Source organism: Nelumbo nucifera, chromosome 7 (assembly GCF_055504915.1).
Source record: "Nelumbo nucifera cultivar China Antique chromosome 7, China Antique-T2T, whole genome shotgun sequence".
NCBI lineage: Eukaryota > Viridiplantae > Streptophyta > Magnoliopsida > Proteales > Nelumbonaceae > Nelumbo > Nelumbo nucifera.
Window position 1 is genome coordinate 1,002,875 of NC_142655.1, and position 71,128 is coordinate 1,074,002.

General features: G+C 35.9%; 6 protein-coding genes across 13 annotated transcripts in view; 3 read left to right on the forward strand and 3 right to left on the reverse strand.

Moving 5' to 3' along the window:
• The first annotated feature begins 384 nt into the window (after positions 1-384).
• LOC104597681 (histidine acid phosphatase family protein) lies at positions 385-23,886 on the forward strand. 4 transcript variants are annotated; one of them, XM_088890925.1, is made up of 13 exons: positions 450-619; positions 731-835; positions 1,938-2,025; positions 2,503-2,799; positions 12,757-12,915; positions 14,513-14,653; positions 14,739-14,795; positions 20,989-21,127; positions 22,159-22,263; positions 22,454-22,644; positions 23,222-23,263; positions 23,340-23,427; positions 23,622-23,886. In XM_088890925.1, the coding sequence occupies exons 2-13, from the start codon at positions 735-737 to the stop codon at positions 23,636-23,638; spliced, it is 1,425 nt and encodes a 474-aa protein (XP_088747051.1). In that variant the 5' UTR covers positions 450-619; positions 731-734; the 3' UTR covers positions 23,639-23,886. The 4 variants fall into 4 exon arrangements, with proteins under 4 accessions (XP_010257686.1, XP_010257688.1, XP_088747051.1 ...); XM_010259384.3 differs by having other exon boundaries at positions 385-835; XM_010259383.3 differs by having other exon boundaries at positions 23,340-23,821.
• Positions 23,887-24,755: 869 nt separating this feature from the next.
• On the reverse strand, positions 24,756-28,312 carry LOC104597680 (uncharacterized). The gene is made up of 2 exons (XM_010259381.3): positions 27,486-28,312; positions 24,756-25,006 (listed from the first exon to the last, which is right to left on the reverse strand). The coding sequence occupies exons 1-2, from the start codon at positions 27,860-27,862 to the stop codon at positions 24,943-24,945; spliced, it is 441 nt and encodes a 146-aa protein (XP_010257683.1). The 5' UTR covers positions 27,863-28,312; the 3' UTR covers positions 24,756-24,942.
• Positions 28,313-34,262: 5,950 nt separating this feature from the next.
• On the forward strand, positions 34,263-37,007 carry LOC104597679 (putative H/ACA ribonucleoprotein complex subunit 1-like protein 1). The gene is made up of 4 exons (XM_010259379.3): positions 34,263-34,531; positions 34,704-34,852; positions 34,953-35,068; positions 36,512-37,007. The coding sequence occupies exons 1-4, from the start codon at positions 34,390-34,392 to the stop codon at positions 36,681-36,683; spliced, it is 579 nt and encodes a 192-aa protein (XP_010257681.1). The 5' UTR covers positions 34,263-34,389; the 3' UTR covers positions 36,684-37,007.
• Positions 37,008-37,395: 388 nt separating this feature from the next.
• Positions 37,396-47,068, reverse strand: LOC104597678 (glutamate dehydrogenase 1-like). Of its 4 annotated transcripts, none has more exons than XM_010259375.3 (12): positions 46,785-47,068; positions 46,510-46,633; positions 42,486-42,539; positions 42,247-42,374; positions 41,587-41,700; positions 41,093-41,314; positions 40,826-40,900; positions 40,404-40,520; positions 39,839-40,089; positions 39,618-39,693; positions 39,423-39,509; positions 37,396-37,770 (listed from the first exon to the last, which is right to left on the reverse strand). In XM_010259375.3, the coding sequence occupies exons 4-12, from the start codon at positions 42,352-42,354 to the stop codon at positions 37,585-37,587; spliced, it is 1,236 nt and encodes a 411-aa protein (XP_010257677.1). In that variant the 5' UTR covers positions 42,355-42,374; positions 42,486-42,539; positions 46,510-46,633; positions 46,785-47,068; the 3' UTR covers positions 37,396-37,584. The 4 variants fall into 4 exon arrangements, with proteins under 4 accessions (XP_010257677.1, XP_010257680.1, XP_010257679.1 ...); XM_010259378.3 differs by having other exon boundaries at positions 42,461-42,539; XM_010259377.3 differs by lacking the exons at positions 46,510-46,633; positions 46,785-47,068 and adding an exon at positions 42,701-42,722.
• A 7,542-nt stretch (positions 47,069-54,610) lies between these two features.
• LOC104597677 (Chaperone DnaJ-domain superfamily protein) lies at positions 54,611-59,277 on the reverse strand. Its single transcript, XM_010259373.3, has 3 exons — positions 58,963-59,277; positions 55,449-55,517; positions 54,611-55,335 (listed from the first exon to the last, which is right to left on the reverse strand). Exons 1-3 carry the CDS (start codon positions 59,197-59,199, stop codon positions 54,727-54,729), a joined length of 915 nt encoding a protein of 304 aa, XP_010257675.1. The 5' UTR covers positions 59,200-59,277; the 3' UTR covers positions 54,611-54,726.
• A 6,547-nt stretch (positions 59,278-65,824) lies between these two features.
• LOC104597676 (adenylyl-sulfate kinase 3) overlaps positions 65,825-71,128 on the forward strand; it is a 12,646-nt gene continuing 7,342 nt past the window's right edge. Inside the window, exons 1-2 of one of the 2 annotated variants that reach the window (XM_010259372.3) lie at positions 65,825-66,002; positions 66,876-67,022. In XM_010259372.3, the coding sequence (XP_010257674.1) occupies positions 66,899-67,022 (124 nt within the window). In that variant the 5' untranslated portion in view covers positions 65,825-66,002; positions 66,876-66,898. The remainder of the gene's footprint in view (positions 66,003-66,875; positions 67,023-71,128) is intronic. The other variant, XR_016078941.1, reaches the window with a different exon arrangement.

Here is a 71,128-nt window from a genome sequence, read left to right on the forward strand (position 1 = left end):
TTGTATATCTCTTTGGAATAATAGATTTGCAGGGATATTCTTGTTTTTTGGTAATGAGATATACAGAAGTACAGGCAAAACAGGAAAGCTTATGGACTAAAAATAAATAAATTCAGAGGAAATTTCTCCTTTGTGTACATCTTCTCATACTCTGCTTTTTTTAAGGAAATCTCTGATACCCTTTCTCAAAATAAATAAATAAATAAATTCAAAGGAAAATATAGAAACGATTCATAGGGAAGGGAACAACCTCCACTTAAAAGACATGTATGTATGTGGGCCCCTATCAATAAACGCCCACGCCCACGCCCACAGAACTGGTTGTGAGTACGGTGCGAGCACAGTTGTATGATGACTGGAATCCGATATCTCTTTGTTCGTTCTAAGTAGATGTGAACGTGTAACGAAATGTGTCAGCAAGTCGAGAGAAGCTTTTTGTTGGGAAGGCCGAAGGCTTTCTTTGTTCTTTGTTGGGAGGCTGGGACCTTTTCCTTGTTCAACACTTCAGCTGGGCTCCGGCCTCCGAGTACATGCTCTCGTGTCTTTCCTTCAGACGTTAAGAATTTATCGATTTTGAAATCTCTACAACTGTTTTCACTGATAACCGCATCCTTCGTAGGTTCGTAGAAGATTATTCTTCGTTTCTTAATTTCATCATAAGGTGGTTAGGGTTTGAGATCACGGCATACTTCTTTCTGCTGATGAAATACTCGTCGTCTGAGAGATACAGTGAAATGGCCACGGCTACGCTTCTCCTGCTGTGCGCTTCTCTGCTAATACCTTCAATGGCCGATGAGTTATTCGACGTTCGTCGACATTTGTCAACGGTTTCAAGGTATGTCGTTCCATCTCCATTACGGACACCCGTTAGAAATTTGAGGACGTCCTTCCTTTTCTTTTGATGTATTTCTCTTGTTGTTTTTCTAATTTATTGGGCACTTAGAACCATTTATTTCATTTTTTTTTTCTGATTCTTATCTTAGTAACTTTTCAAATTTATCGTACATATTCATGTAACCGACCCCATGTAGTTGGGATAAAGCTCAGATGATGATGATGATATGTTTATTTTACAACAAGAAGGCTACACTGTTTTTTTTCATGTCATTTAACGTTGAATTTAATCCTAATTGAGGAATTATCCGAAGATTTTAATCGGATCCACGAGAGCCTTAGCCACTTAATATCTGCACGGATGTTTTTGCTAAATTTATGAAATAATATTACTGTTTGCACATAATTAGTTAAAGAAAGTTTTTCCCCCAATGTCAATGGAACTTGCTTGGATGGATATGCCCCAAAATAATGGAAAAATTGTCATCTGAGACTTCTGATTAAGGTAATCGGCGTAATGTTCTTAAAATACCAGGTTGCCGCTAGATGGGTTTCATTCTGATAGTTAGCTCACGAAATGCTTAATGCCTTAATGGTTGATTTGACTGTGGGTCGTTAAAACATATCTATGTTAGAAGATATCTAAAGATGCATAATGTAACTCATAAAATGGTGGGAGGGGGTCTGAGGGGAGAAGACAGCTTGTGACTCATCCATTTTGAGTAAAAAAATAGAATATATAATAAGCGAAAGCTTTTTTCTCCCAGGTGCCCTTGAACGGTTAAATCATTCATTCCAATTGTCCTTTTTATTATTTTGGAAGTGAAATAATGGGGTGCAAAAAAGGGAAAGACTGCAAGTCCTCCTCTGCAATTATCTTTCAACTGCAAAGCTTGATAAACAAAAATTTTAGGACAGCCACTTTTTTTCTTCTTTTTTTTGGTAGAAAGGATATAGCCACTTTATGAGGCACAAGTACATTTACTTTCATTTTTGATAATATTATTTTATTCAAAAATAAAAGCATCACAACCAGATTTCTTTCTTTCTTTAAATCTCATTTGCAACTTTTATTTGCTTCTTATTCCTTTTCTTTTGCACAGATATGGTGCTGTAAAAGATATTGCTGACAATGGATTTGTAGCTTCAAGTATTCCAGATGGATGTAGTGCAATCCACCTAAACCTTGTGGTAATTTAAGTTTATGAGTTCTGCAACTTAATGCTGTGTAAGTCTGTGCAAACATAACAGTGATACCGATATCTATATTGTATTTCCCTTGGAATTATTTGCATACATTCCAATTATAAAAAAAATATTTGCATACATTCCTTGAATTCTTAATTATCTTGATGTGTGATTAAAATGTTTTAGTTAGTGTTATGATTTTTAGAATATGAAAATGTAGTTATATGTTATATTTTCCATAAAGTTATAATGGGTCTATAAAATGTCGTGCCATGAAATAGACATTGATGATACTTTGAAAGATTCCCTACACATGCCACTCTTAGGAAATCCTCTGGGCATATTGAAGTCATTTAGGACCTCCATGTTACTTTTTTATGCAAGAACAGGGTAATCACATGAAGGAATTGACTTTTTTTTTTGCTCAAATGACAAACAGAGAAAACTTAGAAATTAGAATTCTTTAATTTATATTGACAGGCAAGGCATGGAACTCGTTCTCCTACCAAGAAACGCATGAGAGAGCTAGAAAGCCTGGCCAATCATATGGAAGTTTTGCTAAGAGATGCAAGAAATGGAAAACAAGAATCACTGCAGCAAATCCCTGCTTGGTTATGGGGATGGCAATCACCTTGGAAAGGAAAGCAGAAAGGTGGGGAATTGATAAGCAAAGGAGAGGATGAACTCTACCATCTTGGAATTAGGACCAGAGAAAGATTTCCAGATTTGTTTAATGAGGAATATCATCCAGATATATATGTGATAAAGGCAACTCAGGTTAGTTATTTCTCTTATTTTGTTTATTTTGTTGTTCTTTGCAGGGCCTTCCTTTTAACCAAATTTGCCATTATTCCTGCTACACTGACACCTGCACATATTGATGGCTTTGTTCTAGGCCTTCTGGCCGAGACATTGCATGAATTGCAACTATGCATGCTACTCGTTAAAGTGGTACTGATGTATGAATTCCATATCTGAAATGAGACTATGGTGCTAAACTCTGCTGTTTCTTATCCTATCTTGATTGCCAGAATTCACCATTTAGATATCAAAACTATTTACTTTGTACTCCACAGTGATTTAAGGTCATAACACATGGGGCCACTTCAAAATTCAAACTTGGTAAATATAATTTTTTTTAGAAGCTGGTTAATGCAGGCCTGATATCAGAAAAAGAAGAGAAAAGGAATTATCTGCAGTTTAGAGCTGTTTTTGAGTAATTACATATTTTGAATGTGGAAACAAGGCAACCCAGGCAATTCAAGTATTGAAAGAGTCTTTGGAGACAGTCAAGACGCTGTTATAATTCTCTTTCCAGGTCCTGTTGGTATTGGAGATTCCACAAGAGTGGAAACGCTTGCTTTGCTGCAAGGACTCAGGTTGGGCAAAAGAATGAACATGGGGAACATAGTGGTTGGAGCAGACTTAAAGGTGGTGTTAGACTGGTTGAAAAATGACAAGCAAGCAATATGGCAACATCGGGATGCAGTGAGAGAGATTAAATCCTTAGCAAGGGAGATCGTCAATTCTATTATATGGGTACACTGCTTGGAAAAAAAGTATATCTGATTCACTAGAAAAGGGGTTACTGGGGAACAATTATTGTGGGATCTTTGTACCCAAAAGTAAAGTGGGTTAGATAGCATTTTTCTAGTCTAACTAAAGATCACTTTTTTATAGTAAAAGGAAGAAAAATTATTAACAAGAAGAAAAATACAAACTAATTAGGTGTCAAGAAAAATACAAACTAATTTCATGGGCAAACTCCAGCAGACATATCCCTTGGACTTTGGGACATGTGATGACGGAAGTGTTGCAGATTGCAAAAGACATAGGGGCTGAGTTTAAGTGGGTAAGTGGGCTATTTGTTGGGTAAATGGCTGTGGAGGTGGCCTCTAGAAAGTGACAGACTTTGGCACAAAGTTATTGAATGTATTCATGGTGGTGCAGACAATGGTTGGGATGCTGGTGTATCTCGGTGGGCCACGCTGATTTCTCCTTGGAAGGCCTCCATAGTATTTTCCCCTTGTTCTTGAACCTGGTCAGGTATGATGTTTGTAATGGAGATAAAGTTTTGTTTTGGAAGGATATTTGGACTGGTAACTCTACCCTCAAGAACCTGTTTCCCTCCTTGTTTTCCCTTTTTTGCCTAAAAAATTCAACCTATTAAGTGTTTTGTTTCCTTTTCCTTCTCTTCTGGTCTCAGCTGTAATTTGGGTTTTAGGAGGGATTTGAGAGACTTTGAGCTTGATTAGGTTGCTTTACTCCTCAAAACTTTGGATCTAGTTTGTCTGGATCCTTCCAAACCTAATGATCGCATTTGGGTTCCTAGCTCTTTGGGCTCCTTTAATTGTGCTTCCTTCTTTTCTTCCTTTTTTTGATGAATAACAGATATTTTATTAATGATTAAAACCAAAAGTTACACCAAGGGTAGCCTTGGTTACCCCTGAAAAAAGAAGATTAAAAAACACCCAACATTACTTTGGTAATTACATCTGAGCCCAGAAACAGATCTCCTTGTGCACCCCCTGTTTTGCTAACTGATCTGCCATGTTGTTAGCCGATCTTGGAATCCATTGAAAGGCCACTTGCATACCATCTGTAAATCTTTTAATCTTTTTTTTTTGGAAAAGGTAAGGTAAATTTATTAATAGAAATCAGAACCATACAAAGGCCTCCCAGAAGGGAGCAAAGACTGAGAACAGCCTCTCAGTAAATCTTTTAATCTTCTTGAACTCTTTTCTAAAAACCACGGAGCTTGTTCTTTTCATCTTAGCCAACTAATAACTACTTTAGAGTCCCCTTCAACTATCATTTTTCTCACCCCCATCTCCATTGCCTTTTGTAGTCCAAACACTGCTTCTGTCAGTTCAGCTGTAATCAAATCCCCCCTGTCCATATGGACCTGAATACATTCCAACCACTTCCCTCCTATACCAGAAGGGCCTAGGTTACCAAGGCTGCTTCCATCAAAGTTCATTTTAATAACCCCATTTTCCGGAGGAGTCCAATCCCTTATAGTTTTCTTCTTGGAATAAGGTAGTGCTGCAATTGTTCTCCATCTCCTTATCAGATCATCATATGTAAAATCAGAGAAGAGTTTCAAGGATTTAACCCAGAAAACCACTTTGGCTAAAAGTTGCTTCTAATTTCTTTCTCTAATAAATTCTTCATTTATCAAAAAAAAAAAAGAAAACCACTTTGGCTGTAATTCCATCTATCAATGCCTCTTTGCTCCTTTTTCTTCCTTCAAATATCCTCAGATTTCTTTTCTCCCACAAAGACCAAAGCACAACTGCCCTTGTGCATCTCCACAATATTCTGCCCCTCTTTCTTGGCCATCTGAATGTAGAAGCATCAAATAATCTGTCCAAACTCTTAGGGGTATTCCACCTGCAACCAAAGAGAGAGAAAAACCACTCCCAAACATAGTTAGTGTAAATAGGTAGCTTGATCCTATTCAGTACTCTAGCCGACCCACTTTGTATTTATAATGAATAAGTTGAGTTACAAAAGACAGTATTCTCCCTTACAAGTGATGGGACACAAAACTTAAACTTGAATAAAACAGACCTTTCACTTCTAACTAGATAAACCAAAAGACCAAAATTCCCCTGTACTGTCGACTCTAACAGTTAGCATAAGGACAAGAATTCAACAAGTGATAGGCAGTCTCACCATTTGACTCACACAGATAGCACCAGTTCGGGGAAAGACACCAACCGGGTCTCTTTCTCTGTAACACATCAACATGTTAAATGGACTATGAAAAACTTCCCAACTGAATGCACTCACTTTAGGAGTAATAGGGCGGCACCACACTTCTTTAACTGGAAATGAAGAGCCAGCAAAATCAGAGGACTACCAAAGCTTTAAAGAAGGAAGCACAACTGAAAACACCTGAAGGGTGAGAGGACTAGACTCTACAATCTTGTTTACTCACATCTAAAAAGACCCCATGTAGCATTTACATAAGGTTTGACATCAAATCCAACCGAGAATTCCTAACATTTCTGTGAAAGCCCAAGTTCCACCTATACCCAGATAGAGAAGGGGAGGGGATTAAAAAATCTGAAACTGGTTTACCCTTGGAAGAAGAGAGAGCATACAAAGAAGGAAAGGAGACCCTCGGAGGTACTTCCCCTACCCACAAATCTTCCCAAAACCTGATTTTGTTCCTTGAGTTTAGATCATACCTGATATGAGTGAGGAAACTTGGAAGGCTCTTTTGGATTAATTTCCATGGTGATGCACTTGAAGCTCTGCTAGAAGTTCTAGCCAAGGATTAAAGTATCGGTATCGGGTATCGTATTGGACAACTCGGATACGAATACATATATGGATACGCTTTGGAAACGTATGGATACGGACGAAAAAGATGGAAACGCATGGATACGCTAGGGAAATACATATGAATTTCATAAATATATTAATCACACTAAATTTAAGATCAAAATGATCACAAAATAGTATATAAATACATAAAAATGTAAATATTAAGGATATATATGAAGAAATATATTACGATTAATGAATCGGGATGCATAATTTTATTTATAGTGCATCAATCAAGAGTCCAAGACACTAAACATATGCACCTTTTATATTTTAATTATTATATCAATTATTTTTTATTTTACTATTTTTTTAACATTAAGAAAAAGTCAACTAAATATTAAATTTTCAAGTGCAAATTAAAATATCAATTAATAATTTATAAAAATATAATATTAGCATAAAGTATATCAAATTTGTTAAAATTTCTAAGATGCATATCATATACAAATTCATAGTTTTTAATTACTAAAATAATTATTCCATTATTAATATTTTTATTTATATAAATTTTATGAAATAAAAAATCATTTTTTGAAATAAATGTAGATTAGTGGATTTGATAGATTCAATTTAATATTATATTCTTCAATATTTTGTATATAATATTTTTATTTTTTGTAAATAATAAGTATGTTGTTATTACTTATTAATGTAAATTAAAATATTAGTTAATAACTAATAAAAGTATATAAAAATTTTAAGATTTATATCATGTGCAAATTTATAATTTTTAAGTATTAAAATAATTATTCTATTTGTATAAATTTCTTGATATAAAAAATCATCTTTTTATATATAAATGTGGATTTGATACATTATTTATTCTATTAGTTTATAAAATACTATTTTTAAATATTATTTTTTTAATTTTTAGTTAGCGTTAAATATAAATGTGTGTTTTGTTTAAATTGCATGTGAATAGAAAAAGTTATAAAATTTATTTTATTTTACTTTATATCACAAAACGTAGTGCAACTTACTGGTTTGGAAATGTCGCGAATTCTATAGCGCATGAGACAACCCGGGTTCGAATCACCTCATTCACAATTTTTTATAGAGAGTTTTGAATGATGCAACGCATATCGGTGCGTATCAGCCGATACAATGCGATACAGGCCGATATGCATCCGTATCCATTCGATACGAACGACTGACGGGATACGCTTGTATTTGTAGCATATCCTGTATTGTTACTAACCAATACTGATACGATACGCCTCGTATCAGACGTATCGTATCGATATTTAAATCCCTGGTTCCAGCATCCCAACCATTCTCTTAGAGCCCATGAATGCTGGCTATTACCTTATGCCATTGTCTATCTACCTCCAAAGGAAATCTCCACAACCACTTTCCTAAAAGGGCCAAGTTTTTCTCTTTCAACTTCCCTAAAACCCAGTCCTTCACTTTCCTTCCTCCTGCAAACTACTTCCCATCTAATTAGATGATCTCTCTTGATCTCTCCTAGTTCTCACAAAAAATTCCTCGTTATTTGTTTCTAATTTTTTAGCAATAACCATAGGCATGCTAAAAACCGAGAGATAATACACAGGGGGGTTTGCTAAAGTAGACTTGGTAAGTGGAGGATTGGGTTAGGAATAACCCATAGGCAAGGAAGTTTGGTCCATACCTATCCGTCCAAGTGTGGGAGCTCTTTGTTGGGAAGTGTCTCTTGGAAAATTAAATACCTTGGATGTCTTGCAAGTTAAAAGACCTAGTCTTTGTATCTCCCCTAACTGGTGTACCCTCTGCAAAGCAAATGGAGAAAGTTGCCACCATTTACTAATTTCTTGCCCTGTTGTGGCTGGTCTTTGGGAGAAGCTCTTTGGTCTTTTTGGTTGTAGGTGGATTGAGCCGATCAGTAGTCTTTTTGACTCTTCAACCTTCTTGTGGCTGAAGAGAAGGGGAAGAGTCTTGGGGAGGTGCGCTAGAGCTGCTCTAGTGTGGACTTTTGGGAGGAAAGGAATGCTAGAATCTTCAACAACAAGGAAAGGGATGAGACTAGTATTTGGGAAAGCACTCTAAATAGGGCTATAAATTGTGTAAAGTCCTTGGACCTCTTTTCACCTTTCTCCTTTGATGACTTCTGGAAGAATTAGCACCCAATCTGCCAGTTTTGCCAATGACCGCCACTGGCCTTTCAATATTCTCAAACAACCTTTGTTTCTTTCTTTCCAAGTGATACAACATACAACAAAGGGAATGCAGCTCGACACTATTCTGGCCTTCTTGCTTCCTGGCCACAATGATAAAACTTCTGCAGGGGATCCAGGATGAAAGACTCTCAAACCAAATGGAGAAGAAAAGAATTTCCAAATGAAACCAACAATCTTACAGGAAAAAATAAAATAAAGTTCTCTTATTTTTATCACAATCAAAATTAAAGAAAGCCATTACCCAATATTGGTCCCAGCTATTGGGGTCTTGGGAGGGGTTAATTGGATATAGTCCTAACCTTTAGCATTTTTTTTTTGCACAAAGTGGCTTCTCTTAGACCCAGGCCCACATTCTCATGCTTGACAACTTGAAATTTTACCATTACAATGGTGCCCAAAGCTTGGGCCACGTGAGAAATATTTGAAATCTCCAGAAGATTGGTCTCTAAGGTCATTTCCATAGTTTCTGCAGCTTATCTGTTTTTAAATTTAATAAGTTTAGTAGGTTTCAGAGCAAGCGATTTTAAGTTGTTTAGAAGTTCTCTGGTGACTTGGTTGGTTATTTTGTGGAGTTCTCACAAGGTTGTTTTGGACCTTAAGGTTGGGTCCTTTCACTTTTTTTATAGAGCTATTACATTAGTGTTTTGGGTTGATTTTTTGTATTTGGAAAGTTTTTTCCCTTGTGAGATCAAGATCTTGTGAATATGGCATGAGGTAGGAAAGTTATGACTATTATTGGCAAGGTGCTGGTTGGTGATGGGATTTAGTCCTACTCAAGTAAACTTTTTCCTAAAGTTTCTTTTCTAAGAGTCCCATTTAACAATAAAAGTGAGCTGGTGCCTACTTCTCCCCAAGTTAAATATATGCTTTGTAATTTGATAGGTAGTTATTAAAAATGGAATAAAAATTTGAATTTGAGTTTGTGTCATTGGAGGTGCTTCTCCCTCTTCTTCTCTTTTATCCAAGGTTTGACATATTCTTTCCTTACCTCTTTGTTCTTTTTCCTTGCTATTGTTTTCTTCTCAACTAGTGCAACTGCTTTTTGCTGCTAGCTTTGAAAATACTTTTAAGGTCAGTGTTTTAAAAGCGCAAGGCACAGAGGTCAATTTGCGCCTGAGGCGCAAGGTGCAAGGTGAGGTGCATGCCTTTTTGAAGCAAGGTGCAAAAATTAAAAAAAAGCTAAAAAATAAAAAAAGTCAGAAAATTCAAAAAAATGCCAAAAAAATAAAAAAAATATTAAACATAATATTAATAAAAAATATAAGCTTAAATTTTAAAATAAATGTTTTAAAAAGCCTATTATCTAAAATTAAAATACATAAACATAAGATGTAAAGCATATTCAAATGAGAATTTAAAAATAAAATCAAACATATAAAACATTTTCAAGCATGTAAAACCTCTAATCTCTTTTTTTACTCAATTGCATTACTTCAGAGCAGACGAGAACCCCCTATTTGCTACCCAGCTGCTATGTTCAAAAAAAGCAAAAAAGGGTCAAATTTTCAAAAGGCACATGCTTGGGCTGAGGCGCAAGGTGCACCAGGCGTGCACCTTTTGAAAGGATTGCGCCTAGGACCTAGGTGAGGCGCATGCCATAAAATGTGCCTTGCCTGTGTGCGGTGCGCCTTTTAAATCATTGTTCTAGGTTCATATCTTTTATTTGTTAAGTTCTTGTTTGGATTTTCTACCATTGATAGTTTATATTACAACACCTTTTCTTTAATCTTTCAGATCAAAAGCCCTTTTAGACCCCATTAACATCCCCTTTCTTCCAAACCTTAGTGTTTCTTTTTTTCTTTTTATTTTTATATCCATGCCTCCAAGTATGCCTTAGTAAGGCCTTTTCCTCTTCCTATCCTACATCACTAGGTTGAGAGCAATCTAAGGCATTAGTGTTGGCTCATGCTTAAACTACAAATATGGCTCTAGATTAGCAATGGTATTTCTTGTGGTTTACACTTGTATATCTCTTTGGAATAATAGATTTGCAGGGATATTCTTGTTTTTTGGTAATGAGATATATAGAAGTACAGGCAAAACAGGAAAGCTTATTGACTAAAGAATAAATAAATTCAGAGGAAATTTCTCCTTTGTGTACATCTTCTCATGTACTTTGCTTTTTTAAGGAAATCTTTGAATCCCTTTCTCAAAATAAATAAATAAATTCAAAGGAAAATATAGAAACGATTCAAAGGGAACAACCTCCTTCTCCATCTAATTATTACTTTCTCTCTGCCATTTTCTCTCTAATTCTCCCCATTTTTCTCTCTCTCTCTCATAATATTAGCTTCCATCTTCTTTCACATGGATCATCACTGGAATATGCTGGGGCTGTTCATCAAACCGATGAAATTGGCCAAACCGACCAACCCGACCCAACTTGACCTGAGTTGGTTGGTTTTCTAGTATTTTCGATTGGCTTCGATTCAGCCATTATGCTAACCCTAGAGGTTAGGCTGGTTTCGGTTTAACACTTTGGCCGCATATAAATCAACCAAAATGACCCGATCCGATTCCGACCATAGATATATATTAATATTTTATATTTTGTATTTAAAATTTTTAATTTTTAATATGGGAAAGTGGGAAAATTCCCATATTTCATAGTTTAAAATATTTTATATTGTAAATTTATTTTTTTTCAAAATTGACTTTTTAATAATACTGCTGCAATTTTTAAATTTAAATATTTTGAACCAATTGACCAAACAACAAACTGATACAACCCGAGTTGGCTGGTTTTCACTAATGGTCGATCAATTTCGGGTGACCAATTCGCCAACCCGACTAGGTCAGTTTGGTTGGCCAAAGAGCCTGCAACCAAACTGTAAAACCCCTGGATACTGCTTTGCATCCAAACAAAAGCCGGAATCTAATAAAAACAAAGTGCCTATCCATTTTAGGTTATTACATATAAAACAAGGGAAATTGAAAATTTGTAATGCACGCCATTTTCCACTGCATTTACTTATGTTTTGTAAATACTCATTTTCCATGACCATTTTATCTGCAACCAAACACTATAAAACAGCATTTTCCAGAAACTATTTGTTTTATTTCATTTTCCATGTAGCCAATGGAGCTTTAATGTTCCTTTTTATTACTTGCAGATCTTGTGATCTGAATGATCTAGCATCCAAGTGATGCCATAAAAGGATTGAAACTTGGTTATACCCAGTTTGGATCACTAACTTCTTAACATTGTTCCAGTTAGAGTTGAATTTTGGAACAGGATTGCTTTAGCTGGTACCAAAATGTTAGGGATGGAGGGTGGGAAGGAGGGAGAGGAGGGAGGATTTGATCTCACTTGCCAAGGTTAGCAGAAAAGAAAGAAGTGGGCTCACTTATTAATGAAGAAAAAGGATATTCTAAATGGTTAGCAATGTTCAAAATATAGTTAACCCTATTATCCTTCTCTGTTAGTTGGAGATATTTTGACTTTTTTGAGATTCGTATTTTGTATTCTCATTTTAATTTGTGTTTGTGGAATCTGCAGAAAATGGTTGGGTTTCATCTATTGATTTGTGACATTTGTTTCACCATATATTTTTGGTGTGACATCTAAAATTTCAGAAGCATTGCACCACACAAATTGGTGATAAGGTGTTTTAGGAGGAGGTTGTAGTGACCTGGCATGTGGATGAAGTTGTGCTGTACATTTATGCAATAATGTCAAACAAATATTATCATGCGACAATAGTGCTTCATAAATTTCATAAGATATTAGATTAAATGGTTTTGATCAAATAGTGCAAACATTGTACAAGTAACACAGAAGACCATAAATATATCAAAAAAAAAAAACACAGAAGACCACAGGAAATATAAACTAGTAAACTTTACTAGCTAGCTTGGTCTTCTCCTGTTTGTTGGGTCATGGGTGTAGGCATGCAGCATACCTTAGATGGTGGTAGTACAGGATCAAGGTTTCCTCTCCTGTAATAGAGTTATTTGGGTTAAGTATATTGTTTGATAAGAAGTAGAGAAATGGTTGCTTTCCTCTCACCTTTTCTGTTAACATGGTGTTAGGCATGTAGGCAGATATGCAGTCCCATTTTGAGTGGTTAGGTAGAAAAATCGCTGTTTGATGTACTTGATTATTATTTTATTTTATTTTTTCTGGTGTTCATACATCACTTATTTTACCTTGTGTTATTGCTTTTTCCTTTTCTTTTTATTTGTTTGGGGGGAGGGGCGGTGAATTCATAATTATGTATCTTCTTGTTTAATGAGATAGGTTCCTCGGGCATCAGCTAGTGCTGTGGCATTTGGCATTGGACTATTTAATGGGAGAGGAAGTCTTGGACCAGGGCGTCATCGTGCTTTTTCTGTAACTACAGAGAGCCGTGCAAGTGATATATTGCTTAGGTTTTATGATTGTTGTCAAAACTACAAGGTAAAGTGTTGCTCTCTCATTTCATGCAACTTTCGTAATTTATAATTATGTCCATTCCTGCACAATATATACATGAATGCTTGCACATGCATGTGCACACAAACATATCTGTATGCATGTATATATAGTTGGTCTTCATGTTGTATCAGGAAGTCATGCTTGAAACGTTAGGTACCCATGCACAGTATTAACATGCCATTTGGCAAGTCTTTTTTGAAAAATCTTCTGGAAGATCTGACAGCCAAAAGACGTAGTGGGCTTTTACATAAAAATCTTGGCAGCCCACAGACCGTTTGGTTGGAGGTGTGTCTTTCTGCGCAAAGACGAGACGAAAAAAAGTGAAAAAGCTCCATTTGGAGCTTCCCGAAAATAGCTCAAAACGTGCTTCCTGCGTCTTTTCGGGGTAGTCTTTCAGCAGCTAGATCTCCCCCCAACCAAATGGGAAAAGATGAAAATGCGGGCTGCCGGGCTTCTAAACAGCCGACAGCCTGCGTGGAAAGATGCGCCAAATGGGGCCTAAATCTATCCAAGATTATTTGATGAGGTCCCCCAGCCCCATCCCCTGCAAACCAAAAGGGGAAAAAAGGAAGGCAAGATAGATTTTGGGAAAGCAATCTGAATCAAGCCCTTTCTTGGTTAGAGCTGTTAGAGCATGTATTCCGAATGAAGATTGTCAGGTTGAACATTTGGTGGTAACTGACTCATGAAAGAAGAGCAAGTTGATGTTTTTCAGAGGTATCCTAGTTTCAAGTATTTAAGGCAATATATACTAATATGGATAATTGAAACTTTTCTTTTGACAAAGTGAAGTATATGTTTTGTATTATATGCGAATGTCAAAGAATGTATTCCTCTCATTTCATGTACAGGTATGACATAGTTCACTAAAAACCCATATACAGCATAAGCATACCATACATTATTTACCTATGAAATTGATGGAATTCCATTTATTACAAGAATGTGAGAATCTACAAGTCCTGAAGTCTGATAGAATGGATGCCCAGCAGGAAATCAGCCTCTCAATCTTTGCTTTGGGCCTTTATTTTGGGAGGCTTTTAATATGGACAATTGGAATTTTAATCTAAGGTTGTGAATATGCTTGTTCTAAGATACCTCTCATTAGGTGTTAGTTGGTGCATCCTCTCAACTGGGAGGTATCCAGGTATATTCTGATCGTATGTCAAAAGGAAATTGGATGGAGGAGCAATTGGTTTCATTGTACAAAACAAAGCATTGCTCTCTATCTATAGGCTGCCGATAATATTTGTATCATTACATATTTCCTAATAACATAGACATTGGCATTATTTGATAAAAAAATAATAAATAAAATAGACATTGTTAACTATCTAAAGTTAAAGAAGTTGCACCTTGTGAAACTATAATAAGGAATAAAGTGGATGCAATGAGCCAATGACCCAAGAGGGTATGTATTATTCAACATGGATGCATGTTTTGGTATTTGGTAATAGCATATCAAATCCTTTTAGCTGAATGACATGGGTTTCCAAGCTGTCAGGAAGAATGGATTTGGATTTGCTGAAATATAGCTCTTTGGTCAAAAACTGTATTGCTATTTGCTACATGATTGCAGGATTATAGGGAAAGTCAGGAACCCATGGTTAACAAGCTTAAGGAACCTATTTTGGATGAGATCACTTCTGCATTAGTGGAAAGATATCAGCTGAATTTCACCAGACAGGATATTGCTTCCCTTTGGTTCCTATGTAAGCAGGTGAGTTTGTGTCTATCAATATCTTCTATTTCCTGATCTAATTAATGCTTTACCTGAACAAGTAATTTGCTGTTCAAATTGGTAGGAAGCATCTTTACTGGATATAGTGAATCAAGCTTGTAGCCTTTTCAGCCCTTCTGAGGTATGTTATTTTCTGTTGGCAATTAAAAATATCCCATCCTGCTTGTTCTTAGTAACCTCATTGTTGTTCTCGAACGGGCATTTTACACCTGATAGTCTGGAAATACATCCTTCTCCAGATAACACATATATATATATATATATTTTTTTTCAAATTCTCCAGATAACATTTTCACAGATGTTTATTATCTTGAACCTTTCACATTGAAATTTATGCAAATATTCTAGTAAGAATGTCAACGGGCTGGGTTTGGCATAGGTCTTCCTTGACCCTAACCCGATCCTTTAATGTTCCCACCTGAATCCGACTAAGAAACATGACCATTTCTGAACATACTCAGCCCTGAGCCAACCTGGAGCCTTTCAATTGCATTTTTTACAACACATTTTGAAAACCTGAAAGCCATTAATTTAAGTTGGAATTTGGTTTATAGGTTTTAAGGTGTCACTTCCTCCATTAGTAAAAGAAGAAAAACCAAAATAAACATGGAAAGAAATCTTAAACTTTAAGGATATGTAGAAGTCATAGAAAATTACAAGAATGCCTATATATATATGTAGGGGTATCAAGTATCATGAACCCAGCAGGGCAGATCAGGTCAAGGCAGGTTTACCATTTAACCCGACCCATTGACATCCCTACTTCTAGGTCAGATAAGAGGGTATGGATCCCAATATCTGATAGCAACTTTTCGTGTGCCTCCTTCTTTAATACCCTTTACCTTTACCAATCAACCATCACAAACCCTTACCCTCTCAAAACCTTTTGGTGTGGTCCAGCCCCTTCAAATGTGAAGGTATTTTGTTGGAAAGCAACCAATCAGACCATTAACATTTGTGAGAGACTCCAAAGGATACAAAAAACTTGGTGTCTTTCTGTTATGGGCCCGGGCGTAGGATCGCGTCACGGGTTGATCCACGGGAGGAACCTCTGATCTTCCCTTGCCCTTTCCCTTGCGCACAGACCCTATTTTGATTACCTAGTGGGTGATTTGTCCAAGAGACCACCCGAACTCTCCTTGCTCTCTTCCTTAACTTGGAAAACTGAACATTCGATATCCTCATTCAATAATGGTGTCTCCTTAAATAGGAGATTACAGGAGTCCTAATCTTAGGGAGTCTCCTTGCTGAATAGGGAGACTTCCAATTTTATCATGCTAAAGATAAGCTAATCCTAATCTGATAATAAGATAAACTAATCCTAATCTGATAACAAGATAAACTAATCCTAATCTGATATCAAGATAAACTAATCCTAATCTGATAACTTACTAACAAGATAAGATAAGAGGGATAGAATAAGATAAGAACAAGCAAGATGATTCTAATCTGGCGGTGGGTCAGGTTCCTGTTGCTGCCGGCGGCGATGGTACGTCTTTCCGAGGAATGCATCCATTACACTTTCTTCTCATCATGTGTGTATTCTTTGCTTGAGGAGTGGATAAAAAAGCAACCATCTTCTCTTGACTTGTCAGTTTGCTACTCAAGTATTGGACCACTTCTTCCTTTTCTTGAGGAGCAGTTGGTTAGCTCCATCCAATGTCATGGACCTTGTTTTCTACTAGCTTGATAACTTGTCATGCAAGGAGGCAAAAAATATTATGGCATTATACAAGGGCAGCTTTTTATGGGGATTGGGTGGGGAGAGGAGTGCTAGAATCTTTGAAGGTGAAGCACTTGATAGATCTCACAATGGTAAGAATAGCACATTGGGTCTTGGTGAGCAATGGATTTAAAGGTGTCACCATGGATGAACTGATTAGAGGCTGGAAAATTGTTGTGGCTTATAAAAAAAAGAAAAAAAAAAAACAAAGAAATAAGGAATGGAGAGCACCTGATTGGGGTAGTTTGAAATTCAATATTGATGGGTTTAGTCTTGGTAATCTAGGAGCATTAGGAGTTGGAGGAGCGGTAAGAGACTATACTGGCAATATTTAATTAAAGTTTGTAAGTTGATGAAAACAACATATAATATGCCAAATTAAATTGATAGGAAGTACACATATCCATAAACTAGAAGTTTATAAGTAACAAGTTTCAGCATCTAGGGGGGGACATGTTGCAGGTGAGGCAGGCAAACGGGAGGAAGATCAGAAGTCAGGTGAGCGGGTGTGATGGGGGAAGGGGGGAGATGGAAAACAGGTGATGGGAGGTAAGCTTAAGACTAAAAATAGGAGCAGGGACCATCACTTTAAGAAATTAGCTAAAGAATTTAAGGGGGGGGGTAACCAAATTAAGTGGTTTCAAGTGGTGAAGGGTATTTTTGGGAAGGGGGTTCCATAGGAGAAGCTAATAATGATTGGGTCTGGGTAGTAATGAAGTTTGAAAATGACAGGAAAATAGTGGTTACAGAGGGAAGGAAGATGAACAAACCAACATCTAAATCATGTTGTCAGGAAGGGTTGCAGCAATCTGAGAGTATAGAGGTTGGAGAAGAAATATCGCCATAGAGGGATCGAAGCAAGGATAAGAACAAAGAGAGGTATTCACCATGCCAGAGTGTTTCATTGGCTGGGGCTCAATTGATTGACAACATAGCCGAGGATGGAAAGAGAGTTCAAGGGGAAGGAGAATATTTTGATGGAATCACAGTGAATAGAGCAAAAACTGGAGCAACGATGGTGAGCTAGACAGTAAAATCACTGGAGAAAAAACTCTGGAAATTATTGCTCAATTGAACAGTAAGGTAAGCACAGGTTCTCCACCTTCAACTGGCTTGGGAGGCTCTGATAGGGAGGAGATTTTGAGGGGACTAGGCATGATGGAGTGGATGGGGGGGGTGTAGTAGACTGAAGAGGAAAAGATCTAGGGAGGATCAACAGAAAGAGAAGGATGGTGGTGCAGATAGTTAAAGAGGCTGGGGTTGAAAGTAGGGGTGAGCATTGTTCGGTTAAAACCAAAATTTTTGGTTTTAGTTAGTTTGGTTTGTTTCTTGGTTTTTGTCGGTTCGATTTAAAAAAAAATCGGTTTTGGTTTCAGTTTTCAGGATTAGAAGTTCGATTAACCGAAAAAACTGAATTAATCGGAATTTATTATATACATAATATAATGTATATTATTAATATGTAAAACATAATATATTATAATATGTATATAATATATAATATATATAATATACATAAATATATTAATATATATATATATAATATAATATGTATTAGTATAATATTAATAAAATTCGGTTTTAATAGAAAACCGAACCGAAAAATTTGATTTCGGTTTCGGTTTTATATTTTATAAGTTTGGTTTTTAAAAATTCGGTTTATTTGGTTTGGTTTTTAACCAAATAAACCGAATGCTCAACCCTAGTTGAAAGGAGAGAAATGGAAGGTCAGGAGGAGTACGAAGAGGATATGAGGGAGGGTGATGAGGAGACAGAGGAGGTCAAAGCTAAAGAGGTTACAGATAAAACTGAGAAGGGGAGGGTGGGTATTGATCGGCTAGTGAACAGACAGGTGGTGATTGGGAAGCCGCTCAGTCCTTTCCTTCTGTGGGGGGTGAGGAAGGCAATTAGGAATGGCAACGGGGTGGGTTCGGGGCGGGGATTACATTCCCCATCCCCGACCTCGACCCCCAAATCACCCCCCATCCCCGTCAAGGAAAGGAAACCTCCTCCATCCCCGACCTCGATGGGGATGAACTCCCCGTTGGAGACCCAAATCCCCGAGGGTCACTGCAAATCCAGACTCCTAGTTCTAGACAAGGTATTAGATTGGAAGTTTACACTACTAAAAAGTAAAAATTGAGGTACAAGATGAGCGGCGGTGGACAACGACAATAGACGAAGGAAGATTGAAGAACTGAGTTTTAGTTTTTAGACTTTCAGTTCTTTCTTGTTTGAGTATCTCTGTCCTCTGTCGAGTGGTAGAATGGTAGTCGGCGATGATAGACGTCCGATGTCCGACAGGTGAGTTGCGACAGTGACGGCGAATGGCGAGTCGGCAATGAAGACGAAGGAAGAAGAAGACTAGGGTTCATACTTCAGAGTTCTCTGTCTGTCGAAGACTCGAAGTGTCGAGTGTTTTTTAAGTTTTAATATTTAAAAAAATGAATAATAATATAATAATATAAATATTATATAAATAATATATAATATATAATATTATATTACATATAATTTATATATATTAATCAGGTCTGGGGTGGGGCGGGAATTGCATTCACCATCCGTGTCCCCGAATCCGATCGGGGATTCAGGGATAGCCCCATCCCTGACCCTGACCCCGCCAAAGTACCCCCCCATATCCGACCCCATTGGGTCGGGGATGGGGAAAATTGCCACCCCTAAAGGCAATAAACACTTCAAAAAAGATTGAAGGGAAGAATATAATAAAAAGAGAGCAATTGGGGAAGGGGTTGAGGTATGGGAAGGAGAAGGGGGGGGGACAAAGGAATTGTCGATGAAGAGTGAAGGGAGGTTGTTGAAGGAGAGGACTGAAAGCAAAAAGCCAAAAAATGAAATTGGTATCATGGAATGTGAGGGGATTGTGCGGTGATGTTGCAAGAGATAAATTTGGAAACATTTGATCTGATCTGAGAATGAAGAATGAAGGAGAGGACTGAAAGCAAAAAGCCAAAAAATGAAATTGGTATCATGGAATGTGAGGGGATTGTGCGGTGATGTTGCAAGAGACAAATTTGGAAACATTTGATCTGATCTGAGAATGAAGAATGAAACAAAAGAGTTTTTGAAGACAAAGCATGGAATCTTGATAGGTTGGTGGCGGCTGTTAGCAAATCTGTGGAAGAATGGGTTTTGGTATTGCCAAAATTTAATTTAGACAAGTTGACAAAGAGCACTTTGGGGACAAGCTTGGGGAAGTTGTGGGGTTCCAAGTTTGTAATCTGGATAATTTATTTTGACTTAATTGGGCTAATTGTGATGTTTTAGTTTGAATGCAGGTGTTTCCTTATACTTGACTAGGTTGTAAAAACATTCAAAACTTCTTCCAGTTGTATGCCTTCCTCATCTTCCTCTTGTCGTATTATTTCCTTTCTTTATGCCATCCATTAGGGCTGTTCACGGGTCGGGTTGGGTCGGTTTACTGAGGTTTTTCCAACCGACCCGACCTGGTCGGGTTACCTGAGATGGAAACTGAAACCGACCCAGTGTTAAGCAAAACCGGCCTGGTCGGTTTGAGTCGGGTTGGATCGGTTTGGGTCGGTTTCGGCTCTAAGTTCATCCATGGCCCCCATGGCCACCTAGTTTTCTGGAAATATATTTAAAACTGAAATATGTATTTTAGAAATATATATATATATATATATAAACAAAAATATACATACAAATATATTGGAATATATATTTTCTGGAAATATATATCTGACATGTTTCATAATATATATTTTTTAGATATAGATATTGGAATATATATTTTCAGATATTTCAGTTTTTAGTTAAGTAGGAACTAAGTCGGTTCGGTGTGAAAACCGAAACCGACCCAAACCATCGGTTTATGAATTTGTACAACCCGAAACCGACCGGTGCTGATGAAAACCCGGCCGACTCGGGTTGGGTCGGTCCGGGTTGGTCAGTTTGGTCAAGTTGGGCCTTCTTATGAACAGCCCTACCATCCATCATGAACCCATCCACATCTTCATCCAATGGGCATCTTTTGCTCTCTTTTGAAAAATTCATGGATGTGTTCCTCTTTTGTTGGTGAGGTTCTTTTTTGGCCCCATCCATGGTTGGGATATGGAAGCTATTTTTTTTTGGAAAATGCCGTCTTTTTTTTTTTAATCTCTGTACTTCTTATGCTTTTGTGTTATCTTTCTGGTTATGTTGTTCATGTATTACTTATCACTAGATAAATGAGGCCATTACTAATTTTAGTTTGGTGAATTGTTAAATGTTGAGAAACAATTAACTCATTTTTCATCTTTAATTTTCTTATTACTTTTTGATATTCATGTTGCCTTCATATTGTGTTATATTACCTTTATCTGGAAGAGAGGGTTTGGCAGTCTTTTCTTCGTCTCATTCATTTCAGTTCCTACTTTGCCCTTCCTTTTAGGTTTTTGTTTCCGGTTTATATTTTCCATTATGCATTCCACCATTACCATACTATGTAGTTATTCTTTAATTTGCACATGCAATATCCTTCCCAATTGCTACTTGGTTTGATATTTTAGCTTCATCCAGGGTTGTTTTTTGTGGTGCCAGATCAATCTCAGTTTCCTTGTTTCTTATTCAGGTAGCTTTGCTAGAGTGGACAGATGATTTAGAGGTGTTTATACTGAAGGGTTATGGTGAATCAATAAATTATCGCATGGGAGTACCATTGCTTCAAGATGTTGTTCAATCCATGGAGCAAGCTATTAAGGATCATGAAGGTAAGATCGATTTACATCTTGTTGAAAACTAAACAAATTACTTGGTCCCTTTTGGAAAATTTTGAACTTCTCTATTTCATATCATTTTCTCTGCATTGTTGTCTTGTGGGATATGTTGGACACAGGTCTGAACTTAGTGATGTGGGGTCTGAATAATCATTTAAGAAATTTGAAATGTTTCCTATGTTATTCATTTACTGCCTCTGATTGCAACTAAATTTTTGAGTATTGAATGATTGCTTTCTTCAAACGAAGGTTCAAAAAATCGATACGATACGCCCCGTATCGGGCGTATTGTATCGTATCTTTTGGGTCCCGAAACACTCCACCCTTTTTTTTTATAAAAAAACCATTTTTAGCTCCCCAAAAACCAAAATTTGAAAAAAAAAAACTAAAAAAATGTATTTCCGTGTGTTTCTAAGTACCGATACGCCTCTGCTGATATGCAGAGGCGTATCAATAGTTTGAACCATGCTTCAAACTAGAAGGGGACATGGTTCTTCTGAGAACAATTGGAGATACTCTCTCTCTCTCTCTCATCATTGTAGTTTCTCTTACAAGTCATTGATGGAATGTCTTGCATGGAAAAAGAAAGAAATAATGTCTGGAGTTGCAAGTTTGCAACAAATGCTGTATGTTTTTTTTTTTTTTTTTTTTATAGGCAACAGAAAAAAATTATTAGAAATTTATAAACAGAGGTGTACAAGTAGTTACACCCTTACGTTTATAAAGAAAAACAAGATAGCATTACCTTTGCTATATATTCCCACTTATATTAAAAATGCTAGACGTTATGAAGATGCAAATGCCTCATGTTTAGGACACCATGGTTTGGCTTATTAGAAATTTATAAACAGAGGTGTACAAGTAGTTACACCCTTACGTTTATAAAGAAAAACAAGATAGCATTACCTTTACTATATCTTCCCACTTATATTAAAAATGCTAGACGTTATGAAGATGCAAATGCCTCATGTTTAGGACACCATGGTTTGGCTTATATTTCCCTTTGCTTTTGTTCCTCTTTCCAGAACACCGAGCTCCAGGCACCTATGAGAAGGCAAGACTTCGGTTTGCACATGCTGAGACTGTGGTGCCATTCTCTTGTCTTCTTGGACTCTTTCTTGAAGGATCTGGTAGGGTTTCATCTTTGACATTTCTGACTCCCTAGCATATGATTTTTGTGACTTGCCACAATGCATATTAACATGCTTACATGCAGCTTGTGAGTTTGTCTATTTGGAGAAAAAAATTAATCTATACTCCCTTTATTTGGATATGCTTCATCTCTCTGTCTGCCTAATGGTTATTGGCTCAATGTTCCAGAATTTGAACAAATACAAAGGGAGGAAGCTCTGCAACTACCACCAAAGCCTCCTCAGAAAAGAAGTTGGAGGGGCAGTATAGTAGCACCTTTTACTGGGAACAATATGCTGGTATTGTACAGCTGTCCGGCCAACAATTCAAGCAATTATTTTGTACAAGTACTACATAATGAAGTTCCAGTTCCAATGCCGGTAAGCTCTAGTCAGAGAAATATTCAATCGATTATTACTTGAACTTAGTATCTTACTATTCTATTCTTGATTTTCTTTTTTGATTTTCCAGTATGCAATTTGAACCAAATCATCTAGGAATCAAGTCCTTGCCTCACTATTTCCTTATTAATGTTTTTGAAGGGATTTTGATTTTAAAACATCTTATTGAAACTAAATCCTTATTTGTGTTGTTTAAAACTTTTTAAAAAAGCCTTTTAGTTAATGCCCATCTTTATAAGCAAAGAACAATTGTATATGAGTTAATTCGAATTTGAAATTTTTAATACACATCTTGAAACTGAAGGTCAAATATATATATATATATATATATTTCTTATGGGAAAGCCTAAAAGATGGAAATATTCTTATGATTTTTTATATAATTAATGGATCTCTCTCTCTCTCTCAAATGTTCATGCAATGATGCTTATACACATGCACAAAATTCTTGTGTTTGCAGTAACATAATTTCTGTTTGTAAATGTGTATCTTTGCAACTTTAGGCTTACTGATACTACCCATTCAGGAGATTGATGTTGAGTTTCTGTGTGGTTAGGGTTGTTATAACACCAATTTCTGCCCATTTGAAGTTTTCAAGGTACAGTGTTTATCTGATTCTGAACATATTCTAGAAATTTGGCTGATCGCTTACACTAAAATATTTCATTTTGCAGGAAAGAGTTGTCAATCCTCATTTGAAGCATGATTATCATTTACTTTGCAACAGAAGGTCAGAAAAACAGGAGTCCAAGCCTGTCACTAGTAAGTTGGTGCAGTTGCTCCGTTGGCCTTTCTTTCAGGAGAGCGAAATACAGTCTAAGAAACATGATGCTGAAGCTGCTGAACTTTAGTTTTTGTTTACAAATGATGGAAGGCTTTTACGTTCTTTTGTTTGTTGGTAATGCTCTCCCATTCGATCATTTTGAGTTTCAACTGATCTTGTGCCCTCTTTGTAGGGAGCCTTATGGGTTGAGAGTTGAGACCACTGCTCAATTTGGATGAGGTCTTGTGATAACAAATACAAGGTTACATGCTATATCTTAAAGCTACTAGCAGCATAAAGCATGCAGTTTTGGAAGTTAAAGACTTCTTTGCATTGACAAGAAGTGTAAATCCATGCTTTATTCCAAGGATTGTTGGTATTGATTTGGATCCAGATCGAGTGTGGTCATACCCAGACCTCCAACATTAGTTTGCTCCAAAACGTATAATTTAAACTCAGCCTGCTTGTTATTTTATTCCCAATCCCCAATAGAGTCTCGTTCATAATATCTTGACACACCGCAAAGCAACCAAACTGCATGTAAAAAGACTAAAGAGTAAAGATCCTGGACATGAACATGCGTGATAGTGAAACAGTGAATGTATATATTCCTTTCAAGAATAGGACTAGCGGTTCTGAATTTTAGTAGAATTGTGGATCAGGTTAGGTTCTGTTAAACTACGTTAACAAGGAACTCTACACAACCACAATGTTTCATGAGGATCAAGGTTTAAAGTATCGATATGTATCGGCCTGTATCGTGCCGATGGCTTATCGATACGCCTCTCCAGGGGTTGTATCGGGTCAGACACTGGTTTACAGGGTAGCCAGGCTTTAAACTGATCCTTCTGAACCGGTTTCGAAAAAAATAAATAAAACCTAAAAAAAAGTACTGAGACGCCCTATCAGCATATCGGCCTGTGTCAATATTTTGAACCTTGACGAGGATAAAACCTGCAATTCAGTGCAATTTGTCTTTTTTTTTTTCCTTTGATTACAAATATATAGGTACATCTAATGGCAAACTGGTGGGTAAAGCAGAATCTTCACAAGAAGCAAATGGCCACTTAGAAGTTAGAACAAGTCTTGAGATCTAGATCAGCTAATCTTACGGAACGAAGCACGACAGATGAAATTCTAAACAGTTTTGTTCATTAATTTTGATTTGGAGGGGGTGTGGAATTTTGCAAATTCTGACTAATGAAATTAGAATTCTTAGAAAAATCAAAGACAATAACTAACAAAAAAAAAAGAAAAAAAAATCTTGTAGAGATGCCATTTTGCGATTCTAAATTCAGATAGCGGCTAGCCAGCAAAAGAGAAAATGTGAAAAATGGAGGAATCCAAGTTTGATGAAGCATTTTAAATGTAATCTCCAAAAAAATCAAGTTGAGAATTGAGATAAACAAAGAGACTGGACCCAGAGACAGCCGTATGCAGGAGGGTAGGGCCCAATTCCCTGTTGACGCCGTAGCTGCTCTGGGCGTTAACGGGGACTAATGGAATAAAATTATTCACTGAATGACACAAACACAGCCCCGAGTACCATTGCCTTCGTCATCCGAATCTCCTGATTCACTGAACAAAGAACAGACCAAGCAATAAAAGGAAATCAGATGGCAGTATGTACCAGTATAATTGACGCTAGATTCATTTAATTGTCTATGCTGGTTAGGTAAGTAGTTCTAGTCATCATTATAAGTTGCACACATGAGTGGATCCATTTGCAGATGGAGAGTGGCTCTATGGCAGTGGCATTTTAAATCTTGTGATCAAATTCGTATGTTCACACTATATGCAAGTCATTGACATGAGAGGTAAGCATGACTGAAGATCTTCACACACATCTCCAGATTGCTAGACATTATTCATGAAGACATGCTGAAATAGTCGTCTTAATAGGGGAAATAAGATTGGTGAAGGAAGTGGGAGTCATGTCATCTTTTACAGAATCAAGAGTTACATAAATATAGCATTGTAACAGCATGAAATTAACCTTGAATAAAATGTTAAAGTTCTTTATTAGGATTTTATCAGTTTTCTTTCTTGTGGGCTAAAGAAGTTTATCGACACAAATAATAATGCACCCTTAATGTTTATTCCCGTGTCAAATAGTGAAGCTTGATATATTAGTACAAATAATACTATGCTGTTCCATCACTTCTGCATCAATTGCAAAATTTCAGGTCGTCAATGCATTTAGCATATCATAATCAATTTTAAAGTTGCTGGTATTCATGAGATGTAACAACATAAACAATTTTTGAGAGTGAACATATAAGGTAAGTAGTCTAGCAGAATTTCATAGTTCCAACTTGCTGATGAGGAGTGCAGTAAAAAACTCCAGGCAATATGACTTAAGGCTCAGTTTGGAAGGAGTACAAATACAAATATGTAGAGTGTAAAACCTTGTAATTTTGTCTTATTTTGTATGTACTTGCACTGTACATATTTGTACTCCTTCCAAACTAAGCATAAGGGGAAAGTGTGGATGGTTGTAATTCCCAACTCCCTAAACAATATTGGGTGAAACTGCTCATCTATACAAAAAACCAAGCTAGTTGGAAATACAAAAGCTAGAACTGGTTCCATATAGTCCCTTAAGCTCATGGAAGATGATCATAATGTAAAGGAGTCAAATGATAGCTAGTGACAACTGACAAGCATATATGAACTCTGGAACAATGTTCACATCTTCAAACACTGCCCAAAGTTCTCTGGATTCATGGAGAAGGTAGAACTGGACAACAGTATCTGTGACAACTGACAAGCATATATGAACTCTGGAACAATGCTCACATCTTCAAACACTGCCCATAGTTCTCTGGATGCATGGAGAAGGTAGAACTGGACAACAGTATCTGTACCTGTAGCTAGAAATTGTCAAGATCTATTGCAACTAGAAATAATCAGTTTCTATGACAGGTTTATTTTCAGCAGCTGATACCTTGTCAGGAAGCCTCTCCTGTTTTGGTGTAATTGTTTATATAATATTCTAATCCCATGATTAAATTTATCCTTCTTTAGCAAGTTTGAGAGTAGATCTCTTTTCCAGTCTACCATTTACATAGGCATCACATTAGAGATATTCCATTGCATCAAATTATCAAGCTTAGGTCACAACTGTTCAATTAATCTTAGTTGATACAAGTTTCAATTTATTCCAAATCGGCATATTAATGTTCCTCCAGTAAACCAATTTTTGCATTATGAACCAAAAAGCAGAACTACCCAACTAAGTAGTTGTAAGATTTGGTGACTTCTACATCTTTAGCTCTAAAGTGCTGTAAATCCTCGGACGAGGTTAGGTCTGACCTTGAGGCATCGAATAAATCAGAGCACTCATCTGTTCTAAGTTAACCACTAGTCTTTTTTTCAAATAAAAGAACAACAGCTCAAAGAATATTTGTACAGAAAAATCTGTCATTCAAGATATATCCGAAGAGAAACCAATGTGAACCTGGTAGTAATTTCTATAGCCATGAAAGAGTTCATTCTGCACCTTTATTTCAAGGATATCATCACCTAAACCCTTTTCTGGTTCTTATGTTCAATATTTTCATCAAATGTAAATTTGTTAATGCATTTCTGTTTTTTCGCTGCTATGCTTTTATGGATTTACCTGTTCAAATATAAATGCATTGGATTACTAATGAGAAAAAAAAAACCATTGAAGTATGTTAAATGGGTTTCCATTAGAGATCAGACTTACCACAACATTGAATTACATTTTTTTTTTGAAGAACATTGAATTACATATTTCACAATACTTTCCCGTTCAAAGATGAAGAATCCAATTATGATCATTTTGATTCCTTTCTTAAGTATCTATTCTGCACTAAATCACTTGCCCCCCAATCATTAATAACGTGAAAGATTTTTCAAGCTGAAATGAGCGTTTATCATCTTTCCACCCAAAAAAAAAACGAAAGAAAATATGATGCAGAAGAACAGTAAAAGAAATCCATGAAAAGAAATGAAAAATCCATCAAGGGGAAATCAATCGAGAGAATAATAAACCTGAGATATTCAAGAGAAAAGAGGAGATTAAACCAACCTGGGTTCAAATTCCTTGATCTCTAGCAGCTCTTTCCCAAAGAAATCCACCCACTTCACTTTAGCCTTAACAACCTCTTTCGGTACACCAGCTGGTTCCGAGTATGGCCTCTTGAGGCTGCTTTTAAGATAACTCTCAACTTGTTGTTTTCCATCTAAGCTCTCCTTACTGGGCTCAATCGTTTTATCACAGAACTGGACCACAGTAACAGGGACTGGAGATAAAGGTGAAGGAACATGTGGGGTGTCTTCTAACTTCAATGGGGAAGGACAGAGAAGCTGAGGAGAGGGTTTGCAGAAGCAAATGAATGAAGGACAGTGGAACTTGCAGAACGAAACCTTCATGAAATATTCTTGAACAGGACTGATTACAAACATCCCATTTCATTACCAGAAGAATTTAATTAACAAGAATGAATATACATAAAAGAAGTATCAGATTGTATTCTGGTTCTAGTAGCACTGACCAAATCTGCGACGGGAGAATAATAATTAAAAAAAAAAAAAAACACTATAACACCTGATTGAGGTTGGGTACAGCTAACATTCATCAAAATCAGTCATAACTCATAACTCATTGAGAACAGTTAACATCAAATATTCAACACTAAATTCAAGAACTGAATTTCGATGTCTTCCAAACGAAAAAACAAAGACTAATGAAGACCCACCTTTCCCGGGTGGCTTCTAATTGTGAAGACACCCAACAGAAATTTGGGGAACAAAAGGAGAGAAATAAATAATGGCAAGTTTAAAGGGTTAACAAAATGTCGGGTGATTGAAAATTCATAAAACCGAGGCTCTCTCAAACAAGCCTTAGAGTTCTCCACAAAACCTCTGTTTCTCCAGTTTTTATGAGAAGCAATCCTTCGGAATTAGGACAACCAACAGTTCATGTTTCCTTAAATGACCATCCTACCCTCCTCTTCTATCCTCAACCATTTTTACTGTGAAGATCAAGCCAGAAGAAGACAACAGAACAAAGAAGATAATCCATCAAATAGCAACTGGGAAAAAAGAAGAAGAAAGAAATATTAGCTGGAAAGCCAACAGTACAAGCGCAAAAAATGGGAAGCAAATGATGGAATGTTTTTTTCTTTTTCCTTCTTTTGTGGGAAATGATCAAGTATTATTCCACTTCAGTCTGTAACTGTAACCCAGAAAAAGACTGTTAACAGTAACTCCTCGTAGAGGGTTGATAAATGATAACGCCTTCTTTTATGGTTGATGGAATAACAGAAGCAATGCTTCGAAGTTCAGACTTTTGAAAATTGAAACCGAAAGTTGCTTACCAACCAACACTCAACAGAAGCAGAATCACCACCACCACCACAACAACAATGATATAATAAAAACTTGAAAGCTGGTTAGTGGAATTCTTACACGGCATGTTTATAATATAAATAAATGGAAGCATAAGAGATTGGAAATAGGAAGAAGCAGAGGAAGAAAACAATGGTATATATATATATTATGCAATGCATTTAATATAATATGGAACAGAAGTACATAATAAGATAACCTTGACAGAATCCCAATCCAGATGAATATTAGCTATTACCCCATTTGATTAATTAATTAATTAAACAAATGATCCAGTTTAGTTCATTCTAAGAGTAAATAAGAGGGCTAGCTCTCAAAGTCCCAAACCCTCCTGTCAACACAAGCTTTTGCTCTGTAGAGGACGCGTGCAACTTTGGTTGGTGTACCCAACAGGTTGTAATCCTTCTGTTTTTCCTTATCAATGCATAGACAATTGGTTTAGAGCTCTACCCAGTTTTCTATAGACTCATTTGTTTAATCTAAGGACTCTCTAATTGCGTGAAATGTCAAGGAATCTGGTGAAATTTGAAGTTTAAGTAAGCTTTAGAAGTTTAAAGAGTTGATCATCTACCATAAAAATAAATCCATCATTTGTACATGGAAGGATTGAATATTAAAAGGTTTTTCTTGTAGATTAATTTTTCAAAGCTATTATTTGTCAGGGGCTTTTCTATATCTGAGGCTCTCTCTGGCTGTGTCTTTGGGTCATTCTTGGAGTGGAGGCAATAGTTCATGGCCACATGAGAAACCATACGCATTCAAAATGGTTAAGAATTAATAAAGACTAAAGAGAATCAAAATGGGGATGCTGAAAACTGAGTCCATGCAACAGAAATATATTTCTCAATGTTCTTGATGCTTGAAGTACTACTGCTATGAGAAGTTCACAATTCGATTACTACAAGCATACACATGGGGGTTGGCAGTTGGCTCATCAACGGGCTGTGCACTCCAGACATGCTCTCATTTGGATCAAGCCGGCTTGAATGATGTGGATTGGATTCTCTGACCCACTAGATTTTGTGTTCAAGCAGCTGCTGATTAAGGAAAAAAAAAGAACATTATTCATGCACATTGAAGATAAAGACATATGGAACTGAGATATTCACTGAGACCCACATCTCTCCATACTGGATACCAAGGAGCAGAATCCATGCATGTCTCAAAAATAGCTTTTTCCTTGCTTGAAATGGGATAAATAATAAATTTCCTAGTTCCAAATACAGTAGTAATTCAATTGAGACAAGTCTAATGCATAAGATACGGAGCAAATCAGAGCCACATTACTTGAAGAGTTGAGATAACTTCTTTGGAGACTCACTTATAAAATGTAATTTCAAGGCAAACATCACAGTAAAAGGGACCTGAGACAATACGATAACCAATGCTGTTGAAGAGGCCAATCGAGGTCGGGTAACATGGCTTGTTATGTTTCAACCCGACAGCAATGGAATCTTATTATCACATTGCCTGAATACCTCATACAATAACAACTTCTTTATTTGAAGAGAGATTGTAAATTTGGTGAGACACAGATACATGGTCAATTTGGTCTGATTGTGGACTCAGAGGACCCAACTTTGTCATTACCCTAATAATAATAGTCCTTTTCTAAAAAAAAAAGTCATGAAAGAAGGTTCCTTACACAACACAAGAAGAAAGTCTAAAAAGGATGGCTGGGGCCATGGGGAGCCATACACAAGCAGATAACCATAACCTCCCCTCCCTCTCCCCTCTCCACAAGGATATATGTTCCATTCATCCATGATCATGGGCTCTACTTTTTTGTTTTCCCTGTGTACATGTTACCCATCAAGTGGTGCATTTGGTTTGTGATGGCCATGTGGAGCCTGCATATATATCCTCCATTTTTGGGCTGAAGTGGCCGCAGTATCAAATGGAAATTGGGGGGTCCCCAATTGATCATGGGATTCTTTTTCTCAAACACATGGTGGCAACTCAACTTGCAGGAGCAATTGGGTTCACCTTTGCTCTCACACCACTGCGCCATTCACCTAAACTACCCAAGAGAAGAGAGTCCCTTTTCTTAATTGGTATTTGCTGGTTTTGTCTTAAAAAAGTTGTAGACGCGTTAAACAACATGCAAAGATATCTCATGATTCTTTTATTATTAGCAAATAAATTCATGATGCAATGCTTGGGTTGAATAAAATTTTGGTTAGTTTTTGAATGGATAAATTGGGGTTTTGACATAATTTGGGTCCAGGTTGAGGCCCATGTTTAGGGCTGGCCTTTAGTTGGCCCATAACCCAATCCAATCCAAATCTAATTCATCTGATTTATATCTCTCTTTTATTAGAGAGCGTCAAAAGGGGTTTAAAAAATTTTAAGAGAAAATGAGGGATTTAATTGGGTTGGGATTGGGGAAGGGGTGCTGTCACAAATATTGACTTTTTTAATGGGTGGAGAGCAATAATAATAATTTTAGGCAGGGTAATGATAGATTTTCTCAGATAATTAAGACATTAGAGGGTCCTTATTATGACTTTTTATACTTTTGAATTAATAATTACATTTATAAATAAATAACAATGTGTAAAAAATTAGAGGAGGAAGTCCGTGTAAGCATTGAGGTGATGAATTGTCTCTTGGGAGACATCTGACAGGAAAAAAAAAAGTGAGGAATTCGGATTTTGTCCTCACACCATCTTCATAGTCGGGAAGATTTTCGTGTTTGTATTTGTTATATTACATTCCTAATGTACGGCTATAAGAGCTGTGAGAACGGGTGAAGACAGATTTGCCCCATGGTTCATTCCTAATGCACGGCTATAAGGGCTGTGAGAACGGGTGAAGACAGATCTGCCGCATGGTTCATTCTTAATGCACGGCTATAAGGGCTGTGAGAACGGGTGAAGACAGATCTGCCCCATGGTTCATTATGAGGGCCCTATAATGGTCCATTGGGGTGATCATTCTTAGCCCAACCTACAAATTCCCAATCTAGGGTCTGTAGAGGTGTCAAAGGGTGGGGCCTACGTGATAGAACCAAACTAACCAAACTGATTACATCAGTTTTGGTTATGTGGTTTGCATTTAGACTTTGGTAAAACGCTGAATATGCTGAATTGAAAAGTTTATTGCTGGATGTTGTGGGCTTGTTAATGTTGGAACTGAAGTTGGGAAAATCAAAGTGTCCTTCAATTTTTTATTATTTAAATAATTTATCAGCTAAAAAAGAAAGCAATAAGTATTTAGTTCAGGAGCTTCAGCTGTTATCAAATGACCACTAACAACTCCCACTCTTTCTTTTTTTTATGAAATCCCAGATTTTAAGGTTTTATTTTTCAGTAATAAATTTTATTAATTAGACCTAAATTTAATACTTTAACAATACAAGACATTAAGAATAAGACCCATGTTTTGTAAAACCGATCAAGGAACAAAAATTACTCCTTCATCCAAATGGTGGGTAAGACATTCAACTATCCAAGTCAAAATGGTCAATTCATGATGTCAAAGTTAAAAATATATTTTTTTAAAATAGAAATAGATAAAAAAAACACAAAAAATTGAGCACATCTATAATATTTTCTATTAATCATATTAAAGAAAAGTAAGTGTGATAAGCAAGAATTGTTTTTATTGATGATGAAATGAAATAAAAAATTTAAAGCCAACCTAAAAAATGATTTTTTCCTATACACGGTGGCAAGTTAACAATTCAACCTTTTTGGGTCCAATGTGTTAACAATTGGTGTTATAATTAAATAATAAAAATTAAAAAGATAAAAGATGCAAAAATTATAAAAAAAACATAAAAATTTTATAGAAAAAATTTGGGAACATATGTAATATTTTATATTAATCATATTAAAGAAAAATAAGTGTGATAAGCAAAATATTTATATTAATAATAAAAATAAAATATAAAATTTAAAACTATGCAAAAACGAAATTGTTTTTTATTGGTGGCATGCCAACAATTCAAAATTTTGAGTCAATTGTGCCATTAAATAATAAAATTAAAAAAAAAAACTTAAATTTGCAGAAAACATTTTGAATATATTTAATATTATATATTCATCTTATTAAACAAAAAAAATATATAGTAAATAAGAATTATTTTTATATACATAGAAATATAAAAAATTATGAAAAAATTTTGATATATATATTATTATTATTATCATCATCATCTGAAACTATCACATGAAAAGCACATTCTTGTAATTTTTGTTATATTTCGTTGTCTATAAGGGTACATTTATTAATTTTATAGATGATATATATGATTATTTTGGTGAAAAACACTTGTTCCATAGAGTCGATTAATAATAACTTAATAAGTTGGGACTTGTCCACCCTGTCCTGAACCAGACCCGACCCTTTCACTCTAATTTTCTCTAAGTCTTGCCTAGGTCACAATTCTCAACAAAACACAAATAATCAAGTCTGACCCTGTCCCAAACCAAAGGTATTATGCATTTTTTGCAATCATGAAGAAGAGAGCTTTTCACATCTATTTTTCAAATGTGACTTTGAAAGAGCTGTTTGGTGTCAAGCCCAACTTGGTATACACCCTAGTATAGTGAATGGTGAACACCTTCAACAACTTATTTCGGATTGGCTTCAGTCACTTGGACAATCTTTTAATGCAGATATCAAATTGTACTTCTGTCCAAATTTCAGGTATTCCTATATATGATATGGGAGGCACACAACAAGGATGTGAATCCTGTTTCTTTAGTGGATTCATGTTTCACCATCTGTCAAGACACAAGTTAAAGGCATTGTCCCTAAGCTCAATAGCTGAGAACCATTATCTAGTATTCACTGATGGATCTTATGATCAACATGCAGACAACATAGGCATTGGTTTTGTCATCAACAAATTTGATGGTAGGCAGATCATTGCAGTCCAAGGGTCAGCCTGTAGAGCCATTGACAGTTATGACGCAGAGCTTCGTGCAGTCATCAAGGGTTTAGAAGTTGCTATCGCGTTGCAATGCCAATCAGTGCGAGTTTTCTTATATGCTGAAGTAATAGTAAAAAAGTTAAACCTTCTAATAATGGAATGTACATGAATCGATCAAGTGCATTTTGGACGGATAAAATTCATTTACATAACTAGAACTAAGAACACTTTTAGCTCATTTTTTAGCTTATTATGCTTGTAAATATCAAAGGCACTCTACTATGAACACGTTACCTTGTACAACTTTACCCATAATATAATTTAATCACCACTCTTTTGCTTGAAAAAAAATTCCAGATTAACGGTAATTTAATCACCACTCTTTTGCTTGAAAAAAAAAAAAGAATAATCCAGATTAACGGTAAAGATGGACGCGCATGGATGTTACGCTCCTTTGATAAGTCGTAGCAATTTCTTCTCTTTTATTAGGTATTTTAAAAACAATTAGGGATAGTTTTGTAATTTAGTTCGATTATCAGAGCGACCGTTTAAACCCTAAACCCTTTCCATTGTGCCCCAGGCTGAAGAGAAATTCACTCAAAGCCGTAAACAGCAGGCTCTCTCTTCTCTCTTCTCTCTTCTCTCTTCTCTCTCTCTGTCTCTCTGTTTTTGGGTTTTCTTATCCTAGAGCAGGGAAGCAAGCATGCGACCTCCAAGGGGCGGCGGCGGTTTCAGGGGTAGAGGCGGTGGCCGCGGTTGGGATAGGGGTGGACGTTTCGGTGGCCGGGGCGGCGGCGGGGGACGCGGTGGATTTCGCGACGAAGGACCTCCTGCTGAAGTCGTAGGTCTGTTCTAGTTATCTTCTCTTGTTATTTTATTAGTCAAGGATGGCTTTAAGTGCCAGGCTTCTAGTGTCTCTCAAGGATCTAGCGTTGTTTTCATACTATCAGATAAGGAGATCTCTTTTAGCCCATTTCTCTTCTTCAGGTTTATGCCAATTTGATCTGTGATATGCAGAGATTTCCACATTCCTTCATGCTTGTGAGGGTGATGCCGTAACCAAGCTCACAAATGAGAAAATACCTTACTTCAATGCCCCTATTTATCTTCAAAACAAGACACAGATAGGGAAGGTTGATGAAATATTCGGTCCCATCAATGAGTCTGTGAGTCCATTGTTTCTCCATAAGTTTTTACTTATCCATGAATTCAACTTCCTAGTATATGTTTTCTGAACCATTTGATCATCCTTGGCTTCTATTTCAGTATTTTTCAGTTAAGATGTTGGAAGGCATTGTGGCGACTTCATATTCTGTTGGGGACAAGTTTTACATTGACCCGGCAAAGCTTTTGCCATTGGCAAGATTTCTTCCACAACCAAAGTATGACTTTCATATTCAGAAAGCTGTCTGCTTGTTGTTTCCTGGTTTGGAGGAACCCCACAAGTAAATTAGGATTGGTTGTCATGAACTTCATGCTACTAAATTGTTCTCTCAGAATGTTTGCTTGGCTTAGGATTTACTTGATGAAACATGATAACATATATCTTGTTAATTAAAAATAAAGGAATAAAAATCATAAGTTCATAACCTAGTTTACTTTTTAATGTTTCAGAGAATTTGATTTGATTTTTCTACATACGTCATCTGTGTGTACTATGTAGCAAGTAGACGCTATAATTGTGAATAAAATATTAAGTTTCTTGGCTTGAAGTATGTGTTTGCTCCCTTCTATTAGGCAAGTAAGTCTTCAAGTTATTTGACAACAATGGTTGTTAGAGTGGTTAAAAGTGGTTCGATGCTTGATGTTCTGTTCCGTTTTTACAACATTGGTTTCAATGTGTTTGTTTCACTTTCTCTTGCTATTAAATAGCTTCTAAATTGAAGAATGCTTGTAAGGAATTTTCAAAGTGTTGAAATCAACTAAGAAATATTCATTTGTTGAAACTTGAAAGGATGAAAAATGTATAGATTTTTATAGATTCCGTCAGCCCAACTGTTTGGAATATAATTTTGCTGCATTGGAAGAGTCTGTATCATCAATTTCCTGATTGAAGGTGGGGCGCTTTTGCCAGGGTGTGAGTGAGGTTATTTTTTGGATCAATATCATATGCAGGACTCTTTTTGTATATGTTTGAGGATTTCTCGCCCACCCTTGATTCTCATTAATATTAATACAATCTCTATATCATTTATCCAAAAAAAAATCCTAAGCAGGACTATATGTATTTTTGTACATTTGTGTGCTTATTCTCCATATCTTTTTTCCTCTTCCCTTGGGAATGGCCTTGACTGTCTTATTTTTTGGGAGCAAGGCCTTTGTATTGACCATCCCAAATATCATCTAATTGTTAGACTGTACCTTGTACATTATGTAAATTCTTCTTGGTTCTTTTTGCATTTATACCACATCTACTTGAGACTTCATTCCATTATGTAAACAACCCACGCCTGTTAGAGCAAGGCCTTTGTATTGACCATCCCAAATATCATCTAATTGTTAGACTGTACCTTGTACATTATGTAAATTCTTCTTGGTTCTTTTTGCATTTATACTACATCTACTTGAGACTTCATTCCATTATGTAAACAACCCACGCCTGTTAGAGCGTGCATATTTTACAATCTCGTTGAACTTGAATGCCGTATATTCCTACCTGAGAATCTGGAGATTTTTTTTTATTTGACTTCGTTTATAATGTAATGGTGTCCAAGCTAGTGAGCTACATTGCGTCATTGCCATTTGAAGGAGTTTATTTCTTGCTTAGTTGACTGGTTCGTTATTCCTGATTGAATAGTGAGTTCTATGTTGGACTTTTTCTGCAGGGGACAGCCACAAGCTGGTGGTAGAGGTGGTCGTGGGGGAGGCAGAGGTGGTGGTCGTGGTGGTGGACGAGGTGGTGGCTTTCGTGGCAGGGGTGGTCCAAGAGGTGGAAGAGGTGGCCCTCCTAGAGGTGGTGGTCGTGGTGGTGGTTTTAGGGGGCGAGGAAGATCATAGACTTGTGTGTGATTTCTCTACTGGTTTTCATCTTTTTCACCTGTCACTCCAGTACACCTTTATGGGGCACCGGAGTGCAGGAGGATGTTATTTTTGGGGACTCATGCTCAGTGATTGTTAGAAGTTGTGTTTAATAGCATTTTATCATTTACAAATTACAATTTTCAGCCTGCATCCATAACCTACTTGTCCCAAAAAAGAGCAGAGAATTGTAGCATGAAGCGCATGCCAATATCAAAATGTATTTCTTTGCTCGAAGAATGCAGACTCCCAAGAGGGGGAGGTACATTAGATACATGGGATTGAATGCCATTTACAGTAAGAGATTAAACAGATTATGGTATTGCTGGTCTGTCATTTGTTACTGAATCCTCCTATGCATACTTCATGTCATGGGAAGATTTAATTCTACTAATTTGACAAAAATTGGAAATAAGAGTGCCTGTTCGTGTGTGCGTGGAGAGACCGAGAGAGAGAGAGAGATGGTGAGCAAGGGACTTTTTGATGCCAAATGAAACCAAGGAGATTTATGCGACTTCTCTGACATGGTTGATATCTAAATAAGAGCTGCTGTTGGATAAAAATTAAAGGCGGCACCTCTGAATTTCTGATGGCTGAGAGAGAATGATAATTTGACATTAGCTATTAATCTGTGACCTTGAGATTGCGACTTAGATGTTCAGATATGTGGTTCTAAAAATTGCACCAGACAGAAAAATGAACAATGGATGGTGTTGACTGCCCTTAAAAATTTATTGAGTTCTGCTTAAACCATGATGATGAAAGAAGAAAATTCTTAAAATAATGAACAACAAAGTGAAGATCTAAAATGGAGAAAAGTGGAGTCAGGGAGAGAAGAAAGAGAAATCTTCATCGTCACAACATCTCCATCCAAATCAACTTAGGCTTCCCAGCCTCTGAGAACAGTTGCGCGTGCAACCCTGTTAACTCCAAGGGTGAAGGCTCCCATGCGGAGATCGCAGTTGTGGGTCTTGCACATTTCCTTCATATCTTTGAAGCCTTTGGTCATGTATGTCTTGAGTTCATTGTTCACTTTGGCCTCATCCCACATAAACCCTTGGATGTTCTACAATGTGATAAACCACCCAACAATTAGAATGCTGAAAAAATCTCGGTCTACAGAAAATGGTGACACATCAATGCCACATTGGAAAAATCAGTGCTCCAGAAAACGGCGACATGTTTAAAACTGTTATTCCATAAAAAGCGTTATCCCAAACCATGCCTTAAAAATTGAGAAAGTGTGGTATGGGGAAACACCGAATTTGACGTTTTTTCAATTTGGAGTTCATTGCTGCCAACAGTAACATGATGTGGCAGTGATGTGGCATCCAACGTGTATTATATTTAAATTGATATGGTGCATTCATATCGTAAAATGCTTGTTTCCTCTTTTAACGAACCCTAAAACATTTCTTCTGCATTTTTCAGCTGTTGGAGGTCAAATTCATTGTCTTCCTTTCCCAGTCAACGGAGGTCTACATGCGTCACTAGAGAATCAATCTCGTCGCTGGAGATCTAGAGTTCTACATTCTGTTCGGTCACAGGTGGTCTAGAGTTCTTTTTTCATTCACCGGAAGTCTGTACATTCTTCATGCATTCTAAGTTTTTTTTTTTGTGTATTTAAATGATTCTGATCATCCTGCTTTGGTCGATTAAAAAATTCATTGAATGCACTGATGAATTGTTGAAACATTTACTTTGCTCTTTCACTTGGAAAAACAGAGCTTTTTGAGTGTATTTTTCTGCTTTGAATGCATTGATAAATTCTGATCCTCATGTTTTGGTGTATTGTTTTTTCATTTCATTTTTTTCAGCACTGGCAAATTCTGATCCTCATATTTTGGTGTATTTTTTTTTTCATTTCATTTTTTTCACTTGAAGAGCTTCAACATCATTTCATTTCTTTTTTTTTTCAATTGTATTCTATGTATTTTAATCATTTTTTTTGTGATTTATTTTTTCCCAATATATTCTGGTTTTTCCATGCAATTTTATTCAATTTTCTGATTTTCCTACTTTGTTCTATATTTTTCCATTTGTCTATATTAATTTATGAAATTTTCTATATTAGTTTATTGTAATTTTATTAACCATGCAACATCTATTAATTGTTGTTCATTTTTTTTTGCGAAATTGTGCTATTTTTAAATTATTACATTTTTCAACAATTTACTCCATTTTTTTATATCATTTTTATGGCATTCTATTCTAGGCCTTTTATCAGTTTATATATATATTCTGTTTTTTCCATGCAATTCCATTCAATTTTCTGATTTTCATACTTTGTTCTATATTTTTCCATTTGTCTAGAATTCTTCTATATTAATGTATGAATTTTTCTGTTTTTTCCATGTAATTTTCAGATTTTTTGCCATTTTCCTCATGATTTCCTGATTTTTTTTTATAGTCTATTCAACAATTGGGACCATAGGATGACATGGGTGTTTTTTCACCGTTGGATGTAAAATAATATATACATAGTAGAAGCATTGGATAATGGGTACCAGTGCTGAAAACAGATATGGAGCACTGGTACCAAACAGAAGGTGTTGTTGTTGCCCCAGGAAACGTCCTACCTGGCAGCAACGTTTTCAAACAAAAAAAAGACTTCCAACCAACACATATACAGCACCGTTTTCAGGAAAAGGTGCTGTATATGCAGCACCGATGCCAAACACATACGAAGTATAAGAGGCTGGGACAACAGATGGGTACCTGAACCCACTCGAAATAGCTCACGGTAACTCCACCTGAGTTTGCGAATATGTCTGGAAGAATGATTACACCTTTCTTTGCTAAGATCTGCAGATGGAGAAAGTAATGGTAGAAAAGTTGATTTGCATTCTCTATCTTTTACCTGTTTAAGTGTTTCTAACACCCAAAGTCCATTCAATCATCACATTCTCTTACCTCATCTGCCTCTGGGTCGGTTGGATGGTTGGCTGCTTCAATAATGAAATTGGCTTTGATTTCATTTGCATTTTCCCTTCAACCAGATCAAAAGAAATAATGAGATAGAAGTCATGGAAATCTGAGGCTATCTTTATATAATTTCCATGCATCCCAAAGGAATTTCTTAGTATTTTCCAATGACAAGTGATGCTTATGTTCGAAGTTGTCATGAAAAGAACCTGTTGATTACGCCACCAAGGGCGGCCGGGATGAGAACGTCACAGTCCTCAACCAGTATTGACTTGGGATCAATGGGGTCTCCACCATTGAAACCTTTGATTCCACGGTGCTCTTTGGAATGTTTGAGTAGTTTTGGTATATCAATTCCATTGCTATTCTTTATGGCACCTGTGATATCACTTACTGCAACAATCTTCCCACCATTTTCACTGATGAGCTCAGCTGCCCAGGAGCCTACATTTCCAAACCCCTGCGACATTGGAAGAGAAAGGAATTGTCATGTGACATTTGAATGATGTGAAATAAATGTAAATCCAATGGTTAGAGTTGTTTTCTTCTATTAGCCTCCACCTTCCCACCCAATCTTCTCTTCCCCATTATTGTCTCTGTTAACTTTAACCAAACTGAGGCTCATGAGTACAGAAAGATAACTACCCAGATTACTCCATTTCATTAAAATGAAGCTCCTAAATTGGGAAGGCTACAGGGTAGGAAGCAGTTAACAGCCTAAAAGGCTTCCCAAAGGTGAAAGTTTAACCGGTTACTTGGGAAAAAAGGATGGACCTGTATAACAAATCGCTGATCAGAGATACTTTTTCCATATTCTTGAAGGAGGGCTTGTGTTGCATAAAGTACCCCTCTTCCAGTAGCTGCATCTCTGCCCAGAGATCCACCAAGATCCTGAAAAAGGGAAGTTTTGTCAAACAATAGAAAGAAATTGAATTGCTTGCAAGTGCTAAGCTGATATAGGAGGTTAAACCCTTAAAAATAATTTCTCCTATAAAATCATGAAAACAAATTATTCATGCTACAGAGGGAGAAATTTCTTGGACTGACAAACCATCAGCATAGAAGTCTCATGAATATTAATACGTAGAAGTTACAGAGCAAGTTGTTGGCAAAATCTGTCATTTTATATACTGTACTCAAAGTCTCAAACTAATCATAAAATAAAAAAAGAACAAGATTTCACTGTGTATACTTACAACAGGTTTTCCAGTCACTACTGCAGGTGAGTAGCCATGGAATTTCGAATACTCATCCAGTATCCATGCCATTGTCTGTTTAACCACCATAGAGAGCAGAAATCAACAAGCAGAATCAGAACAAATTCCAAAGTAAATTTTCTATATGGTCCGGTATAATAAACCAAATTCCCATACTGTAATCCAACTACCACAGCAAATGTAGTAGTTGAAATTGAGAAGTTGAATCTCATCATCTTAAAGAATCTTCTATGCTTAAGTGCAAACCTGTGGATTTGTTCCCATATCAGGTGCTGGAACGTCTGTATGGACTCCAATTAAATCATGAATTTTCTGTGTGAAAACCCTCGTAAGCCGCTCCAGCTCGGATACGCTTAATTCCCCTGGATCACATCCTATTCCTCCCTTTGCGCCACCATATGGAATATTTGCCACTGCTGTCTTCCATGTCATAAGCTGTGCTAGAGCATTCACTTCATCTGGGTCAACCTACAGTGCAAACAGAATTATTTCAAACTGAAGCCTAACAAATGGCTGATCCTTAATAATCTGTACAGTATCTCCAATCCAGGAAGCAAAAGAGAAGAAAACCTCATTATAGTTATTAAAAGGAAAAGGTTTAATGTGTCCAAGACAAAGTATAACAGAGGAATTCCTACTTTCCAGTACGGTTAAACACAATGTAAATTTATTCAATAGTGGTAATCAAGAAGAACACAATTCCTTTTCCACTCAAGAATTAAACATCACATGTAACCAACCTCAGGGTGGTATCTAATTCCTCCTTTCATAGGACCTCTTGCATTATCATGCTGAACTCTGAACCCAACAAAAGAGGCCAAAGTGCCATCATCTTTGGGTATGGTACATTCAACCTGAAATTGAGCCCAAGTACAGTAAATGGAACAAAATCAGAAAGAAAATAATAAACATTATCAGGGATGCTGAACAAATGATCGGAGATCAGCAGTTATATTTGTTGGAATGCCTGTATTCCTCCAGACATGATGTTCATGGCTATTTTGCCTTACCAAATTGCTGGTTACAAAATAATCAGTAACCATAGAACACTCAAAATGAGTTTTGGGATTCCTGACAAGTGTTTCTGCTTGGTAACTTTTATATAGGTCCCGTGAAATTTTTGGTTGAATCAAGCAACCGGGCTGTCAGGAACAATTGTGCACATAGCCCAGTGTCCTTGGTTGAATACCTCAATTTACAAAGTACAGGAGTTCCTAAAGTTAATTTATATACTTTTAGTAGATTAAAAAAAGAAAAATCATACAATGTCAGATATCCTTGAAACCTCAAACCTCTCATTCTTCTCTAAAAGAACTTCCAAAGTCCAAACTTTAGAAAAAATAAACAGTATTACTGAGAAAAAAAAAAAAAAAAAAAAGAAGAAAGCCAATGAAAGTCACCTTGATCTCTCTGAATGGAATAAGTAAACATTTCTCAAGCTTCGAGTCCAATCCCAAAAGCCTAGCTGCTAGCTTAAAATTTCTATTTGTTGCTGCCAGTGCATTCATGGTTTATCCTGCTTGAAGAACTAAACACAAGCAATCAAAGTGATTACATTTCAGATCACAATGAGAAAGAGCGATCAAAACCAAATCAGTGATTAGAGACCCTTACTCTTTTTCCTTAAAAGGTATCTTACCAGAAGTTCTAAGAGACTAGAGTTGCAGAATGGAAGCCCAAAACTGATGAAAACCTGAAAATATAGGATAACATGAGCGTTATTTATACAAAGTTACAAACCCACAAGAAGCTAAAAATGAGGAAGATTGATAACACCCATGTCCAAGACTGAAATAGAAAAAAGACGGGGACAGATGAAGGGAAGATAAGGCACGAGACTCGCTTCGTTGGTACCAGCAAATCCCAACTAGCATCACAGACAAGCAGATGTCAGCAATGAAGCGTGAGTTGTATATTTGTATACAGGGAAGGTGGCTGAAGTCAAAGTCAACATTCCCCCTGGTTCAAAACTTTTATGAAACTGACACACCACTCATTGGGAAAAAGACAAAATGACATTTGTGTCCAAATCCCTTGTGCCCAAAACGTAGAGGTGTAGACGAGGGTGTTTTCGACTTTATACCACCCAACCCCTTGTGCCCAAATCACTCCCTCTGGAAAAGGGGGGGACAATTGGACAGAGACAAAGCAATATCTGAAGCAGTAGCGTGAAGGAAAAAATCGAAACCGTGTCAGTCAGGGGGACACCGTATAAGAAAAGCAAGGGCCAAGGTTGGGGTTGTCTTAATTTGGTTTTATTTCTATTTCATTTATGTACTTTTCTCATCCATCATCACTAGCGAAAGAAATGAAGAAATAAAGACGACCAGGGCTAATGCCTTAATGGGAGTCGGACTTCATGGGCCGAAGAGGGCTTAGCCCTTCATATGTGAGAAAAAGAGAGAGTGGGCCGAAGGGGGCTTAGCCCATGACATAATAGAGAGAGAGAGATGGGCCTGATTAAGGTGAGTTGAAGTGACACAGACTCCATGAATTTCCCAAAAAAAGAAAATATTAGGAAATAAGAAATAAAGACGATTTTTGGTAATATATATGTTTAATTAATAATCAAGAAAATTGACTGAAAACTGCAGTAAGGAGACTGTTTAGACTTTAGAGAATGGAATCTCTTGGATATTTGGAAACAATCACTGATTTGCCGGGATTTGACGGTTACTATTTGATAATTCACGTGTTCAACAGACAACACACACCGAGGGACTGACATATATTGTTATAAACGAAAAAGAAAAAAAATAATAAAAAGAAAAACTTTTGCGAGTTCTGAACTTCTGATGATAACAAATCGCATATTTTCTTTACCAAGAAGATATTGTGATACGGAAGAAAATCCATGGGGCTAATGACAAGAATGCATGATCTTGTAACCCCACCTGATCATTAATCTATTGATCACCATTTATTAGACCCACTAATTAATACCATCTGAGAACTTGAACTTGAATAAAATGATATTGATCATTTAATCCACATAGATTTAGTGGACTCTCTATCTTAAGCCATTGAAAGAAAAAGAAAGGGTAGGGATGCCAATGGGTTGGGTTAATATATTTAAGTTGAGCCTACCCTTCAATTATGGTCAGCTGTATTCAGGTGTAGGGTTGAGTTAGAGTTTTAATTCTTTAATCCGAGACAGTTTTGAGTATTGGCTGATTGGCCTCGCCATAGAGAGAGAGAGAGAGGGTATTATTGTATTTTTCTTAATTTTAATTCAATAAATTTAGGCTGTATTTGGTTTGAAGTAAAAAGTAGGGAAAGGAAAGGAAAGACAGGAAAACCTTTACGAATCTTATATAGGTTTTCATATTTTTCCTACTTTTTCCTTCAAACTAAACATGGCCTTAAAGTTTGAGATTTCTTTTCATGTTTATTTTAGTTTTTTTTTTCTTTCATTAATGGAAAAACGTAACATCTTAAAATCTATAAAACAAATTTCAACTTAAATTGATAGCTTTTATATTTTCAAAATATGATATAAAAGATATAACTAAAATGCTAAGTATAAGGTCAATATTGGATTAAATCCTATAGGATTGGGTTGGGTTTAGAAATAACATGTTATTGAGTGATCTTGGATCAAATTTAAGTAGACAGATTAGAGGGTTAGGTTAGGACTGAGGCAAACCCGTATCAACAGAATAGTTCCAAAATATACAATTGATTTTTTTTTATTGGTTAAAACTATATTGTTGTTTTTTACTTTTTAGTGTAAATTAATTATACCTGGGTCCGGATTAAGACCTCTTGGGTTTACCTATTAACTTACCCATCTCTAAGATTGTGACCGGGTTGGATTCAGATCCGACAATTCAAAATTGAAATACAAAATTTATCTAAAATGCAATCAGATCGAATGTGGATCGAGTCCAATACCAAATTAAGATTTAAAACCAATATAAATAAATAAGGGAAAATTCCTGAACAGTACCCTAAATGTTTCTTTATAGTATCTTGAACTTTCAAATTGTGTCTAATAGGCCTTTACTATTAGTTGGCCATTAGTCAATACCATCATGTAACATCTAGGAATGGCAACGGGCGGGGATCATATTCCTCGCCCCCAACCCCGATTCTGAAATTAACCCCATCCTCGTCCCCAATCCCAATCAGGGATAAAATTTGTCCTCCATCCCTGATCCCCGATAGGGATGGGTTCTCCATGAGGACCCGAATCCCCAAAATTTTTAGATAATAGTATTTTTTTTTGAAAAATAAATAAAAATACTAATTATAAATAATGTTTTGATATACAAAAATAATATAATAATATATTTAATATAAATAACATTATATATATATATAATCGGGGTTGGGTTGGGGCGGGGACCTCAATTCCCAACCCCGACCCCAACCCCAATTGGGAATTCCTATTAATCCCCGTCCCCATTCCCGCCCTGCCAAAACAATCCCCATTGCCGACTTCATTAGGTCGGAGAAGTCGAGTCCCCGTTGGGATGGGGAAAATTGCCATCCCTAATAACATCATGTATGCATTAAATAATTTCAAAATGACAAGATTACTCTTTATGATAATTTTTTGACCACTTTACCCATTTCATCTGAGTGTTAAAAGAAGAAAATGGGAAGAAGGGTTATTAAATCGGTGTTTGGTTTCATAACCTTTTTTCCCCTTTCCTTCTTCTAACACTTCAATAAAATGAATAAAATAATTAAAAAATTATCATAAAGATTAATTTTTCCATTTTAAAATAATTTAATGTGTATTCAATGTTGTTGACTAAAGGTCAATTAACAATAGTGACCTGTTAGACACAATCTAGGGACTGACTTGAATATTGATACAATCCCTCGGGAATTTTTCAATAAATAAGGTTATTTTGGGTATGATACCGGAAGAAATTTGACCAATTAGGACCGTGGATGTGGATTTTGACTATTTGAGGAATACCTGCAAGTCCAACTACGATTCCGAAAGGGTATCATCATCAATACCTAAGCTTAGAAAACTGATTAGCCAATCAACCCGTATCATACCTATTTCATTCAAATTCACGTGGAATCCATAAATCGAACCTCTGCATGGATGCCACATGGACATTTAACCTCCACGTCAGGTCCGCACTTCAAGAATTGAAGCAGAACCGAGGTGGAACAACGAAAAAGCTGTTCCTTTGGTTTCATTTTGAAAAAAAAAAAACAAATACATAAATAAAACAATGTCATTGGATCCCTGCTTTCACCGGTCAATCGCTAGTTGGTTCATTCCAACTGTATAAACCGCCACCGGTTCAACCATTCAATCCAGTCGGAGTCTGATAACTTGACGAAAGAAAAGCCAAATGGCAGAAAAGAAAAGGAAGAGAAGACGGTTTATATTTCAGTCTCAGATAACGAGATGGATAAAAGCAAAGAAAACAGAGTTCGCATTTGCTGTGATCAACTGATCATGGTCGCAGCAGATTTGAGCTAAAAACCAGAGACTATGATTGGAAGAGAGACTATAGCTGAGAAGCGCTAATACTATCAACCAAAACTTCCTCTGATCACCAGCAGAGAAGAAGCGCAGCTTCCAGTGATGGATGGAGATCTTCTCCATCCCGATTCAGAAATATTGATCAGCTTAAAGAAGAGAAAGATCACCAAGAATCATAGATCATTTAGGTAGAGTGTTGAATTCGTACCTAGAAATGGAGAAGAACTCCAAGCCGATTCAGAGAGATTGATCAGCTTCAAGTGATGGATGGATCAAATGCTGAATCTTCAACATAAAAAGCCGAAACAGACGACCGTATCTGTACGGGAATCCTGATATCATGATACAGAACAGAATCAACCCAGTATGTGTATATATAAACAATTAAACAATAAAAAGGATAAATGACGAGATAAATGAATATGTGATTGGATAATTTTTGAGAGAGGAATATGATGCCGAGCTTCAGTTGCAGGACCCTACTTCACCGACAGAATCGCACGCCTTCCATTAACAACCTCCAGCACGAGAGAATAGAATCAGACGTAGAGGCGTGGAACCATTGCCGGCCCGGCCCCTCGAATCCTTGGTCAGTTTCGTGAATCCAACGCGAATTCCACCTTAGAGAAGCTATAATTCATTGGTGGATTATCAAAGCCAAGGGGGAATTCCGGCTTTACAGAATTACAGTCTCTGGTCTGGTGTTGTATTATATATGGAGCTACGTACGTCTGGTTTTTGAGTTGTGATCTTAACTTGTTAAGCTTGAGGGGGGTAAAAGGAGTATCACTATTTATCAAGATTGCAGCTGTACTCGAGCTCTCTGTCTCTCAGTCACTAACGTTCTCTTTGTTTAAAAATTAAAGAATAAAATAAAATAAAAGATGGATTCCTCCACTATAAAGGCCAGTTTGATAACAGCTGAAGAGGCTGAAATGAAACGATTATTGCTTTGTCTTTGATTGAATAAAGTATTTAATGCTCCTTAATTGCTGAAACTGAAATTGGGTACATCACTGTTTACCTTTATAACGTTTTATTATTTGCTTATTTTATCAATTAGGCTCAGGAAGCAGTACAAATGCAAATATGTACAAGCTTAAATACATACAAAATAATACAAAATATAAAGTTTTGCATTCTGTATATTTGCATTTGTACTCCTTCCAAACTCAGCAGCAATAAGTCTGTTAGCTCAACAACTTCAGTCTTCATATCAAATAGTCCAATTTTCCCTCAACGTTATGTTTTCCTTTTTTTTATCAAACCAAACATAGCTTCTTCCCTTTTTTTTTTGGATACATACAGCTAGGTATCACAGGAAGTTCCCTCAAAGCATAGGGTTTTACTATATATGATACCGAAAAGACATAAATGGAAAAATTGATAATCAATCAACTGATATCATAAAAGTGATAACCAATTAGGTGATATTCATCAAAATTCATATGGAAGTTTGATTAATCAAACCTCTTCTCTTATTATTATTATTAGTAGTAGTAGTAGCAGTGGTGGTGGTGGTGGTAGTGGTAAAATAGCCCCTCTAGCTCACAGCCAAATACAGCTAATCCATATTCTTGCACTTTGGGCTGAGTTACAATCCAACTAAATGTTAAGAAATTCAGTGGTTTTAATAAGAAATTAAATATTGGGAGAATGACGGTTCAGCCCAGTGTCAGAATTTGTAGGCTCAAAGAACATTTGAGGTAGGTGTCAGTTCAGAATTGATGCTAATTCATGGGCAGGTATGACGCATATAGTGTGGGTTTTTGACATTTTGAATGTTTATAGCTCTACAGTGGAAATCAGAAATCTACATTGGACTTGTCCATACTTCTCCCTATTGCTTTTACTTTGTGTTTATCTAGTATAAAGTAACATTATTTTATGATAATCTTTTTAAGTCCTTTCTTCGTGTACCCCTTTTGGAATTTGCTCATATGAGAAAGATTCCTTTTACTTTAGAATTTTGACTATTTTAATAAAGTTTTTTCAAGAACTTCTCTTTGCCCCCCTTTTTTTATGGCTTTATAAAGATACACACTTGAGGTTAGCTCCTCCCCAAACTCCCCTAACCCCGGTAAAAGCAGGATTTGATCTCCAATTTCCACTACAACCAGCTAGAGAACTAAGAACCTACCAACTGAGCCACCATCAATTAATCCTTCCTTGGTCTCTCTCATCTAATTAAGTGAAGAGAAAACCTTACATCCCATATTGCCTAACAAAACTAAGCTTTTTATTTATTTGGAATGGTGATGAAAGGTTGCTATTGTTATCACACATAAATGCATGCATTAAATTGGGTCCCACCCAAGTTGCACCTCTGGTTAGGGGTAATCATCATCATCATCTTCATCATCCATGTCTTATCCTAACTATATGGAGTTACTATTTGCAAATTTGTTCGATTTTGTTTATTTTTTTTTTCATTTTAAGATTCAAAATCAAGCAAAATTTTCAAAAACTTGGTCATTTAGAATGAAAAATCAGCCCACATTCATTTTAAGCATTTTTGTGAAAGTACTTTTATGAAATTACTTTTATCAAAGTATTTTTATGAAATCACAAAAGCATTTTTACATAGGACACTTGTCACTAGTCAGTCTAAAAAGAATTCATTTTTTAGGAAAAGCATTTGGTTCATAGCAATATTTTCTCATTCTGCCTATTTTACCCATTCTTGTCCATTTTAAAATTTCATCTTGGGTAATTAATAATGAGAATTGAACCAAATATGGCCTAAATCTCTCATTCCAAAGTTGAAATCCATGCATTCTAAAATCGAAATATTCTCAGTTCAGAAATTGAAAATTTGGAGCTTCCTAAATCTAGAAACCAATTTCCTTTTTTGTGGGTATGATGTTGTTTTGTTGATCTAATATGTAGCACCTGATTGAGGGGGGGAAATTGGTTGACGTTAAAAAAACATTTTCATGAAATTTTAGTATCGTAAATAGCCAGATTTTGAAATTAATTTTGACCCACATTTTAATTTCATCCACCATTATGGAATATGATAACATATATACAGATAAAATTTAGGGAGAATGACGGTTCAGCCCAGGGTCAGAATTTTTAGGCCCAAAGTACAGTTAGGGTAGGTGCCAGCTCGGAATTGATGCCAATTCACGGGTGGACATTGATGTATAGAATGGGGGTTTTTAACATTTTGAATATTTATAAGCCTGCAGTGAAATTCAGAAATCTGCATTGAATCTGCCTGTACTGGGTCCAACGTATCCAACTGGTCTCCAATCCGAAACATACCGATCGAGCTGCAGAAATGTTTGATTGAGATGCAGCTTTGGAACCTCTTTTGAAGGTTCACCATTAGAAATTCTATTCTTCTTTTTCTTTTCTGTGTTATGGTACTTATTTTATTCTCCATTAGGAAAAAGCATTAGCTATGCTCATCCATGCAACACTCACTGCGTTACGAGGGAAGCCACTTAGAAACCCACGCAGTGCTTATGGGCAACAAAAGAGACGGATCAACCCATTAAAGTACTTTGGCGGATTGGAAAAAAAAGAAGAAAAATCTGGTCCCAGATGCTTTGATGCTTTGGAATCGTGAGCTTCACACACCGAATAAAAATATGAGCGATCGTGTGTGGATTCCACTAAAAAGGGAAAACCTTCCCTCAATTTTTTATCGTCGTGGAAGAGGACGAATCAGACCATCAGAGCCGAAGAAAAAGCAGATTAGAAAGATGAGAAATTAGAAAGACAACAACATGTCAATGCTTCTTTCTCTTTTGCGTCATTTACGCATTCGTTGGCTTGCCGTTGCCGGAGACGCTTTACATCCACAACGTGTCCACTCTCCACTGGGCACGAACATTTTGGTTAGTCAAGTTTTGTAGTTCATTCGTTGATATTAGAGGTGTCAATGATTTTTGAAAATCTAATTTTAAATTAAAGATTCGAGATAATCAATTGAATTCGAATGTTCAATTCATATCGAATAGTTAATCAAATTCGAAATAAATTACAATCTTATTTGATAAATATTCGAATTTGACTGATTATTTAGTTTTTATATAAAATATTTAAATGTTTTATATAATATATAATTAAATTATATAAATAATTTATATATTTATTAATTACCTAAAATAATTAAATTATCAAATTTGAATTGAATATTTAATCGAATTCGAATTAAAATATTAATTTTCAATGTTCATCGGATATCGAATCAAATTCGAATATCGGATTTTTTAATCGAATTTGAATTCGAATATTGCCTGATTCGATTCGATTTGAATTTGATCCGTTTAGACCCCTAGTTGATATTCTCTGAGCCACCATCTAGATGTTTGAAATTAATTAGTTCGCTATAAGTCTTTTATGAATAATTAAGTAGTACGATACCAATTATTATATTATATAGGTCAATTACATGAGTCATCCATCTTCTATTGTTTTAGTAGGTGTTTGGCATTTTGTACTGGGAGCACAGCACTGTTTTTTCATAAGCTGGGCATGTCTGGGTTGTTATCTTTTGTTTGGAAGTGGTGTTGTCATATAAGCTGTTTTTTGGAAAAACAACACTGGTTTTGTTTGGTGCCAATGCTATAGAATCGTTTTCACATTGGTGTCACATAATTGCACCGCTGATGTGCTATTTTCTGAGAAAACATCGAATTTGGTGTTGCTTTAGACCACACTTTCCCAATTTCTAAGGCATAGTCTGAAGCAACAGTTTTTATGAAAAAACGATACCAAATAAGAATTCTGAAGCACCGCTTTTCTGATATGACACCTACATGACACTATTTTCTCAGAAAATGGCATTGATGTCAAACACCGCCCTAATCTATCTATAATTATCATCCAGCAAAAAAGCCCATGCAATGTAAAGGCTTCAGCTTTAGCTTAGGAATTACTAAAAAAACAAATTGAAAATTACTTATTTTATTACAAATATAAAACCATCATTGTCTTCATCATCTAAATCTAAGTTTGTAATGTTAAGGGCAGCCAGTGCCAATACATTACTCAGGTCGCAACGGAACAACCCAACCGTTGAATCAAGGCCAACACTCATCATATCCTATTCCATCATATCACCTAACTTGACAGATTACTTCTTCTCACCTCACAAGTGTTTCATCACAAATTAATATAAAAAATCTATTTATTTCCTTTATGCATTTACCAAGTATTGTTGAATTTGTATGGATTTGCTATCAGTGGATCGGATTTGTTTAAAAAATAAGGCTATATATAGGATCAAGGAATCTTCCTTCTTCCACAAATGTATTTGCCTCTTCCTCTAGTTGTGGAACAAATTGGATTGGTGCCCGGCTCGCTCATAAAGTGTTGTACTGGTTGTAGTAGAGAACTTGGATAGAATCATGCCATCGTCAGGCTACCCCATATCCCCATTGTGTAACCCATTTGCCTAACAACCAAAACCACTGATTAGAGTAAACTACGTAATCAAGTGGGTACTTTCTTGTTGGAGTGACGAAAGATTCAATGAAACCACACTCTCACTACTGAGTAAATCATGACTCATGAGTCATAAGCAAAAGCACTCACTCATTGTCATTGGTTGATAAATTCACAACTTCAGACAATAAAAAATTTGTTCAGGTTTTCTTTTTTTCAGATATCGATCCAATGAATGATAAACAGGTAGAAATGCTAAACAAGAAAGCATTCATCAGACCTCAAAATTTTCATTGGATAACAAAAAAAAATAAAATAAAACAATAATATCAATATAAAAGGTAAGATTTTTTTGGGTAGGAGAGAGAGGAATTAGTGGGAGAGATGAGAAAGGGGATTGTGGAAGATAGAAAATAAGAAGAGTTTTAGGTAGACCTGGCAATCGGGTTGGGTGGTTCGGGTTTGGGTTGTGTTAAGACACTTCGGGTTGATTCGGGTCGGGTTGGATTACCAAATGCTAGACCCTAATCCTAAATGTTCAGGTTAGGGTTGACCCATGGGTCAATTTGGGTCATCCCAAAAAATAACTGAAATTTAAAAAATAAAGAAAAACTACATGAAAAATGTCAAAATTAAAGAAATTAACCTTAAAATTCCAAATATAAAATAAAAAAACTTGAACATTTAACAATTTAAAGAGTAAAGACTAAATAGAAAAAATTAAAGAGTAGAAACTTCTAACAATGCATAAATAGTCCCAATTAAACTTGGCAATCAGGTCAGTGAGTTGATCCATGACCCAACCCAACCTAACCCAACTTTTTTCGAGTTGGATCAGGTCGGGTCATTCTCACATTCAGATAGTTAAATATGAGACCCTAACCCTGTTTTTTCGGATTGGATTGGGTCAGGTTCATGGATTGGTCAACTTATTGTCAGGTCTAGTTTTAGGAATTAGAAACTAATAAGGAGAGAGAGTTTGACAGTAGTGATTAGATCATGTGCTTAGAAATTAATAAATGATAAAATAGAAAAACAAAAATAAGAAGAAAATAAGAGATTGATTGCTAGCCTAGCTCACATGTGAACTAAATTTCACATTTTTTTTGAGAAAAATCATTAAAAATGCATAAAGAAATGGGCAATAGGGTCTCCATCTCCACATATTTGAAACCTTTGCACCTCAAATGGCTTGAATAGCAGCTGGTCAAGGACCCTTGACGTCATTTTGAATAAGAAAACTTAACATGGCATCTAAAAAATCTGAAAGTTGACATGTGACCAAAGTGCTGGTAGCTAATGCTGATGCTGCACCTTCACATCTATTCTATCTTAGAAAGAAGCAAAGATTCCAGATTCCATCTAGTGAACCACTAAGCTCTCTCTCCTTTTAAGAATCTCCTTTAATTGCGACATTGTTTGTATCATGTATTGGTTACAATTGATGAGTTATCTTGACTAGGTCACAATAAAATTGAAATGGTGATTGGAAGTTTGGAACAATGCACAGACGAGGCTCATTATTGCTAAATGGATCACATCCATTAGACATTGGCTGTGTCTTTCAGGCTTATGACTTAATCTTAAAACAACATTTAAGTGGGTAAATGTGGAAAGCAACTAAGCACCCAAGTTGGTGTTTTGTGAAGACACCTTAATTTGAAGTATGACCTGTAGATCACAAAGGGTGGATACCCATGTTTGTCTCACTTTTTAGGTCAATTTGATTTGCGTCTTTAGCCTTTGATACATAGAGGAAGTGCTATTGTATCTATATACAAACAAAGAAGAGTTCAAATCCCCTGTGACCACTCACAAGTCACAACAACCGCTTGATCTACTTTTGAGTTTTGGGCTTGGTATTAGGTGGGGCTCTACAGACAATGGATGCCAAAGGGTTTATATGGGGGTTAAACATGTGCTCAATTAGTTCGAACTTCAAACACAATTGGAATCAACTAAAAAAATCAGATTTGAGTTGGGTTCGTTGGGTGGTTAGGGTTCAAAAATACCAAACCCTAAATCAATTCAACCGGGTTGGGTTAGGGTTGAGGCTTCACTTAACCCAATTCAACCCGACTTTGATGTAGATATTCATGTGTATATGGTAGAGACTAGAGGGAGTGTTTTGGGTTCTTGTCCTAGGAAGAACAAGAATTCAATCTTGAAAGGATGTGTTTTGATTGCTTTTAATGAAAGCTTATTGTGTTTGCTAGGATGGCCAATGGAGGGAAAGTGAAGACTAGTTTGAACAAAGCCTTGCACACTCCAATGACAAGCTGTATTTGTTTTGATTTCAGAGGATGGATTTATTTTATTTTACAGTCTCCTTGCAAGCAAGTAGAAAGCTTACAGTTACTCCGGGGGTGTTTTACAATGCGAATTGTGTTTCTTGTTGCCGGTTTTAAAAATAAATCAAAATCATCGGGTTTAAAAATAAATTATTTTTTAAAACAAAAACACAAAAGATCATGTTATTTATTGTGTATGTTTTTTGTTTTTAAAACTGAAACAAAAAACATATTCTTGAATTTCTAGTTTAAAAAACATGTTTTCACTTTTCATGTTATATAAATCATATAATTTTTTATATACTACAAAAACAAGTTTTAATTTTGTTGTAAAAACCATTATATTGATGGTTTCAGAAAACAAGTTCCAAAAACATATATTGTTTTCTGAAACAAAACCAACTTGTTTTTCTCTTTAAAAGAGTTAAAGCGATTTCAAAAACAAATGAAAACAAAAACATTCATGTTTTACAACGCCCCCTTCATGTCTCCAATTCTCGTCATTTAATCAATCTCGACCATCAAACGTTCAGCCCCCTGCTTGCCGCTTTGCAACAATCTTGATGCTGCATTCTTGAATGATGATGCATGGTCGTCGATTGAACTTTACAATCGATAGAAAAAATGCTAGCTTTACCAAACAGGAAGTTATATATACAACACGATCTTAGTCTTAGAAAGGTGGGAAATGTACAAGCATTTATTAGTTATTACAGGCAACGAATGAAGTAGACTTAGCTTAAATCGACATGAAGCTTAATGGACATGTACAATAGTGTTAACAGTGCACCCTGTGGAAGTGGAGCATACGGTCCCAGGTTCATACCCACCCACATGGCTACCACCACCACAGCAACAATGCTGCTACTGGTTTTACCACAAAGCCAACTTGTGAATGACAGGGATAATGTAAGCAGGATACCTCTTGTACCACCTATAATCCATGCAATTAGATAACCTATTTTATATCCAGCATCCAACTTCTTGTCAAGCAATGCATTCAGGCTGCAAAGTGTCAGAGACAACCGAGATCCAATAGCCTTCATAAGGAACAGAGTGAAGAAGGCGGATCTCAGGACTTCACTAAATGGTCCTCTCTCGTTGTCGGGGCTTTCTTCTTCATGCATGTCATCTGTTTCACCATCCGAGGAAGAATCCTCTTCACTAGCATAATTTTGTTGCCTGTACCTGTCACGCCACATCTGCTTCCTCAACTCGGCCCACCTGTACATCCTGATCTCTTCATCAAATTCAGGGACATGCCTCTTCCATGGCCTGCCCATGTTTTCCTGAAATTTAAGTGTGCCATCATATTGAGCTCTTGTTGCTTCGTTAGATAACACCTGTTCAATAAGCAAAGAGACTTAGTTTTTGGATTCTTAACAATTCCAATAACCTCTTAAGTCATATTTAAAGACTGTTACCTTACAAAATAAAGGTTACAAAGGATTCTTACATCATATGCAAGACGGATGCTCTTGAAAACCTCACCAGCTTGTGAATCCTTACTAACATCAGGATGATACTGAAATTACAACAAGAGATATAAAGTGGAAAAAAAGAGAGTTAACATCAGTCTTTTGATGAATTCATAACCACAAAAAGAACAGAGAACATTAAAAGGATAAACATTAAAATTTATACCAATAAAGTTCAGAACATTAAGATGTAAATTAGGGAGATTAAAAGTTATAAATAATGAAGATTTGGTACATCAAAGGATGCACAAAAAAAATCAAAGAAGTACAAGAGTGCCAAAGAGAATAATGTAATTATAGCATTTTTGTCGCCTAAGGCCTAACAATAATAAAGCAACCTATAAAATATATCAGACCAAATGCGTTATCCAGATAGGTCCAGTCCAGGTTAAGTGCTATCAAATAAGAGGATCTGATATTCGTCTAAAGCATATTTCATGAGAACAGATGTCAGAGTCAGGAACTCTTCCACCTCAGAACTGGGCTTAATAATACATATAGCCATTAGAATAAATGTTTCTACAAACTGTGTTATTTGGCCTCTAGATATGAGTGGCTGAAAGTCTGAATAGGTTTTATTATGAGTAACAGAAGCACTTGATGTGTGACTTTAAGTGCTGACCCCCAAAATAAATTGGACCTTTAAGGTGTATAAAAGAAGCAGAAAGAGGATTTTTGTCTCTTTGTTCACTTCTACACCAAAGGCCTAGCCTCATACCTCATCATCCTCAGGTGTGGAAGGGTCACCAGAGATGGTGTGGAACCATTCAAGATCATTGCTGCCTCCCATAGATGTTCTGTTCAATGTTCAAGATTGTACATTGTTGCCTTTATTCAGTTAAGTGGGTCAAGTTGAGGTGGAGAATGCAGAGGAGAGCTATAATTAATTTGGTAAATCTACCAGAGGCTGCATAGGAGCCTGTCTCCATTGGAGCTGCATTTTCTGAGTGTGTTGGAGGTACTGGAGGGTCATCAGGCTGTATTGGTGATCCAAGTGACCAACAGGACTAAGGTCAGGTCCATGTTGTTTGTTTGTCTGAAAGGAGGCAGTTAAGGGCTGATATAGAGGAGGCTATGCCCAACTCAGGAGGGCAGGAGGTGAAAACTGTGAGCTGAGGAGGAAGAAAATAAGGAAGCCATGCTAGAGGTTTAAACACCCAGTGGCTGCCAGCAGTTTAGAAGAAAAAAGAAAAAAAAAATGGCTTGGGTTCCTCTTTATGGTCAATTGGAAGAATTTTCACAAGCTTGGGGAACATGAGTGGAAGGATGTAGAATTGAAGGTTCATCAAGGAAGAGTGGTTGTTGCTGGTAGAAATGGAACAACAGGGGGGAAATGGCATGGAGGTAGGTGCCAAGGATGATGAAGTGGAGACTAGATCAAGTTCAAACCCAAAGTCAGAAATTGACAAAGGAAAAAGGGGGACTTGAAGCATAATCTGGGTTTAACTCCAAAGGTGGGGAATGGGAATAGGCTGCAGTTCTGGAAGGATACTTGGTGTGAAGATAGACCTCTTGCTGAGTTTTCCCTCAGCTCTTTCAGATAGCAGAAAATCAGAATGGTCCAGTGGCTAGTCAGTTTGAAGTGAGTAGGGGTACTATTTCTTGGAACCCTTCATTTAGAAGGTCATTTCAGGACTGGGAAGTTGAGAAAGTTGTAGATCTCTTGGGGTTGCTGTACAGGCAGTCCATAGACTTGTCGTCTGAGGACTCTTGGAATTGGAAGTTTAGTGCGGATGGTATTTTCTCTGTTAGTTCTTTTGCTGGGGTTCTGAATTGAGTAATTCATCCAAAAGTTCCAGCTGAGAAAATTTGGAATCCTTTAGTTCCCTCTAAAGTGAATGCTTTGGTTTGGGCAGCGGTTCTGAATAGATGTCTTACGAAAGAATCCCTGGTTAGGAGGGGTGTGCAGATTCAGGACCTGCTGTGTGTTCTATGTGGCCAAATGGCTGAAGACGGCAAGCATCTGTTCATTCACTGTTCTGTTACAGCTACAATCTGGAATCATTTTCTGTCGGGCTTGGGGCTCCAATGGTGTATGCCATGCTCTGTTAAGGATATGTTATGGAGTTGGGAGCTTAAGGGTGGTTCCAAGTTGGCGAGGTGCATTTGGAGTGTCCTGCCTGCAGCCATATTATGCACAGTTTGGACTGAAAGAAACAGAAGAATCTTTCAAAACAAGACTTCTAATATAGATTGCTTGATTGCCTTTGCTTTCGGCAAGCTCATCTCTTGGGTGGCTGCGGCCAAGGGCCTCCAAGCTTCTGTTCTTTGTTCTCAGTTGAGATCTAGGGACTTCCTTGAGTTATGATGTATTGTAGGTGGTTTTGTGTGTTTGGCTCCTGACATTGGGGTCCTTGGTTGTAATCTGTTTTCTCAGTGTTTCTTGAATAAAATTTTACCTTACTTTTCTCAAAAAAAAAAATGGAGTCAAGTAAAAAAAGGAAGAAGGGGTAAAGTAGGGTTTAGTTCAGGTTCAAACACAGAGTTGAAAAATAACAGAGAAAGAAGAGGTAAAAGTTGCAGATATAGGAGCAAGGCTGGAGGAGTACTTGTGGCAGAGCAGCAAGGATTTGAGAGCACAATGATAGAGTTACTTTTTGTGGGTGGATAGTTGTAATAGAATGACTGTTTTGTGTTTTCTTGTCAAGCCACCAAAGGGTTATGTTATCAACTAATTTCAGGTGTGTCTCATTTTATTTTATTTTTTTACGGTATTCAGCCAATATGTTCACGTTTGGCATATTTTTGGTTGGTCTAAATAAAGTATGGATTCAAACCAAGTTGTAAAATGTAACTTGTTGATTGTAAATTGTGGTTCCTGTTGGCTTGTCTGTGAACAGTTAAATTGACAAAGGATCTAGCTTTAAATTTGAAGCATATATTTCTTTGATCTCTGAATCCACATACCAGTGGTCCAAATACAACATAACATTTTTTTTTATCAATACAAGTACTACATAACATAACCAATCGTTTAAAATCGACTATACAAATCACAATCTGCTATAGATATCTTTATTTTCCCATGGAAAAAAACAAATGATGCAAAATGAAGTCATCTCTACTGCAATGTCATATTTGGATTTGAGATACAACGTCATAATGGAGGCAATGAAGGCTGAACAGAACTCATTGGCTTCTCCACTTAGATACAGTATTGACTAAACAGCTCTCCTCTCACCACCACCACCAAAGCCTCATATATGACATATCTTAAGCTATTAAATAACCATGCTTCTCACTCCAACTTTAGATTAAAACAACTATCTCACTAAACAAAATTCTTTTTTGTTTCCTTTTTTCATTGTAAGAACTATACAAAATTCAAACATCTAGAAATATTTCACAAAAGAACACATTTCGTATATATCAGGAGGCATCTCTAACATCACGATAAGAATTAACAGAAAACAAAATCAAGAACGATCTTCTCAATGTCCGATCAATCCAGTAGTGGTAAAATCTAATACAGCCCAGGGGATGAGTACCCACCTTTCGAGCGAGAAGACGATAAGCCCTCTTGATATCGGCAGGGGAAGCACTAGATGAGATGCCCAGCACGGCATAGTGGTCCTGCTCGCCATTGATGGCCGCTGACGCCACAACTGTTCGACGGCTCCATCGATGCGATTGCTTCCATGAGACCCCTAAGAGGTTTCCCTTGACGCCGGCTGATACCCCAGCTCCACCATTGATGGAGCTCGGGTTCACTAAGAGGTATACCTGCATTTTTCAGGCATTCCCTTCGCTCTCCTCCGATACCAAGCCCTCGCTGCTTCTCAAGATTAGGCCTTGTATCTTGGGCCGGTCCGGGCCTTGCATTAAAAACCGAAATTTGATGGGATATTTCGGCCGCTTGGACTAAAACGAAATTTCGTTATATCGGCCTAAAAGCACAATGTATGTTTTTTTGTTTAATTTTTGAAAATCCAAAATAAATAGTGTAGTACTAAAATCATTAAAACCCATTAAACTATGAATATTATAATTTCGGATGATTTAAAATATTATAAAACTTCAGACAATATGTCATTGCCAACATTTCTATTTTCCCCCTAAATCAAAATATTTTCAATTTTTAGTTAAAACAAACCTAGGTTAACCATCATTGTCCTAAAGAGGGGAGTTGCATGTATCACTCAATTAGTATAAAGCAAAGGCAACTAGATCTTTAATCCTGTTTATAGGAATATGACTATAACAACCCCATGAGATACGGACACCAAAAGATGACCATGTTTTATTTTTAAATAAAAACACACGCACAAATTTCTGAAGGGGTAGAAAGCAAGATATATTGGCTGAGATAGACAACCGCGTTTTGGAATGTAGTAAGCTATCTATATTTATACTATCTATAAAAGAGCCAATGCACTTTTTTGCTGGAATTTTTGTTGGACATTTTCTATCTTTTGGTTTAAACATATAATAGACAATAAAAAGGGCATATATGTCTTTTACTCTTATTTTAGCAACTGTCCACTTATAACTGTTTAGAAATTGCCCACTTATAACTGCTCAAAAATTGTTCATGAATTATAATTAATTTTGTCTTAAAGATACTGCCATGTGCAAATACACGTACGTACATGTTTGCTAATAGACTATAAAAGCCCCATGCGATGCATGGGCTGGTATTGAAAGATAACCATATTTTATAAGGGAGTGATTACAGGTTTCATAATAAAAGCGAAATTGAAACGGTTGTGAGTAGCCTATACTTTGTCTTTTATTTTTTATCTTTTTAAATAAAAAAAACCACAAATCTCTAAAGGAGAGAAACAAGAAAAAATATATTGCCATGGACAAATGCGTTTTAGAATATATATATATATATATATATAAGATTATGTTCAATTTTGGCATACTCTTCATGTTTCCATCAATACCCCATGGCACATCATTGGATGCAAAATATGGTGTGGCCATATCAAATCAAATCACCCTTAGTGTGTTCATATCAAATTAAATTGCCCGTAGTGTGCCCAAATCATTTTGTGTCAAATAGAAAATATTAATTTTTATAACTACTATTTATTATCATAATTAATAATAAGATAAAAATAGTATACCATCATGTATGCTAGCCCATGAATTCATCATTAATATATATATATATATGCTCTCTCCGTGTAGGAAATGGAATCTATTTGTGCGAGTAGGTTCTCACGTGAGGCTGATTATTACTAATTATTACTGTTATTATAAATTACTGGAATTTAATAATTACTGATTATTACAGTAATTTAATAAATATATAATTAGTGATTATAATTAATAATTACTGTTATTATAAATATTGTTAATAACTAGATATTTACTTTAAAATTATAAATACTGTTGATAAATTACTGATTATTATAGTAATTTAATAAATATATAATTAGTGATTATAATTAATAATTACTGTTATTATAAATATTGTTAATAAATAGATATTTACTTTAAATTAAAATTATAAATATTGTTATTAATAAATACTGTTAATAAATTTAGTAATTATTGTTATACTAAAAATAATTAAAAGTATTGTTATTGATTATTTAATAAAATATTATAATTACTGACTATTAATGATAAATATTGTTAATTTAATTTAATTTTGGTAATTATTAATTTAATGAATATTGTTAATAAATCCTATTCATAAATTTAATATTTACTGTTATATTAAAAATAACTAAATAATATTATTGAAACTATCATTAATGATTATTTAATTAAATAGTATAATTACTTACTATTATTGATAAATGTTGTTAATAACATTCTGACAACCGACGGTTCGAATGAATGGATGGCTTGTTCTGACAACAAAAATTACAAGCAAAAAATTATGGAACCGCTTTGGCCACCAGTTTTTGGGTCGACGGTTCATTCTGACAACAAAAATTATAGGCAAAAAATTGAGTTTGAAGTCCATTAAGTAGTATCATATGTGCTATGTCATTTGAGCGTGTTACTCATACGACTCGAAAACGAAACCGTTCTGGCCACCGGTTTTTAGGTCAACGATTCAAATGGATGACCCGTTCTAACAACAAAAAATTACAAGCAAAAAATTATGGAACCATTCTAGCCATCGATTTTTTGGTCGACGGTTCGATCGTCCAGTTCGAACGAATGACCCATTTTGACAACAAAAATTATAGGCAAAAAATTGAGTGTGTGAGGTTTATTAAGCAACATCATACGTGCTATGTCATTTGAGCGTGTGACTCATACGACCCAAAAATGGAACCGTTTAGGCCACCGGTTTTTGGGTTGACGGTTCGACCGTCCGGTTTGAATTGATGGCCCATTCTAACAACAAAAATAAAAAATAAAAAATGGCAAAAAACCATTGAACGGGTCAACGGAATTGGTTACCTAGATGGTTCCCAATTAAAAAAATTAAAAAAAAATGGACGACCTGTTCTAACAAAAAATAAAATTACAGACAAAAAATTGAGTGTGTGAGGTCAATTAAGCAGTACCATACATATTATGTCATTTGAGCGTGTGACTCATACGACCTGAAAATATAACTGTTATGGCCACTGATTTTCGGGTCAACGGTTTGACTATTCGATTTGAACGGATGGCCTGTTCTGATAACAAAAATTAAAAATAAAAAATAAAAAATAAAAAATGACCAAAAACCATTGAACGGATCAATGGTTCGACCGCCTAGGTCAATGGGTCATTGACCAATTCAACGATTTTTGGCCAGAGGCTGAGATTAGGATAAAATGGAACCGGTTGCCTGGATGGTTCCCAATTAAAAATAAATAAATAAATGCCCAAAAAACATTGAATGGATCAACAAATCGACTGCTTAGGTCAATGGTCATTGACTAATTCAACAATTTTGGGCTAGTGACTAAATGAATGAATCAACAGGTCAATAGTTCCATTCTAGACCCTATGAAGCAGGCCCCTCCGCTAGTATCTTACTTATTATGGTCTATATGCAAGATGTCTATGCTATATGACTTTGACATTAGAACTCATAGGGTTCCTTTTCATTTCAATTTTAATGAACCTTTGACTCTCATGTTTCTTTGTTATACGTATTTATTAGAACTATTGATGTAATGCTTTATAGGAAAAGACTGGTAATTAGAAATTGGCAATAGAGTAATAACTTCTGATGAATCAATTTTTATTGATGTATCAATTTTTTGGGCTAAGTACCTCGTCATTTGGTCTGCTTCCAAGTGGCCGATGACTCAGAGGCTGAAGTGGATCTGCCTAGATGTCGAGCTGCCTGTGAGGTGCCGAGCTACCAAGGTGCCGAGCTGCCCAAAGGTCCGAGCTGGCTGGTGGCGAGCTGGATTTATCGTTGAACTTCTAGAGACCTGCGAGGAACCAAATGTCAGAGGACCCGAGGTTGCTAACCTGGCGAGGTCGCCCCCTTGCCATTGGGGTTGGTGCCTTTATATAGGCATTGTTTGGCGTGGGCTTCACGCACCATATCCGAGATTTCTACGAGGTCGTCTAAGTGGTTCGAGATTCTTGGAGGTAACCACCTTAAAAATTTTAAATATAAAACAATTGTATACTCTTATGTGTTTCTATTAGGGTCATTTACTAGAACACACCTTTAGGGATGATAATTTCCCCATCCCCAGCGGGGACCCGACTTCCTTGACTCAATGGGGCCGGGATGGGGATTGTTTTGGCGGGGCGGGGACAGGGACGAGGATTAATAGGAATCCCCAGTCGGGGTCAGGGATGGGGATTGAGGTCCCCGCCCCGTCCCGACCCCAATTATATATATATATTAAATGTTATTTATATTAAATATACTATTATATATGTATATATCAAAACATATTTAAACATTATTTATAATTTAAATTTTTTATTTATTTTAAATAAATACTATTATTTGAAAACATTTTGGGGATTCGGGTCCCCACGAGGAACCCATCCTCGTCGGGGATCGGGGATGGGGGTTAATTTCAGAATCGGGGTCGGGGACGGGGAATATGATCCCCACCCCGTTGCCATTCCTACACACCTTATAGTTCTACATATTTACTTAAACCTACCTTATAGTTTTCATTTTACTAAAACATCCCATATATTTTACAACTTATTTACTTAATCAACCTTTCATTAAAGAGTGCTTGTTTTGCCATTAGACCCCTGATTTTTTATTCCAAAAATACCCTTAACACTTTTTTGTATAGAAAACAAAATTGACCGAATATAGCCAATAGAGTGGTTGCCCGTGTCTTATTAAGGGCAAAAATAGTATTTTTATTTTTATTTTCTTTTGATTAAATTTATTTAAATGAACATTAGGGTCAACACTGTCATTTTCCACTATTATCTAATGGAAGATTGATTAAATCCATTGCAAATTATAAGTGGTGTTTTAGTAAAATGCTAACTATAGGGTAGATTTTAGTAAATCCATGAAACTATAAGAGGTATTTTAGTAAGTGACCCTTTTTATTATTTAACTTTCGCTTAATAAATCCCATGCATCACATGGGTCCCCATTAGTATATATTAACTTAATATATTTTAATGGTTTTACGAAGAAGTATATTGTAGCTAATTATAATTTCATTAAAAATCCCATGCTCAACTATAATTTATAAATTATAATTCTTAAGTTTTAATGTTTTATGGGATGGGAAAAACCCAACTCTCCTATCCAACCATAAAGCATGCAGTGTCACAACTTCTATGTGAAAATATAAGTAATAATTATTTATTATTTAAATAATTATTATTTTTTATTAATTTCAAAAAATTATAAAAAATAAATAAACATTATATAATATATTCAAAAATAGTTATTAAAGAATAAATTTCAATTGTTTTGTGGATATGATAGATCATCCATAGAATTATAATATATTCAATCATTGTGATAAAATAATAAAATATAATTAATTAATTATTATTTTTTAATTCTAAAAATATAAAAATAAAAAATATAATTATTAAAGAAGAAATTTCAATTGGTCTGTGGATATAATAGATCATCTATAGTATTATAATATATTCAGTTGTTATGATCAAATGATAAATTATAATTAATTATTATTTATTTTTTAATTCTAAAAATATAAAAAATCAAAAAAATATTAAAGAGGAAATTTCAATTGCTCTATGGATATGATAGATAAATCTATAGATCTAAAACATATTTATTCTTTATAGGCAGAGAAAAAATTACATTTTCAAAATTTTTATTAAATTATATTTTTCCCAAATATCTTCATGAAATTTTCATAAATCTACTGATAAAACAAAAAAAAAAGTTGTGATTTTGAATGTAAGAATGTAGATAAACATAAATTTAAACATTTAAGAAAAAAAAAGAAATCACAAGATATTATAAAAAATTGAAACATTTTACCTAAGTTTGCCATATTTTTTTTCAAAATTTGAAAAATCTTTAAAAAAAATTAACGATTTACACTTGTTTCTTACAAATTTATGCAAATCTAACACTATATGAATGAAGCTTGAAGTTTTAGAGTCATTTGGGGGGTGAAAGAAGGCTTATTTTGGGGAAAAGAAGTTTGATTTTCCTTTTTATTTTTTTTTTAGCTTTTGGCTGCATCTTTTTCGTCAATATGCTACCAATACGCCCTAATATGGGTCCAATACGCATGAAAAAAGATGAAACATCTGATTTTAATACATATCCCACATCTATTTTTCAAAGATGTTTTAAATCTTGGGTCTTAGACTGCCACATGCTTATGCTTTTTTTGATTGTAGTATTTTGCTTGAATGACCCAGGCCCACAATGAGGATCCCTCCCCAAAGAGCCTCCAAAGTTGCTTTGCAAAAAGGGCTAAGTTCATCTCTTTTAATTTCCGGATCCTAAGGCCTTCACTCTCTTTTGGCCTTGTAATTTTGTCCCATGATACCTTGCCAAACCTGTTCTCCTCAATTTCCTTGTTATGAATTATTAAACCAAACTACTGAAAATATCACAAATACAAAAATAAAATAAAATACAAATTTGAGGGAAGCTCTAACTTCTTAACCAATTTTTATGACTTAACTCTTAACCGTCTGTTTATCTCTTATTTTTCTATCTTAAAGTTTATATTATATTCGAACATTTTTTATTCTGAAAACGTTATTAAGAACTTGATACAATGAGCCCAGCTGATACAAGGGGGTTTTCTGTCTTTTTCCCGTTTCCGGGAGAGAAATACCGTTTTAAGTATTTAACGGTAGAGAAAGTGATTATGCTTTCTACCCAATACCCATCATTCATGAAGACATGAATGAATTCGTTCACCCCAACCTTGAATCTGCGCCTGCACGTGAAGAAAGAATGGTGCGTGTGGCGTGCCTCCCTTAAAGCCAATAAAATGCGTCCACATTCAAAACCACAACGAACCAGAGTTATGTTGCATTCTTTCTCCTCCTGACGCATTACGCCTGAACAATATATGGTCTGGTCCGCTCGACTTTTCCGGGCTTGAATCCTTTAAATGGTTTCTTCTTTCTGGTCTAACGAAGAACACCTGGATTGGAACTAGGAGGAAAACATTTTACATTCACTCCAGGTATTTTTTCTGTTTTTCTTTTTCTTTTTAACTCTTCACTTCACAATCTTCACAATCTGGTTCTTGAGTTCAGATTAGTTCTACTCTAAAATCTGGTTAGTCGAGTTTCATATTAGTTTTGGCTTGTCTGGTGATTGGCCAATGTGGAGATGTTAACATTGGTTCTTTAGAACCAAAACACAACAGAAACATCCCGTAATTTCTGTGTTAACAATTGCATTCTTGATCATTCACGCCTACAAAATTCCTATACTCAATCAATAGGTCCTTGGGATCACGATAATTGTAGATTGTTCTCTAACCCCAAGAGATGCTAGATTTTTTTTTTTAATATGATCGGATACTTTTGGTTAATTGCTTTATAACACAAAAATCAGAAAATGGCATGTTTCTCCAAACGGGTTGCTGTTGCTTCAATGTTATCCTTTGAGATGAATTCAATATCCATTACCACTTTACATGGCAGAAGCATGGGGAAGCAATAGAACCCCCATCCGTAAAAACAACATTCTAACACGGATTTTCCGCAATCCGGATATGGAGGGTCATTGCTTATCTGGGGAATGCGATTTGCATGCTAAAACTACTCAAGTCTCACTTTTTTTTTTTTTTTTTTGTCAATTGCTGATCATCTCCGCCCCTCAAATCCCAAGATCAACAGATACACCCATTATCTCGAGGGCATTCTGAAGGGTACTCCCTCTAGAGTCTTTTTGGCAACATTATCACAATGTGGTTGTTAGGTTGATATGATAGTGATGATGATTTCAACTGTCACATTTCTATTGTTGCTTAAGCCATGTTTCCCAAAGTTAATCCATTTATATTATGGACTTGCTATTGTCAAATTTTAAACAAACTGTGTTTGAATAGGAAAAAGGGGAATCACCTTTCTGATGTCTACATTGGCCAAATCTGCAAATATTTTCTGGCATGAATGTCCAGTTGGAAAGCTAGAAAGGCAGAAACTACTGAAGCAAAAAGGATGTGTTGTATGGATTACAGGTCTCAGTGGAGCAGGTTTGGTGACTAAACTGTCTCATCAGATGTATTCAAGTAAAAGGAACCTGATAAAAGCTATTGGCTTTTGTTATTTTTTGTGCTGATGGATAAATGAAATTGGATATTCAACAAGTTAGCAACGAATAAGCTCTTATGCGTGTTATTTTTTTCTGGTTCTCCCGTTCCCTGGACTAAACTTGTGAAACAGAAATTTGTTCTAGTTTTCATGGATGCAACCATTTGAAGTGGTATCTACTTGTAGTAACTTGGTAACAAAGTTAAGACTTTAATCCTTTGTTGGATGAATATTCTGAAGCCCATTTTTAATTGTGCAAGGATTTTTTTTTTTTTTAAATTGCATGACAGATTGAGACTGCTCATTAGAAAGATCTTGAGAATAGTACATGGATATTACATGGTTGATGGTCACAAGGACAACACAAGATTCATACATGTCATAGATTGTTTAATAAAGAAAGGGTGTAGTTAAACTACAAAGAAAAAACAGCTATAACATGTAAAATAGTTCCACACCAGTAATTGCTAAGAAGATGAGTGATTATTAGTTCTACCAGGGAAAAAACAGAAGGAACATATGTTCTTTTTTAATAATTCTTTTTACTAACCAGAAACTGAAATTTGTATATAGAATTTATGACTTCAGCCAGCAAACATGTTAGAACTCCTTAATGTTTTTACTCTATGGAGCCAGAAGGTGGGCTATCTTGTTATTCTGTCTTGGAGTGTGCAAATACAAGGTAGGAGTCCTATGGACGGTAGTATTTTATTTACATGAAAAAGAGGAGTACTAAGTTATTAATGACAACAAGAAGGTACCGGTATAATAATAGTGATGATGACTTTTGATCCCAATGCTTTTTTCCAGTTCCTAGCATTTGGATGAGCTTAAAAGCATCTGTTTCCAAATATAATCAAACGGAGTTTCATTTCCCTTGTGAGTTGTGATGATCCAATGATGAGTCCTTTTACTTCTGCTGAGGTGGCTGTGATGATAAAACACAAAATCCATGGGATTTACAACAATAACTTCTGTAGAAAGTGTGCTATAAGAAGAAGCATCAGTGTTGATTTTATGACAACATAAAGGTGGGGGAGTCGGTGTGCTAGGTGGACAGTGAGATATTAGTTGTTGTTAGTGTAGTTTGTGATTGTGAATGTAATAAAGTGGAGAAGAGGTTAAATTCTCTGTATGCCTCATGCAGAATTGCAGATGGATTGATGGCCTATGGAAAGTATTGTTTACAGTTCATAGCATTTTGATGAGCTTAAAAGCATCTTTTTTTTGAAAACTAGTTTAAAAGCATCTGATTCATAAAAGACAATTTAACTGTGTGTTTCATTTCCCTTGCCATTCCAAAAACTTTAGTGCTCAATTTCAATGTAGTTTGTCCACTCCAAGAGAAGGGATATATATTTTGGAGATGGCATCAAAACATCTCACATTCAATCCAAGGTGATTAGAGTGGCAACTGTTGTCATTGGATGGATGAAAAAGCTGGGACATGGAATGCCCCTTCCTAGGAGGAAGGGTATCCAAGCATCCAACTAGATCTGGATATCTGATCTAGTGCTAACCTGCCAAATTATGTTGGGTTTGATTTTTGAAATGCTATACTATATTCCTTTCCTGATCCATGAGCTTGTTAATCATATGGAAGCATGGTTAAAAAGAGTATAGTGTTGAGTCCATGGTCACCATGCAAGCATGCTGTTAGAGAATAAAAACCCATTTGGGGACCTCACCTAACAGCTTAAGCTTTTAGTTTGAATGGTTCCTTGAGATGGTATCAGTGCTTGTTTGACCAAGTGGTCTAGTGTTCGATCCTTGCGACCCCCATTATAATTAATTAAATTTCAGCAGAAGGTATTGGTGGGGCTGTGCTTGTCCACACTTAAAGCCCAATGGGCTTTGATGTGAGGAGGCATGCTAGAGATGTGATTGGATTGGATTGGAGTTGGGTGCGCATAACTGGGGCCAGTTGATGATGTGATTGGATTGGAGTTGGTAGTGAAATGAGATGCTACATGACATGGAGCAATTAACTTTTTCTTCAGAAATTCTGAGATAGAAGTGGGCATATCACTGACAATAAATCACAATGAGTGTCTTTGATTTATGTGGCTACACAACAGGGCGGTAGCTAGTCTCCCAACCTAGTTACAGCAGGAGTTGATCCCAAGTCTCTATTACAATCAGCCAGAGACCTTAACAGCCGAGCCAGTTGGCACCATAGGATTGATATAGAAGTTCAATATGCTTTTCCCACTTCAATTCCAGTTTTCTGGAATTGGGTGCAAGATGTATTTGCTTGTTTTTTTTCCTTTGATCATTAACTGTTATGTTTTAATAATATTGAAATATACAGTACTAATATACAAACAACATAGTCTTTTTCTTGATAAGTAAAAATAAAAATTTCATTAAATGAAAAAGAGAAAACAAAAGAAATATGATAAGATATCACCTAAGAGAAGAAAGGCCCCCTAAACTAACAACCAACTCACCACAATCTTACAAGTTACAACATAAACTAAAATGGAAAAAAACATGAGCAATGGCTAATAACACCTCTACGCTTCAACTAGGAACAACAACTGATCCCCAACAAAAACATACTCCACAAAATTCTCCCTGCAACAACGTTATTCCTCCTCAACTAAATCACCTTCTTGTCGTTCACCCTCATCCCATGCCTCTCCCCCTACCCCTTTTGTGGAATTCTTTAGCCTCTCCTCTTTTTCTTCTCCCTTTTCTCAAATTCTTCGAACGCCCTTTTGGCGAAAACCTCATTGCTCGAGAAAAAAAAGACCCAAAGCCTTTCCAACCTCCACATCCCTCTCAACTAGGTTACTTAGATCCCCGCTTTCACCCTTACTTTCCTCAGCCTCTGTAATTAGTTTATTGTCTCTCCCCAATTCTTTACAGTCACCCTCCTCCTTTTCCTCAAACACATCACTTCTCATCAACTCTCCTTTAGTAGGAATACCCTTAGAACCATTTTGGTCATTGAACCAAACTCCTTTAGAAACCTTATGGATCGTGATTCGCAAACTAACCCCTTTCCTCTTAAACACTCTCTTATATTTATTGCTTGAACTATCCCCAACAATCCCCTCTTTTAAACATGAGAAGACCTTGGCAACATGCACAAGACGGGATTTGTTCACTGCTCTGGGCTTCTTCCCATCCATTGCCAACTCTTCAATAGATACCACACCCTCAAACTCCTCTCAAATCAACTCCAATCTTGCCAACAATTACTTCTTCTACTAAATTATCCTCTTAGCTCCTTTGGCAATTCTCAATTTCTTCCACACCATCACAGTTGGTCTCTTGACTTATGACGAGATCCTCCACTCTAAACCAATGTTCTAAAAATCGTAATTGTAGTGAAAATTGAATTGAATCATATCGTAAATCATAATATTATTTCTATTTTTTACAAATTTGTCAAAAAAATTAAATATATATGCTAAGAGGCTAAATATATATATAGAAAAGTGTTCTACCCTATTTTTAAGTCATATGTACCATATATGTACCTAAAACACTAAAATTTACCACTCATACAATAGAATTCTAAGATGGTATAATCAAGTTTAACTTGAAAGTCAAATATTCCACATAAAATGGCTCTTTATTCAACATATGATAGAAAATAAACTCAACATATGGACTTGAATAATGTAGTTAAATCAATTCCTAGTAAAGTCTTTAAAACAAGTCACCCTTGAAAAACTAAATATAATCAAAACAGAATGACAATGTAGAGAACTAATTCTTAATTGAATTGATTTGAATCACAATGAATTGTAGAAATTATATAAATTGTAAGATTTATTAATCGAATCATAAGATTCAAACAAAAATTATCAGATTTTTGCAGAAAAGGATTTATACATAAGATTCAAATCGAAACCCTTGGGATTCATGATTCAAATTGTAAATCATAAGATTTTAACAACATTGCTCCAGACACATGCTAACTGCAACTAGGAATGAACCAAGCTATGTCCAAAGGACGAGGTGTTGGACTTCTGGTGATGGCTCAAAGAACCAACTGGAGCAATATCTGACCTCGAACTCTCAATCAAAACAATTG

Excerpts from the sequence above, each read along its gene's own strand:
- LOC104597681 (XM_010259386.3), top strand. The coding sequence starts at position 702 with ATGAAATACTCGTCGTCTGAGAGATACAGTGAAATGGCCACGGCTACG. Across the intron at positions 14,654-14,738 it reads TTTGGTTCCTATGTAAGCAG|GAAGCATCTTTACTGGATAT; the intron begins GTGAGTTTGTGT and ends TCAAATTGGTAG. Across the intron at positions 23,264-23,339 it reads GCCCATTTGAAGTTTTCAAG|GAAAGAGTTGTCAATCCTCA; the intron begins GTACAGTGTTTA and ends TTCATTTTGCAG.
- LOC104597679 (XM_010259379.3), top strand. The coding sequence starts at position 34,390 with ATGCGACCTCCAAGGGGCGGCGGCGGTTTCAGGGGTAGAGGCGGTGGC. Across the intron at positions 34,532-34,703 it reads ACCTCCTGCTGAAGTCGTAG|AGATTTCCACATTCCTTCAT; the intron begins GTCTGTTCTAGT and ends TGTGATATGCAG. Across the intron at positions 35,069-36,511 it reads AGATTTCTTCCACAACCAAA|GGGACAGCCACAAGCTGGTG; the intron begins GTATGACTTTCA and ends CTTTTTCTGCAG.
- LOC104597680 (XM_010259381.3), bottom strand. The coding sequence starts at position 27,862 with ATGTTTGTAATCAGTCCTGTTCAAGAATATTTCATGAAGGTTTCGTTC. Across the intron at positions 25,007-27,485 it reads ATCAAGGAATTTGAACCCAG|TGAATCAGGAGATTCGGATG; the intron begins GTTGGTTTAATC and ends TTCTTTGTTCAG.
- LOC104597677 (XM_010259373.3), bottom strand. The coding sequence starts at position 59,199 with ATGCAGGTATACCTCTTAGTGAACCCGAGCTCCATCAATGGTGGAGCT. Across the intron at positions 55,518-58,962 it reads ATCGTCTTCTCGCTCGAAAG|TATCATCCTGATGTTAGTAA; the intron begins GTGGGTACTCAT and ends TTGTAATTTCAG. Across the intron at positions 55,336-55,448 it reads GCATCCGTCTTGCATATGAT|GTGTTATCTAACGAAGCAAC; the intron begins GTAAGAATCCTT and ends CTTATTGAACAG.
- LOC104597678 (XM_010259375.3), bottom strand. The coding sequence starts at position 42,354 with ATGAATGCACTGGCAGCAACAAATAGAAATTTTAAGCTAGCAGCTAGG. Across the intron at positions 41,701-42,246 it reads TTCCATTCAGAGAGATCAAG|GTTGAATGTACCATACCCAA; the intron begins GTGACTTTCATT and ends GCTCAATTTCAG. Across the intron at positions 40,090-40,403 it reads ATCAGCGATTTGTTATACAG|GGGTTTGGAAATGTAGGCTC; the intron begins GTCCATCCTTTT and ends CCAATGTCGCAG.